Source organism: Trichosurus vulpecula, chromosome 8, assembly GCF_011100635.1.
Source record: "Trichosurus vulpecula isolate mTriVul1 chromosome 8, mTriVul1.pri, whole genome shotgun sequence".
Classification (NCBI taxonomy): Eukaryota; Metazoa; Chordata; class Mammalia; order Diprotodontia; family Phalangeridae; genus Trichosurus; species Trichosurus vulpecula.
The window spans coordinates 217,825,041-217,897,129 of NC_050580.1; the positions used below are offsets into that span (position 1 = coordinate 217,825,041).

Consider the following 72,089-nt stretch of genomic DNA (forward strand, 5'->3'; position numbering starts at 1 on the left):
GTCTCTGTCTGTCTGTCTGTCTCTCTCTGTCTCTCTGTGCCTCTCTGTCTGTCTCTGTCTTTGTGTGTCTCTCTCTGCCTCTGTCTCTGTCTGTCTCTCTGTCTCTGTCTCTCTGTCTGTGTCTCTCTCTGTCTGTCTCTGTCTCTCTGTGTCTCTGTCTCTGTGTCTCTCTCTTCACCCACTCCCTTTCTCTTATTGTGTTTCTTTCTCTGTCTGTTGCTGTCTCAGTCCGTGTTTCTGTTTGTCTCCATCACTTTCTCTCTTGTTCTCTCTGTCTTTCCCCTACATTTTGGAGGTTCAGAACCACCAGATTCTGCAACTACTCCCCACTTCCTGGGCAGCCCCCTCGCCACTACATTCCTCCCCTTCCTCTCTATCTCTTCCCTCCCCTTTCTTCCTTTCTTAACCCCCTCCCCACCTCCTTCCTAGTTTCCCTCTCCTTTAGTGCCTGGGACAAATCACCCAAACTGAGCCTTCCCTGAAGTGTGCCTGTCCTCCCCAGGCCTGACAGCAAGACTCCCCAGGGACAATCTCTCTAGACTCAGGAACCGACTCTAGGGGCCTAGGAGGCGCCTGGGGCCGGGCGTGTGGTAGAGCCGATACACTATGAGGTTTTCCCAGAGGATCGCTTTGGATCCTGCATCTCACTCGGGGCCCCGCTGAAGCTGAAGAGAAGATACCTCTTGTCTCCATTTACGGATGGAGAGAACAATCCCACTCTGGGGTGCGGGGCTGAGGATTCAGTAGGTTTTCTTGACTGCCTGGTTAGGCCAAACACTTCTGGTGTTGGTCGCCCTGGTAGTCGTCTAGCAAGCGTAAATTTCTCTATCCCATCCCCTCCACTATCTTCCTTTCCCACTAGATCCCTGCATTTTTAAAAGCTCTAGATTCCTTGCATTTTCAGCCCCAAGCCCGATTTAAGCAGCTAGTCCCTTCCTCCATCTCATATCCAACTTCCCGCTTTTCAGCTTTAAATTTCCTCCTCGTCCCAGGCAGTCACTACCTTTACTCCCATTTCTGCCTGTTCGTTCCCATTCTCCACCCCGTGTTTCCTGCCTGAGCTCTACTCGGGTACCCCAGGCCAAAAAATCAAACCTACACAAGTTGCTTCTGAGATGCTGAGGGGCGTCATCACCTCCTAGCAACTCTCCTAGCAACGGGGTAACATCTGCTCCCTCTGGTCCAATACGAGAAGAGAACAGCTGGGAGTCCGCCTCCTGCTCTAAGGGAGGGGAGGGGAGCTAGGCTTCAGTGACTGAAAGAACCTGCAGGAGCCAAGGGCTGTGAGTCCACGCTGCTGGTACTGCCGCTGCTGCCGCCGCCGCCGCGCTGCCCCCTCCACTGGCGTTGCTGCGACTGGACTGCTGCCTATGTCCAAGTCAGCCGGAAGAGCAAGAGCCCCAGTCGAAGCAAGACAGTAGAGTGCAAACGCAAAATACAAGGAGAGCACCTATATCTTTGCAAAACAGGTGGACGTATCTGACTCCTGGTTGGTGGCCCCTGCTTGCAAGGTATGTCAGTCAGCTCCTTATTGCTCTCTAGGTATTACCTTTGGCTTAGCCAAGCCACCTTTTGGTTTGCTAGGAGAGCTAGGGATGTTGTTTGGGACCTCTGCTGGAAAGTCAGAGCTTCTCCTAGGCTATATAGAGCATTATCCTATTCGTAAATAACCAAGACTGGTTCATGTGGAGAACCCTGCACGTTATTGTTAGGTTTGGTTTTGGAAGAAGTTTTTCCTTTTTTTTTCTTTAAATCCCCTCTCCCTCCGCCAACCCATTTGACTTTGCAGCGCTGTCTGTGTGCTGCTGGGAGACTCAAGGCAGCCAGCAACCCGTGGAATGCATGCAGGTCATGCTGGAATGACAGAGTGTAGCCCCAAGCTGATTTAGCTGCTATGTGTAGTCTAAATACATGCTATAGTCATGGTCCTGCTCTGGAATGGGTCCATTTGGCTTGGAGCACCTTTTCACTGTTACTTAAGCCCTTGAAAAGTAACCATAGTAACTTACCTCTCTTTTGATGGGATTCTCCTCATTGGCTGTCTATTTTCCTCTTGGAAAGATCATCTCTCTAAATATAGAAGATGATATCAGTAAGCATTCATCTGTATAGAAACTGTCCAGTTAACTACCATACATTTTAATTAAAAGACTACATTCAATGAAAAGCATTTGTATTGCAATGCCTATCAGAAATATGCAGCTTTTTAAATGGGAGATAAAATTTTAGACTTCATCTTTTCACATTTTCAGAAATTGGAGAAAATGTCAGTACTTAATATTATATTAGGACTTAAAAGTAATTAATCTATTATAACAACTGATGATAAGTTGAGTATGTAGCTGTGATTAATTAAAGGTTTAAGACCAGGATCATTTATATCACAAAGAAATAATTGTTGAGATTTCATAGTCTCTAATTCCAGGTGAACCACAGAGGGCAAAGGTTTTAAATACAAATTCAGGCAAACAATTTTCCTTCTGTTTGCAAATTAATTGGGAAAAATATTAGAGTTTCTGAATATCAGCCATAAATCCAAAGATTATATTAGGAAGTATCTTGTCTTGATGCCAGTATATACACTGACTCAGTCAAATGTGACTTGTATCTGTCTCCTTGTTCTATGATGCCAGGTAACAGTCCAGCAGACTTATACTGTAAGCAATGCTGGCTGTGCAAAGGGAAACTCTTACAAGATTTTCTGCAGCCATCCTAGAAACACATTTTACAGATTGATTCAGCATTACCAGGTAATTACTAGCGTAAAAGAAATTTGTTTAAATATGTATCAAGAGAAATAAATGCTAATGTAGCATTACCATAACTTAGAAGATCAATACAAAGGTTGTTTATGTAGTTCAGAGGATTGCTGGGTAGATGTTAATAAAGGTTTTCTCTAGAAAAGACATTTGTGGTCTTGCAGATTTCCCCTATAAGCCTGGAGTATTTAGGGATGGCTACATAATACAGTATATCATCTCCAGCAGCTTGTAAAGGAAGCCAGTCATAACACTGTTGCTCATAGGAATTAAAGAAAATAATTGAAAAGGGAAATAAAGTGAAATTATGAGATGTAAAGAAGAGCTTGCAAAATTGCTTTTGGGTGAGGTTTAATCTGCATCAAAATCAGATGCTGATGGCTAGAAAACACAAAGCACTCTTAAACTACATTCAGTTTTCAAAGGTCCCTAAAGATTTTGAACTCAGTTTAAGCCCCTAGCATGACATACGATGGCAAACCATTTCAGTATCTTTGCCAAGAAAACCTCAAATGGGATCATGAAGTCATACCCAACTGAAATGACTGAACCCCCCCCCAAAAAAAAAATCTATCCATGGTCATTACCTACATATTGGCAAATATTACACTGAATTATGGATAAATCTTAGGAATGATGTGATATTACTACTCCCATACATTCCCTAACTTTGTTTAAAAAAGAATAAAAACTCCCACCTTACTCCCTCCAGAGAAAGATAGATTCTTTCCAGAACATATTTCAAAATTAATTCTGGTTTGGTGAAAAAAAAAATTTGAATAATTTTGATAGATGTTGAAAGAGACATGTAAAGTATTTGGAACTATCCATAGTCCTGGTTGACACAAAATCTGGAGCATTTTATTTTTATTTAAATGACTAGCATTTGCTATTCAAGTACATGCAAGATCTTTGACACTTAGGTTGGTTTTATTAGCTTCAAATTCTCCTCTGTGGTGCCTATTATACTTCTTAGTGAGGAAGGAATCTAAGGAGACATATGGTTTACTGTAATCAGCTTTAAAGTGTATACAGAGTTCATATTCTAGACAGAGCTTTGCTCATGCTATCAATTTGAGAAAAGTTTGAGTGTCTAGTCATGATTAGTGGTTCATTTATATGCATTAGTTCATGCATTAGTAATTTATATGCATCCTGTCTCTTATATAATATGCATAGACATTAAGATCACTCTATTCCCTTTAATTTATGTGAGTCTGCCCTTTCATTAAGACCATTGTTGCAATCAAAAAGGTCAAACAAAAGAGGTTCTTGAATTTCAATTTTGATTCTATCACAAATCCACATTTCCCAGGTTAGTTTAGATGGACAATGTCATTTCCCACTTTGTACATCAGAAAACATTACTGTAGGATCCAAGGTATTGATAGAGTCAGAAAAAAAGACACTGATGAAGTTATGACATGAGATCAAAGTCTTTGAGACCTTGATGAAATCAAAATTAGGAGCATCAGAGTGAATCTATTCTTCCACGCTAATCTACATTTAAGGAGCTAATAACTTTTCTTATTCTAATGGGAGGTACCCTCTGCAATTCTCTTGAGGGGCATGAATTATAAAGAGGTAGTATTTGAGTGAATAGGGAACTAGGATGAGGGCAATATTCTAATTTTAGCCTTTTTTTCCATATAGCAATTTGTGACATTTTGTATAAGTACAAAAATGCCACTTTAATTTTTGCAACCATGCTAATTACATGAGATCCAGAGTGTGCCTGAATAAAAAATCCAAGATGATGATGTAGTCATGGTGGTGACTTGTGGTGCCAGTCTATACATAGAAATATTAAAAGTAATTTTGAAACTAAAGGATAACTAGTTCAAAATAGGATTATTTGCTCAAAACATTAAACTTCATAAATATGGCTAAAATTTAAATTAAAGATTAGCACATGAGAGGGGGAATAAATTCATAGTTAATAAATTCTGGTAGGGAGGGCAATATACCTTTGCATATCAAGTAGTCAAAAGCTCTTTAATTTCCTTGTCTTAAATGCACTTTCTCTTCAAATAATGCCTTTGCGTTTACTCCAATGATTTCTTTCCCCCAGCTTGATTATTTTTGTATATTTGCCTTCTATTTCATCTAGTTTTTGTTACAGTACCTTAAATACCATAGACACATGCAGATTTAATGGCCAGTGGATAGAACTGGGGCCCATGAGACTAAAACTGTAATTCTCTCTTGATACTTCAGTTTGGCTCCTAGAAATTGCTTTGCCTCTCAGTGCCTTCCTTTTTCCCATATGGAAAAATGGGATAAGAGTATATTTCAATTTACCAGGCTAGTGTGGTTTTTAGCAATTTCAGAATAAAGTACTTCTAACGATTTGGAAGAAATGCGCCACGTAAATATAGAATTAAAAAAAAAAAGCTATTGTGAAAAGCACTGCAATGTCAATCATGACAGGGGAAACTCCTAGGAGAAGCCACATGGGAATTGGCCTTTTCTGTAAAGACCAACTATAGAGCTTTCTTTCCAAGCACTTCCAGTGCCTTATGTAACTGGTGTCCCTTATGCTTGGAAGGTATGAGCAGTTTGAGTAAAGGTACACTGTGAGAGATACTAAATGTGACTTGAAGAAAATGAAGAGCTACAAGTAATTCTTTTATCTCCTTGTCATCATTCACAAGTCAACAAACATCAAATGCATATTATGTTCAGAGAAGAGTCATAGCTGTACTTGGCAACTGGGGGGCTGAATCCCAGGGTGTTGAAATTTAGAGAGCTATAAAATCACTTTAGTAGTAGTAGTAATAGTAGTAGTAGTGGTGATAATGATGATGATGATGATGATGATGATGGTGATAATACTGGCTGGCATTTTTATATCACTTGACTATTTTAAAAGAACTCTACACACACGTATGTATATATATGTATATATATATATATACACACACACACATTTTATATACATACATATAAAATCTCATTAATCCTCACAATAACCTTGTGAGGTATCATTACCCCAATTTTACAGATGAGAAAGCTGTCTGAGGAGGATTAAATAACTTGTCTAGGGTCACACAGCTAGTAAATATCTGAGGCAGTATTTGAACTCAGGTCTTTCTAACTTCAAGTACAGTATTCTACCCATTGTATCACCTAGCCATGCACCTAGCAAGCTAACAGTATACTTTCTTTCCCTGAACCCCCATGGTTTCACTCCAGGTGAGTTCTACCTTGGCTTGACCCTACCCTCTTCCTCTACCCCCAACTGAATTTATCTTAAAAATTTGATTTTCTGCTGTGGGACTATAAGTGATCTGCTTTGGTAGAAAGGGTTTCTTTATCTGGAGTTTCCTGTATCAATGATAATCCTTCTTCTTCACTAAAAATGATTTGATTAACTTTTTTGGCTGCTCTGATACTGGCCTTAGGCACTTTTCATGCCTCGTCTCAGGTTCCAAAACAGCTCCTATATAGAGCATGTGTGACACAATGAAGAGGGAGTTTCAATAAGAAACCACTGTAAACTCTCAAGGAGTTTACAGTTTAATAGGGGTTCTGATAGTATAGTTGGGTTTTCATAGACGTGCACCCTCATCCCTATGGTGCAGAGCTAAAAAACACTTATATAGATGTTCCTTCTTGTGATATAGAGACATTCATCTGCCAGAAGTCAAATAAAGACCCTAAAATCGAAGTCAGTGACCTGTTGTCTCTGATTCCCTGAAGTTTCCATTTGAGTGTGACCTAAGAAAGGAAGAAGGCAAGATGAACAGAATGGGCCAGAAATTTCACTAGCGTGAATATATATAGTATGATAACAATTAAAGTACTTTCTTGCCACTAAAAGATTTATTTAATTGGAAAATCATGCTTTAGGAGCTTTACTGGAGAAACCTGTTCAACAACATTTAGGGCTGGAATCCACTATGATTGTATCAATATGAACTCTTCATAGGATCATAGAATTTTAGTTGTAAGGGATGGCCGCAGATCGTATCCAGTTTAGTTTCTGTCTAAAATATAAATCACCTTCACAACATTCCCAGTAAATAGTTATCTTACTGTACTTGAACAACTTCCTTGAGGGAACTGACTACCTCTCAATGCTTTCCATTCCATTTTTGGAGAGTTCTAGTTATTAAGAAGGTTTTTCTATTGTGTTGAACTTTGTCTTCTGTTCACTGTTGGTTTTGGGCTCAAGTGCAATAAATATGATTCACCTTCCATACGACAGCCTTTCAAGCACTTGAAAACAGTGGTAATGTTCCCTCTTAATTTTCTCTTTTTTAGAATAAAGATCACCAATTCCTTCAATTGAGGTTTAGGACATGGTGTTGAGTCCTTCCATCCCCACAACTTCCCCATCACCTTCCTCTGGACACAATTATGTTTGCAAATGTCCATTCTAAAACATGGAATCTGGAACAGAACATTATCCTCTAGATGAGGTCTGGTCAGAATAGAACATACTCTCTCTCCTGAACACTATAATGAAAGCATTACTGCAGCCTAGAGCAGACAGAGAACTAATTTTAAAATCAAGATGTTTCAAGTTCAACCTGTGACACATGATGACTATATCTGTATGGGCAGTGACTCCAGACAATCTAAGATTATAAGTATAAGTAAGGAAAATTCTCATCCTCTTTAGTGGAAGGGGTTTCCCTATCTCAATGACAATCCTCCTCCTCCAATAAAAAAAAAATTGATTTGGCTTTTTTGGCTGTCATGATGTTGTTGTTTTATAGTAAGCTTGCAGTAAAATAAAATCCCTCTGGTTTTTTTTCCAAATAGAAAGTACTGCCTAGTCATATCTCCCCTTTCTTGTACATGCATAAATGATTTTTGAACCAATGTGTATGACTTTATTTTATCTTTATTAAATTTAATCTTATTAGATTTGTCTTTTATTCCAGCTTGTTGATGTCTCTTTGAATGAAATTTTTGTCATCAGCGTATTAGCTCTTACTCCTAGCTTTGTGAAATTTACTGCGATTTTATAAATATATGAATAGCCAGCATTTATATAGCACTTTAAGGTTTTCAAAGTAGTTTTCATATGCCGCCTCATTTGATCCTCCTTGATAAAATTAGCATCATAATTTTACAGGTGAAGAAACTGAGTCTGAGAGGTTAAATTACTTGCCCAGGGACACATAGATATTAAATGTCTGAGGCAAGATTTGAACTCAGGTGTTCCTAATTCCAGGTCAGTTAGTCAACAAATGTTTATAGGGCAGCTAGATGGCACAATGGATAGAGTGCTGGGCCTGAAACCAGGAAAACTTATCTTCCCTTGAGTTCAAATCCAACCTCAGATATTTACTAGCTGTGTAACCCTGGGCAAGTCATCTGACTCTATTGCCTCAGTTCCTCATCTGTAAAATGAGCTAGAGGAGAAAATGGCAAACCACTCCAGTATCTTTGCCAAGAAAGCTCCCAAATGGAGTCACAAAGAGTTGCTGAACTGACTGACCAACAACTGTGCTAAAACACTGAAGATACAAAAGAGTTAAAAGACAGGTCCTACCCTCAAGGAATTCACAATTTAAAATATCAGCACTTTATCCACTGTGCCACCTAGCTGTCTATTACAAGCAATATCCTTTTTACAGGACTCTAAAAAACCACTTGTTTCTGGGAAAACCAAAGGCATTGATGAGAGAAAACAAGAAAATGAATGAATTTTTAAAAAGTTGATCTAGGGAGGAGGCATATCAATCATATCAAGACCTCCATACTGTATTTACCACACCATTATGTGGTTTAGACTCTGGAGGCTACTTAGTAGGTTTCCTTGCCAAGAGCAGACCATGAAGAAACTGAGGCTGCTGTGAAAACGATTAATTTGTCCAAGGTCATACAAGTCATAAGTGGCAGAGACAAGGCATAAGAACATGTAATAGACCATGGTTCACTTTATAGAGTTAGCAGAGTACTGCAGATTGATAATGTATAAAGAAATTGAGGGTTTTAAGTCCTCTGGCCAGTAAACAATTTCATCAACAAATACAGAATTGAAAACTTTCCTCAAATTTAGCAACCCACTAGTATATTCTCTAGGGATACACTGGAAAAACACAAAGCAAGTGAGGGAAAATGTCTGATTGAATGTTTTATTGCATCAATGCACAGAGACAATGAAGTCTATAAGACAATGGTAATGCCAAACATTACTATTGCCGCAAGCTACATAGCTATCTTCTCAAATGGTTTCATTACTAATGTACATGGGGCTGGCCACTGGGTTAGTGGACTGGCTTTGGAAAGAGAAAGAATAGAATTCAAGTCCTGCTTTTGATACATAGTGACTGTATGATGGTGAGTAAGTTACTTAATCTCTCAGTCTCACAAGCATCTATTTCTATAAACTGCATCTGTGGAGAGAGTTTCTATATCATAATCTATATCAATCCACACACTGACAAAACCATGAATTTGGATAAAAAATGGTCATCAAATCAGGGAATTTTGAAAAATCTCACAAACTAAAGGTCATTGTTATCAAAGACAATGACTTACATTAATTCATTGATTTTAATTTTCTTTTTCATTATTATGAACTTGAGAAACATCAACAGACATGAACATTTTTCTATACACATTTCTCTATACAAAGGAAGGAAAATATACATGAAACTATGACTCTAGATTTTGGAGACCAAATTTCAAATTTTGCATAGTTCTTTTTGTATTGTCTGTGTCCCCTATGAATTTTTTTCTCTCTTCTGTTTATTTTTAATAACTAGTTAACACTCTTTACTTTCTTTTCTTCCTCTTAAAAGTAGAATTATCATTACTTTACTATTTTTCAACTATTTATTTCCTCTTGCAAAATAAATTAAACCCTCCTTTGTAACAAATAACCATTGTCATGAAAAACAAAGTGACACATTGGCCATGTTTGAAAAGGTATTGCTTATTTTGAACATCAAATCCATTACTGCTCTGTCAAGAGGTTGGAATAATGATTAATCATTAATCCTATAGATTTATGATTGAAAGTTGCATTGATTTTACATATATGCAAACATATACACATATGTGTGTATCTCACAATTATTTTCCTTTATAATGGTGAAGTCATTGTAGAAATAGTTCTCTTGATTATATTTCATTCTGAATCATTTTATAGGTTTTTCTGAACTACCTTTTTCATCATTTCTTAGGGCTTAATAACAAATAATTCCATTCATATATCAAAATTTATTCAGTGATTCCCCAGTTGATGGACACCCATCTTTTCTGTTCTTTACTATGACAAAAGTGTTATGAATATTTTTATATGTGTGTCCTCCTGTAACAACAATGCTGCTTGCAGCTACTGTGGTTCTGTAAGACTAATAACACCAGCACACAGGGGGACTGCTAGCACAGGTTCTTTGATCTGCTTTTCTAAGGAAAGCAACTTTCAGGGGTTTACAAACTCAATTTAATTAAACATACATACATAATTTACTTAGTTCAGGGGAAACAGTCAGCACCCTGAACTTCAGAGCAAATATAAACAGAAATTACAAGTAGAAATTATAAACAGAGCAAAATAACACAAATCAACAGGCAGCCTTCTATCTGTCTGACCACAGCAATACATACACAGTTACCAGAGAGAGAGAGAGAAGTACAGCATCTGGGTTTTCAAAGCTGGAGGGCTCCTTAATGGCTAACCAGAGTCTCATCTGGCCAAATCACACAATACTTTTTCAGTGAGTGAGCCCCCAAAACAAAACACCAACCTCTGAACTTACATACAAGACCCAGGGCCCTGGGGCACTCCAAAATAAAGGACAAAAGGGTCCCACTTTACCTGCCTCATTCAAACAAAGGCAAGACTCATTAAAGGCACTTGATGGCCTTAGCATTCCAAAAGAGAATAGCAAAAAAGTCCCACCCTAATTACCATAACACCTCCCACTTTTATTCATTCCAATTAATTGCTTTATTCTTCTTCTATTTTGTTAAAGAATTACAAATTCTCTTCTAAGAATTATTTTGGCTACATACACAAATTCTGTTATATTTTCCTCATTGTAATTCTCTTTAATGAAATTATCTTTTCTTTCTATGATTTGTTCTTTGATTTGCCAATTCTTTCAGATTAAATCAGTTAGTCTACATTTAGATGTCAATCTTTCCTTCAAAGGTCTCTTATTAACTATACTTTTCATTGTATTTTGGTCAGTATGGAATGTTTCTAATATTTGTGCTTTTCTGTATTTGTTTATGAGGTACTTTGTGCCTTCTTACATAGTCAATTTTTTCTAAAGGTGCCTAGTAAAGTCAAGAATAGGCATATTCCTTTACATTCCCATTTGGTAACCACCAACAATCTACCATGTCCTTAACTTCTTTCTTATTTTATTTTTGTTAGATTTGTCTACGTCTGAAAATGGCACATCACACTTTCCCAGTATTACAGTTTTTCTGTTTATTTCTCCATGTAACTAAATTAATTTTCCTTTAAGTATTTAAATGCTATAATAATCAGCCCATGCATATTAAATATTAACATTCTTTAATTATATATGTTGTCTTTAAGCATAATGTAATTTTCTTGTCTGTCTCTTTTAATTATGTCTATTTTTATTATTGTCTTGTTTGAGATCATGATTGCTATCTCCTTATCAATAATAAGTTCTACTCTAGCACCTCATTTTTAATGCTGTCTGAATCTTTATATTTTAATGTGCTAATTTTATCCAAAAATTCATTCCATTCATATTCATTCTTATGCTTGTGGTATATTCCTTCCATCTAATCCCTTATATGTTTCATTCTTTTTCCTTTTCTCCTCCTCTTTCCAAAGAAGGGGTTGATGAGAAGAAATAATCTAATAAAAACTTTATTCTGTAATTATAGTGGTCTTTTTGTACTCTTCTGTCCGTGTTGTTTTTGCCTAGCTCATTTCCTAATCTTGGTTATTGTACCTTCTTGTTCTCTGTTCCCCTTTGAAAATTGAAGTTTCTTTTGCTTGTGACTATTCCTTCTCTGACTCTATTGTTTTTTATTAAGCTCCCTCTGCCTTTCCCAGTCACCATATATTTCATTGAAAAATTTAATGTGTTTTTACACCAAACTCTTTGTGTTTTTGTGTGTATATACACAGATATGTTCATTGTTTTTGTTGTTGAGTCATTTCAGTCATGTTCAACTCTTCATGACCCCATTTGGGGTTTTCTTGGCAAAGATACTGGAGCAGTTTGCCATTTCCTTCTCCAGTTTATTTTACAGATAAGGAAGCTAAAGCAACCAGAGTTAAGTGATTTGCTCAGGGCCACACATGTAGTAAATATCTGAGGTTGGATTTGAACCCAAGTCTTCCTGACTACAGGCCTGGCATTCTATCCACTGAGGTATTTAGCTGCCCAACACTTTTTTATTCAGTTCAGATAAGATCAAAGTCGTTAGATCTTCACCTCCCCCTTCTCCCACCACTCACATATAACTCATTTATGTTAAATAATAAATTCCTCCCTCTTTCTTATTTCTTATCTAATGTATGCCCTTTCTCCTCCCTTTTCTTTTCTCTTTAAGAACAACAGAATAAAATAAGACCCAGGGTTCATCTTTGTTTTATTTGCCTCCCTCTGTGACCCAGTGATATTGATATTCTAAAAGGTTGTCTCCTCTACCCTATTTAAATATATACAGTTTGTCACTATTTAATCCCCTTCATTTTTATCAATTTTTTTTTTACCCTTCTAGGTTACCCATGAACCTAGTGTGATATTTCAAAGTTTCTACTTAGCTCTTGTCTTTTAATCAGGAATGCTTGAAATTCCTCTATTATATTAAATATCTATTCCCACCCTCCCCACTCAATATATCATCATATTATAATCAGTTTTTCAGGTTTAGTTATTTTTAGTTGTAAGCCTCTCTTTCTCCCTTCCTCCCTTCCTACTTCCTTCAATTCCTTCTTCTTCTCTCTTCATCTTTCTCTTCTTTCTCCTTAGAAAAAACCTTCTCCTTTATAGAGTTACTTCATAGTCTTGTGTGATCCTGATTGTTACTCCTTGGTATTTGAACTATTTCTTTCTGGTTACTTGAAGTATTTTTTTTTCTTTTCTTTGGATGGTTTGTGTTTTGATTTTGGCAAAATCTTTTAACTTTTTTTCTGAATTTCTTGTTGTCTCAAGGAGTCACTAAATTCCATTTGTTTCATTCTATTTTTCAGGGAGTCCACTAGTAGAGTGAAGTTTTTCCACCTTTTGTTTTAAGCTTTTTTTTTTTAATTACCTTTCAATTTTTCCTCTCGAGCTCTCATTTCATTTTAACTTCCTTTTCTTAATACCTTGTTTCATTTCTTCCAGTCACTCTTGTATTTTTTGTGGCCAAACTATGGCTTTCCTTTGAGGTGCAGCTTGGCATTGTGTTGGGGTTATTCTCTTCTTTTGGATTTACTAATGCTTGGGCTTCTCTTAATGCATAATTTTTATTCATTTTATTAGTATTTCATATTTTCTTCTATTTTTTTCATACTTTTAGCCTCTTCTCTTCATCTCGAATTTTGTTCATGGAATAATTTTCTCCAACACTCTTAGATATGTTGATTAAGCCTTATTTTGTGCTATTCCCTCTGTATTTTGGGTGCCAGTATTGATCATGTCTATTGATCTCAATAGACTTGTTGGTATTTGGCTCCATCTTTTTTCTTAATCTCTGGCTTCTGTGCCAGTCTACTGGTGGTCAACTTTTTCTGGCTTTGACCAGTCTCTGTCTTCCTCTCCATCTATATTCCCCAATGAGGAATTGGTTTTCTTACCTGCTATTTCCCTGACAGGCTCCAGTGAGATACTGGAGATCACACTTGTGCCAGACTTCCTGCATGATACCCCACCTTCCCTGGCACCCAGGTGATTAATTTGCTCTATCTCCTGCTGTGGCCCCCAGTGATCTGAGACATGTACTGCAAGGCCATGTCTCCCAGTGTACCACCTATGGGGACTAATTCCATCATTTACTCCTGGTTTATCAGGCCAGGGCTGGGATTTGGGTTTGGTTCCCTCTTTGTTGAAGCTTTCGTTGGCTTTTATCCTTTCTACTCATAATTCTGGCTGACTTCAAGTTAATTTGTAGGAGCTTGTGCTGACTCTTCTCTCTTTTTGTGCTGCTCTTTTTTTGTGTGTAATTCTGACCTGGGTATGTGACCTGGGTATTTGGTTTCTTTTTGGTTTTCCTTATCATCGATATTTTGGGGATCCTTTTCAGATATTTTCTAAGTTTTGTGCAGGAGAGTTGGGTTTCTGTATAACCTTTCAAGTTGTCATCCTAACCAGTGGTTCAGTAGGTTGCATTTCTATAATACTTTGTGGTTTACGAATCAATAATTATCTATATCTAATCTTTGACTTTTATGGCAGTTCTGTGAGATAGGTAGAACAAGTAACAACTCTACTGTGCAGATGAGGTTCATAAAGGTAAAATTGTTTTCCCAATGTTATGTAGTTAATAAGAGACCAGGCCAGGAACTGAACCAGGAGAATTCCAAAATACAGAGCCATGACTTGAATGAAGAAGGCATTCTGACTCTTAAGTCCAGAGGTATTTCCTCTACACCAAATTGTCTAAGATAAACTGTGACAAGTCCTGGAATACATAATTCACATCAATACAGGACAAAACTCTACTGAGCAGCATAGGGATTAGTTTCAGAAATAAATTTTTGTATTTTGAAAGATCCATGATGTCACTGGTGGTTATTTGTTCCATTTGTGTATATTGTTAACAGTCCTTTCCTTAGTATTGGTCATTTCGAGTTTGCATGACTGCCCCAAATCCATTCATCTGAAGGGCTACCTTCTAGCAACAAACATCTCTGAACTTAGCTAATCTGTTCCTCAGATGGTATATATCAAATTTTTACCAGGTCCACATTCAAAGTCATTCTGGCTTATTAGGGCCCACCAGAGCATATGTTCAACAGGCATGAACTTTTAGAATCCAGGGTCAATTTATTGCTATGATGAGGCTTTAAAGGACAATTTTATTGGAGAACAGATTCATTTCTAAGTGATCTTAAAGAGGCAGGAAGACTCATCTTCCTGAGTTCAAATTCAGCCGCAGACATTTACTACCTCTGTGACCCTGGGCAAATCACTTAACCCTTTTTGCCTCAGTTTCCTCATCTGTAAAGGGAGCTAGAGAGGGACATGGCAAACCAGCCCAGTATTTTTGCCAAGAAAACCACAAATGTGGTTATAAAGAGTCAGATATGACTGAAAAATGATTGGACTGGGATCTTAAACAAGAGGCCCCTATAAATCAGGAGAACAGAAACTGTTCTATAAGGTCACGCCAAAGTATTTAAAGCAAAGCAGCCAAATTGTGGCATGCTGGGAAATAGCAACAACTAACAGATTCTCTTGGCACCCAGCAATCACAGATGGGATGACTCTTGCTGAACAAAAACATTATGGAGACCAAAGTGCCTACATTTACAGCAGCTTTTCACAAACCAAAGCACATTTTGAAGATGTAGAAAGGCCTATGAATCACTCTTTCTTTCTTTTTTTTTCAGGCTCATCTCTTATAATAATACCGTGAACTATTTCATCTTTGAACACAAAGGGAAACCTATAGAACCCGAGAAGCTGAGGCCCAGGGATGTCAACTGATTTGTTCAAGGTATCATAGCAACAAATATGTTGTGATCTGTCATTAGAATCTGTGTCTTTCCCTTGGTGTATCAGGTGTGTCATTGTCAAGTGACAAGACTTCTACAGGTGTTACTGTTCCATCAAAAATATATTTATAAAATATTTGGCGATGATTTTATTTCTTAGCACATTGCCCCAAACTATTTGCCAAAATCGTTCCTTTGGGCAATACTAATATTTTGTGGAAATAGTAGAATCAGGAAGAGTATCACAATAAAATCTGAAACTGGAAGGAGCATTAAAGATCTTCCAGATAAAACCTTTCATTTTACAGATGGTGAAACTGGGACACCATTAGGCAAAATGATCCTCCCAAGATTAAGGTCTGCCCAAGAGCCAATATTTAATCTCAGACTCTCTCCCCACAAATACCGTAGTACTCTTTCTACTCTACTGTAATAAGGATTCATGCATGAATCACTTATTTGAATCAAGAGTTATCTGTTTGTATTTGGAAGCCCTGGTGATAGAGACATCTCTCCTTTTTAGGTAATTTCTAACACCACTTATTGAAATATTATAAATAAAGCTACTAGAGATAGCCGGCAAAGCACCGATTCTACCATAATCCTTCTACATGCCCAGGGTCTGTCAGATTAAGTTCTAAATGAAGAGAAGCCCCTTGGAGAGAACAGTAGATTTGGAGTAAGAGAACCAGGGTTTAAATTGCCTCAGGCAAATTACTTCACATTTCTGGACCTCAGTTATCTCATCTGTATAATGAAGTGGTTGGACTATATGACACTTTAAAGTCATTTACAACTTTAAAACTATGATATTATGAGACCTAAGCTAATGAGAGCCAACTATTGGAATTTCCCATGACATCCAGCTGGCAAACCAGAAGATAATCACCAAAATTATAAGGAGATAAATTTAGATGAAGCAAGCTCTTGTAGTTCTGTTTGCTTAACTCTGCTTAAAATAAAGAACTCATTTTTTAAAATGCTTTAGCATTTGCAAAGTCCTTTCTTTAAACATCTGTGTGTTCAAGTATTATAACCCCCACCATACAGATGAGGAAACTGAGACTCAGAAGAGTTAAATCATTTGCTAATCGTTATTCCACTGGTAAAAATGGGACCTAAATTTGAATCCAAATATTTTCTGATTTCATATCTAGTGCTCTTTTTTATACCATTAGTGTCCAACATTTTTGATTTAATACCCCTATCAATTAAAAGCTTTATGCTCCATCCATCTATCCATTTATCTGTCTGTTTCTACTAATAAATCACATATAGCTCATGCTCCCTATAGGAAGACTTTATATCAAAGGATTTCAAAGCAATAACCACTAGGAATGCTCATCTGCAGAAGTTATCACTTTCCTGATACCTCCTACTTAAACCTCCAATGGCCAGAAGGATTATTAAATTACATTATCACAATTGGAGGAAGAGGGAGTGGTGGATCAAGAGCTGGCCTCAGAGATAGGAAGACCTAGGTTCAAGTTCTGGCTTTGATACCTTCTGGCCAAGTGAGTTTGGACAAATGACTTGCTCTTAGAGGGTTCTAGGCAATTCTCTAACACTGTAAGTTTCAGAAAAGGTGCCCACTTCCATGGGTTGCAAGTAGGTAACTCATCCATGTTTTCCCTATATTACTAACCTTGTAAGCTCAGTCCTAGTTTCTAAATTATGTAAATGAATTAATATAGAAATATAATGTGTACATGATAAAACATGATACAAATAGAAATTTTGAAAGTGAGATAATAATAAAATAAATATCTTAAAATACATTTTTATTTTATTTACTGATGGTACAAAAACATTTTTCTTCTTCTTGTTAAAACCGTATCATTAATAGTTTTTGACAATTATTGTCTTATAGTTAAAATCTGGTACTGCTAAACCTTTTTCCTTTACTTATTTTTCATTAGTTCATTTGATCTTCCTGACTTTTGTTTTTCCAAATGAATTTTGTTATTTTTTTCTAATTCAGTATTTTTTTTGGTAATTTAATTAGTGATTAATTATACAATTTTAGTGAGTTCAATATGATTAAATATGTTTCACCATTTAAAAAAGTTTTCTTTCAACACTGTTGCAGGTGTGGTTAAATGTATTTTGATACTTTGTCATGGCTATTGGTTGAAAAAGATCATTCACAAAGACACACAGATATAAGTGGAAGAAGTGTATCATTGACTACAGATAATAAATCCTGATATTGGTTTTTTTAATCTGATCCATTAATTATGCAGAGGTTTTCATTGAAATTTGGTGAGAAAATGTCCTTCTTCCCTATGTCTATCAGTTGTTATAAACTAATCTGGATGTGTTGAGTTTTTGCATTTTTAATAAATGATTTAAAACCTATTAAAATCTTCAATTGGAAAATTCTTGAACAGATTAGAACATTCTGTTTTTTAATATATAATAATTTTTAACTTTTTTAAACATGCAGATAAGAGAATTTTTGTAGGTGAAAAATTTATATAATTTTTAGCAGTAAAAACCTAGTTTTTAAAAGTTTTGCTAATTATGAGGGATTGAAACTACTAACTAATATATAAAGGCACAAGATACTAAGGTGAGGCTCATTGTTACCTACAGTATATGACAATCCATATTTCAAATAACAGATGTTTTGAACACTTTGATAAAATTTGTTTTAGATTTGACTAGATTGTTACTATTTTGACATTATAATGCTGCTGATTAAGTGCTTGTGCTAGTAATAGAAGTACCAACTCCACCATTTTCTTGTTGCTTGTTTTTACTCACATTATTAGCATTTTTAATCAAGTTTCTTTGTAGAAATCTTTGTATGGAATACTTCTGTTTTGTGGGATTAGTTTAATTAAAATATAATATATAAAAACACTTACCTCAGAACATGTAAAGTATTCTGTGAGTGAAAGGATAAATGAGAACATTGCTATTTACTTCCATGGTGTGTAAATTCCACATTTCCCTCAGGATACTTCATATACCATACATGACATGCTGCCATCTGCTAACATACACAACAAGGATTGATGCCCATGTCAAGGGATGATTGTATTCTAAATTAAAAGTAAATTTATTTTAATTTATTATTTTTAGATAAAATTTGAAAGAGAAGTTTTAATCTTTCCTTTTTATACCCCAATGGATCATGTAATATACTTCCTGAAGTACACATACATACATAAACTCACTTTGAAGAGCACTCAATTATACCATGATATCTTAATGCAAAGTGCTACTTTACTTTCATTCTACTGTTAGACCTGTGGAAACAACAGTTCACTTTGGAAAAATAAAGTTATTACATTTTTTTGATTATTTTTGAGATCTACTGAAAATCATGCTAGGTTGTGTTTGGTTTGTTTGTTTGTGGGGATGGTAGTGGTAAGAGAGGAGATTTTATGTGAATTTAGTTAGATAAGTGATGGGTTAACTTCTGTAGAATATATATTTATTCTTACTATTTCTTCCAAATGTTCATAGACTTTTAAAAAAATAAATTCTTTTAAGTCTTCTAAGCAGAAAAATTCATGGACTGTCAAAATGAGCATGAATTATCATATATCAGATTTTTGGGGGGTTTACATCAAATCATTTCTCTGGGGGTGGAGGAGAAACCCTTCCCCTAGATTAAACCTTTCCTAAGGACAAGGGGGAAAAAAAGTATATCACTAATGTTATATATTGTATTCTGATCTAAAAATCCCCTATCTCTTTGCCCTGAGGAACAACATATATTTCATTATCTATTCATTAGGATTTTGCTCATTTTCCAATTAATTACTTGACTTCCTTTTAGTGATTTTTAAAAATTTACATTACTGTAGTCACTATTATATATCATTCCCTTTATTCTGTTTTTTGAATTCTGTATCAGTTCCTAGAAATCTTCCCATGTTTCTCTATATTCTTCAAATTTGCCACTTCTAACTGTGTAGCAATATTTAATTGCATTCATATAACAATTTAAAAAAGTCATTCTCCAATCAATAGACAGTCATTTTGTTTCTAGTTCTTTACTTTGACAAAAAGTGCCACCATGAATTTTTGTTATATAACCTTTGTTTCTACTTTTCACTTCCTTAAAGTGTGTGCTTCAAGTATGATTGTGGGGTAAAAAGATATGGACGATTTAGTCACTTGCACAATTTCAAATTGAGATCCAGAACAGCTGACTCAGAACAGTCAACCAATCATGTATCATCATGCCTGTCTTCCCATAATTTTTTTTCAGCATTGATTATTACAATTTAAAAAATTAATTTTTGTCAAATTTCGTGGATAGGCAAAATGCCAGAGTTGTTATAGTATGTATTTGTGCTTCTATTAATAATTCACAATTATAGATTTAGAGCAGTAAAGGACCTCAGGAGTCATCTAGTCCAACCTAGTCATTTGCTTTATAGATGAGAAATCAGAGGCATGAGTTGCTCAAGGTCAAAAAGTTAGAAAGAAAGACAGCTGATTTTCAAAGCCATATCCTCTGGCTTTCAAATACAGCATATGTATATTGCTCCAGACAGGTTGGTACCTTATACAAAAGAGGTACAAAGCAACAAAAATTAAACATGTCATATTTAAATGAAGCATGGGGATGAAAGGAAAATAAAAATCTCATGTCATCTGTTACCTGGTGAAGAGCTGGGGAGTACAATAGAAATCAACAATCAAGTCAATGATGTCCCATTTTCCCAGAATCTTCCCTTACTACCCTAAAGTCTAGGAGACATAAGTGGATAGCTGTTGAAAACTTAGAGCTGTCTTAACTTCTGTTTGAGCAGGTTTGCTTAAGTTTGCTTAAAATCATTTTACTTCCATGACAGAATAATAGAAATATTTCATTTTCATTAGAGTGTGACTAATCTGGGTTGTTTAATGGTAAAGCCCATGATTAGTCTAGGTTATTCAATGGTAATGTGTATTCAGAGGTAAGACTGACTTCTGTCTGGTCCTCAGTAATCAGGAGCAGAATTCTCTGAAAGTTCTATGTACCAATGATGTCGCTAATACAAAAATAGATATCAAGATGATTTACAAAAGTCTGGGTAAAGATACTGTGATTCTAGCATATACTGGCAGAATGGCAAGGCCTGCCTGAGGGAATAAAAATCAGAAAAGGAAAAGGAAGAAGAGGAAAATGGCATAAGGGGAAGGGAGAAGAGAAGAATGGCTCAACTTTTGAAAATACATAAAGATGAAAAGAGAATTGGGCAAATGAGATAATGGAAGAAAAGTTTAAAATAATAGGAAAAAAGCAATGAGAATAATAGTATTTTTAAAAGATTGATTTATTTTTAGTTTTCAACATTCATTTCCACAAGATTTTGAGTTACAAATCTTCTCCCCATCTCTACCCTACTCCCATACCAAGATGGTATATATTCTGACTGCCCCTTTCCCCAGTCTTCCCTCCCTTCTGTCACCCCACTCCTATCCCCTTTCCCCTTAGGGCAAGATAAATTTCTATACCCCATTGCCTGTATATCTTATTTCCCAGTTGCATGTAAAAATAGTTTTTAACATTTGTTTTTAGAATGTTAAGCTCCAAATTCTCTTCCTTTTCCCCTCCACACCTCCCTCCTTGAGAAGGCAAGCAATTCAATATAGGTTATACATGTATCATTATGCAAAACACTTCCATAATAGTCATGTTGTGAACCCATCCACCATTTATTCAATTTTCTCCTTTGACCCTGTTCCTTTTTAAAAGTGTTTGCTTCTGCCTACCCCCTCCCCCAATTTGTCCTCTCTTCTATCATCCCCATCCCTTATCCCCTTCCCCCCTACTTTCCTCTAGTGAAGATATCCAATTGAGTGTGTATATTATTCCCTCTTTAAGCCAAATCCAATGATAGTAAGGTTCACTCATTCACTTTCACCTCCCCCCTCTTCCCTTCCAGAGAATAATAATAATTTTGATTACATGTGAGAAAAGGGTGAAACAAAGTGATAGAGGTATTTCTTCCTCTTCCCTGACATCTCTATGGTAGATCCCCTATGGCATAACTATGGGAAAAGTTTTGATATGGTGTTTATATTTTGTATAACTTTCTTTTGGAAGCTGTTTAGGTAGAAATTATAATTAGATCCACATTTACACCATATACCAACTTAAAATGAATATACAATTTGAATGTAACAGATCGTAGCAAAAAAAATTGGAGAGAAAACAATCAGTAATTTTTTTCAGCTATAGCTAGAGGGAGAATTCATGACCAAACCAAGGGAAAGAGATCATAAAAGAAAAAAATGAAAAAGTTTACCTCTATAACTTTTTTAAAAGAAATTTCCCAAGAATAAAATCAATAAAGACATTTAGAAGAAAAATTGTAGAGAGGGGAAATATTTGCAACAAATATCACCAATAAAGGTTGCATAGCTGTTTCAACAATCTGGCTAGCAGCTTCTGTGGGGGTGTAAGATCTACCCACAGCCAACACCCAGAAAGCTGCCAACAGCACAGGTTCTTTTGATCTGCTTAACTAAGGAAAGCAAGGTTAAGAGGTTGGCAAGCTTACTTTAATTCAGCAGACAAATATCATTCACTTAGTTCAGGGGAAAAAGCCAGCACACTGAACTTCAGAGCAAAATACAAACAAATAACAAACATCAACAGACAGACCCAATACAATTCATAGTTACCAACATCTAGGTCCAGCCCAGGAGCTCAGAACAAGGGCTGTCCCAGAGTCACATGCGCCACCACTGCTGCGGCAAAGAGCTCCAAGGAAGAGGAGGCCAACCCCTGGTTTTTATATCTTTTTCAGCGTCAGGGGTGAGTCACACATGCGACTCACCCACGTGACCTAGAATTGTCACAAAGAGGCGACTTAAACCCATGTGGTCTAAAAGCCTCTGCTGTCCCAGACATGTAAACTAGGCCCTCCCTGGAGTTAGCTCCACCTTGGGCCCCATCTTAGTTGCCAATCCACACCCACATAGGTTTTACACCTAATAGGGGTTTGGGCCTGGGGCTTAGCACTTAGTAAGACTCAATGAAATACACTGAATTACTCAAAGCAAACAAAAGCCAAACTCTTCAAGGGCACTTGTTGAACTAAGTGCTAAGGAGCCCATTTTGCTTACCAACACAATAGCCAAAATATAAAGCAAATTGGCACAAATAAATAACAGCAGGAGCTCTCAACCAATAGGAGAGTGGTCAAGGGATTTGACAGAATGATTTTCCAAAAGTTTTTCAAACTATAGATGTAGCTATAGCACTCTCTCTTCAGGGCTACTTCAACTCCTGCTTACACTGGTGGGCCAGGTGCCCAGAGATGAGCAGCCTAACTACTCTCTATCAGAGATAACTCTGTGGGGCTGGGTTTTTGTTACCATGTTCATGAGCCCTCACTAGTGTGTTTCCACTAATTATCAGTAAGCCATCTCAATTTTTAGCAAAGGGCATTTACTAAGATCAAATAATATGAATAGTTTGTACACCTCCCCCCCAAAAAAACCTAAACAAACCAGGGATTCACTCTCTCCTTTGCACATACAATGTCTGTATGAAAAGTGGGATCAAACTTCATATACAGTGGTGACAAGGCAGACGTGTCGAAAACAGGTGGAAAAGGGATATTTTTCACTTCTTGGACATAGAAGTCTTTTTCTCCCTTTGTAAAGTACTAATGAAGTACCATTTGTGTGTAGTTCTTTGATGGGCTTTGAAAACTAGTGTCTTTCCAGCATCCATAGCCAGCAATTCAATCCATCAGGAAAGGTCATAATCCCTGAAGCTACCACCATCCTCTTTGTAGGTCCATATGAAAATGTTTCCTCTGTCATTAGCCAATCCCATTCCACTGGCTACTGCCATCAAGTTCAATGACTGACTGGGGTCTCTGAATCTCTTAGGCTCACATGGTTGCCTAGATACTTCCCTCTCAAAATGTTTATTCACCTAAGGTCATAAAGGAATAGACTTAAAAGAAACAGTGGTGTCATATACTTATGGTCATAGGTTTTCTGAATCAGACAATGTGATGACTACCACTTCTTTACCCAGCAGCTCATAGCACTTCTTGTTTCACTCACAAATGAAAATATACTGTGAGATACCTGGGTCACAACTGTTGTATGCATAATCACCTCCAGCTTAGCCACTCTTGGGTCATTGTTTCTTCTGTTTCTAGAACAAATTAAAAGACATTTTATCATCACATGTACCAAATATGAGACATTATAACTTGAAAATGGCTCACAAAAGCTCCACAGGAGCTACATTAGACAGAATATCTGCACATTTCAAGAACTAGTCCCTCCTTAGGCAATCTTTCTTCTCATGGTTTTATGAATACATACTCAAATCACTTAAAGTAAGAGCTGTGAAAATTAAAACAACTCTGTGCCTTTACCTCACTCTATACAAATTGTCAAAGATAAAAAAAGAGAATACTCAATGTTGAGAATCTATGGGAAGATTGCATACTAATACTCTGTTTGTTGCATTTGAAGTGGTTCAATTCTCCTGGATTTCTTTTTGGAATAGTGCAAAAACAGAAAGTTTAAATTGTTCACACCCTTCAATCTAGCCACCTCCTTCTTGGGTATATGCTCCTGTTTCAACAATCCAGCTAGCAGCTGCTGTGGGGGGTGTAAAATCAACAACAATCAGCTCATAGAATGCTGCAAGCTCAGGTTCTTTTGATCTGCTTTACTAAGGAAAGCAACGTTAAGGGGTTAACAAGCTTACTTTAATTCAGCATACAAATACCATTCACTTAGTTCAGGGGAAAAAGCCAGCACCCTGAGCTTCAGAGCAAATACAAACAAATCATAAACATCGACAGACAGGCCAAATACAATTAATAGTTACCAACATCTAAGTTCAGCCTGGGAGCTCATAACAAGGGTTGGCTCAGGGTCATGTGCACCACCATGGCTGTGGCTCAGATCTCCGAAAAAGAAAGCCAACTTCTGGTTTTATATATCTTGTTCAGGGTCAAAGGTGAGTCACACATGTGACTCACCCACATGACCTAAAATCATCACAAAGAGGCGACTTAAACCCACGTGGTCTAAAAGCCCCTGATGTCACAAACATGTCACTCAAACCCATGTAAACTAGGCTTTCTCTTGAGGCAAGGAGGTCGTCAAGGACTCCTAATTTAATCAAGGAAATAAAGGCCAAACTCTTCAAGGGCACTTGGTTGAACTAAGTGCTGCGAGCCCATTTTGATTGCCAACACAGCTCCGAAGAAGTCAAAGACAGAAACAAGGTCCACTACATTCCAAAATATTTATAGTGGTACCCTTCATGGTAGCAAAGAACTGGGAACAAAAAGTATGATGTGCACTAAAAATGGTGAATATGAGGAAGTCAAAGCAATGTGGTAATATTTGCATCAACTAATACACAATGAAGAAAAAAGAAACGAGAACAATATATAGTGATTATAATAATGCAAGTCAGTAATAGTACATCAAAAGGAAGTTGAATATTTGGTATTGGTAAAACCAATGAAATGAAGTCCTAAAAAAAAGGATAACGAAACTTATATCCTCCCTCATAGCAGAAAGGTGGGGATTATTAAGCTAGAACTTTGTATATATTGTCAGAAAACTTTTCTGTATAGGATGTTTGTGCTTAGTTCATTTTCTTTATATTAAAAAAATGGCTCAATCTGGAGGGGATGGGAAATAAGTGTGATTTAAAGGCATAAGACTTCAGTATTTAAAGTTGCTCATATCGTTTAATTGTTTATCAATTAGGGAATGGCTCTTGGTGCTATAGCTTTGTGTAAATTCTTTATATATCTTGGATATCAGATTTTTAACAGTGACATTTAATGCAAATATTTTCCCTATTCAACTGTTTCTCTTAACAGTCTATCTTCTTTGATTTAATTCATACAAAAACTTATGCCTTTTATGTAGACAAAATTTTCTGTTTTATCTTTTGTGACTTTTTCTATCCATTGTTTGGCTATTAATTTTTCTCCACTCACAGTTGTGAAAGCTATCTGACCTAGTTATTTTCTAATTTTTAAATAATGTGAATTTTTATATTCAGATCCTGTATCCATTTTAGCTGTTTTGATTCATGACATAAGATCATAGAAACACAGCATTTGATAATAGCAATGTACCTCAATGACCATTCTAGGGCAACTAATATCCAAAAATAATTCCCCTTTCATTTTGCTTGAAGACTTCCAATGGGGTTCTACCCACCGTCTCTTAAGAGACAGCCCATTCCACTTTATGATGTCTCTCATGGTTAGAGACTTTTTTCTGACATAAAGTCTAAACTTGATTTGTCATTGCTCTCAGTTCTTCCTTTTCCCTTCCAAAGAAGTCAAAGACAGAAACAAAGACAGTCCACTACATTCCAAAATATGCCAGCCAAAGTAAAAGTATTCTCTCTTCCAAAATACAGCCTTTCAGTATTTGAAGACCACAATGGTACTTCTCTTCTCTGGGTTAAATATTTAAAGTTCCTAAAATTTGTCCTCATATGACATGGACCTAAAGCCCTTCATGATCTTGGTGCTTTCCTCTGGATGCACTCCATTTTAATTAATGTCCTTTTAAAACTGAATACAATTGTAAAGATGTGGTTTGACAAGCACAGAGCGTAGAGAGACTATCACCTCCTTATTTCAGGAAGCTAAGTCTCTTTTAATGTAGCCGAAGATCACATTAGCTTTTTTGGCTGCAACATAGCACTGCTGACTCATATTTAGATGCTGTTCTAAATTTAATTTCTGACAAACTGCTTCCCAGTTTTCCCAGAAGTTTTCATCAACATGGGAGTTCTTCCTGTAGTAATTTATGTTCTTGGGGTTATAAAACCCTGGACTACTGTTTTTGATTGCTTCTGTTTCTTGATTATCTAGTCTGTCACACTGATTTATCTATTTTAACCAGCACCATGTTGTTTTGATGGCCACTGTTTTATAATGTTATTAGAATTACCATTGAATACTACTTTCAGATCTACCTGTGCTGTTACAACCTTTCTGCTGATCTCTTCATTTCAAATTTCTGTCTTTCAGATATCTTGACCTGGGTGTCCAGTAGATATCTTAAACTCAATATGTCCAAAACGGAACTCATTATTTTTCCTCCTAAATCCTCATCCTCTTTTATGTTTCTTATTACTATAGAAGACATCATGACTCTCCCAGTTGCTCAGGCTCTGGTGCAGGCTCTCATAACCGCATGCCTGGAATTTTGCAATAACCTACTTGTGGGTCTGCCTGCCTCAAGTGTTTCCATTCCAGTCCATGCCTGGAATGCTCTGCCTCCTCATCTTATCTGGCTTCCTTTATGTCTCTACTAAAATCCCATCTTTTATAGGAAGCCTTTCTCAACCCTCCTTAGTTATTGTCTTAATTATTTACTATGTATCCTGCATATAGATTGTCCATATATCTTTTTTCTTGGCTTATTCCCTTTCACCCCACCATTATATTGTGAGTTCCATGAAGGCAGGGGCAGTTTTTTTGCCTCTTTTTCTTTCCTTTTCTTAGCACAGCTCCTTACATAGTGGGCACTTAAAAATGTTTACAGATAGATTGATTTTGAGTCTATCTATCTAAGTCTATATTATCTACATCTCTAACCCATCACTCCATTCATACTATTAACCATCATTTCCTTGGAAATTATAAACCTTTTGTTCGTTCAAATGAATTCTATTTTTGCTTTGTTCAGTTCCATAAATTACTCCCTAGATAATTTGATTGGTATAGTACTAAATATATGAATTAATTCTGGTAGTATTTTACTTTTATTATATTGATGTGGCTCAACCATGAGCAATGAAGATCTAATTATTCGTCTCCTTGTATATTGTTTCAACAATCTGGCTAGCAGCTTTTGTGGGGGTGTAAGTTCCACCCACAGCCAGCACCCAGAAAGCTGCCGGCACACTGGGAAAGCACAGGTTCTTTTGATCTGCTTTAATAAGGAAAGCAAGGTTGAAGGGGTTGACAAGCTACTTTAATTCAGCATACAGACAGCATTCATTTAGTTCAGGGGAAAAAGCCAGCACCCTGAACTTCAGAACAAAATACAAACAAATTACAAACATCAACAGACCCAATACAGATTCATAGTTACCAACATCTAGGTTCAGCCCTGGAAGTCACAACAAGGGCTGTCCCAGAGTCACGTACCACCACTGCTGTAAGGAGGAGCTCCAAGGAACAGACAGCCAACCCCTGGTTTTTATATCTTTTTCAGCATCAGGGGTGAGTCACACATATGACTCACCCACGTGACCTAGAATCGTCACAAAGAGGCGGACTTAAACCCACGTGGTCTAAAAGCCTCTGCTGTCCCAGACATGTAAACTAGGCCCTCCCTGGAGTTAGCCCCACCTTAGTTGCCAATCCATAGCCACGAAGGTTTTACACCTAATTGGGGTTTGGGCCTGGGGCTTAGCACCTAGTAAGACTCAATCAAAGACACTGAATTAATCAAAGGAAACAAAGACCAAACTCTTCAAGGGCACTTGTTGAACTAAGTGCTAAGGAGCCCATTTTGATTACCAACACATGTATCTATAAAGAGTGAGTAGGTTATATATGTATATGTATATGTATATACATATATATATACACACACACAGATATATATATATATGCAGATTATATATATATGTGTATCTGTGTGTATACATACATACATACATATCCTTTATTTATAAAGAGTAAGGAGTATTTATATACATTTTGCATATGTGTTGGCAGGTCAATGACCAAATATACATTTTTAATACTATGGAGACAGAGACAGAGAGACAGAGATAGAGACAGAGAGAGCACAAAGTATAACCACATCAATTTTATAGACCATGAGGAAGAAATGACTTTTTTGACATGAGTCTATATGCCTAGCTCTTAGTCATCAATCATTAACTCAAGTTGCTGAGAACCAATCAAAAAAGCCTCATGTGTCTACTCTGCAAAGTGCCAGTGTTCATGTCTATCTCCATAGAAGTGCCCTTTCTGATGCCTTTAGACAAAGATGCACGTACTGTAATCTCATCAAATTGGTGTCATTCATAAAATTGATCAAAGACTCCCTTTATCAATTTCTTCCCTTCTCTTAACTTGTTCAATTTGTTGATTTTAATATTTTTAATTTTCTTCTTATTTTTCAGAGATAGAGATATTTCTCCGAGGATTATTCCTTTGACCACAAGTTTTGTCACATTTTCTCATTTTTTTCATTCTTGAATATAATTATTTAATGTTTCTATGATGAATTTTTTGGCCGACTCATTCAGGTTGTCATTACTTAATGTTCATTTAGTACCATATCATTTACTCATATTTCATTGCTATTTTTTGCCTTGTGCTACTTATTATTTCTGTTTTTACATATTTATCACTTTTTATGCCTTAGTACATGACCAAATTTTGTCAAGTATTTGGGACATGGAGAAATTACACCTACACACACACACACACACACACATACACACACACACATACACAAACACACAATTTTCTTACAAAAGTGCCAACTAGTCCAATCTAATTTTTTTTCAAAATTTCATTCAGTTCTGTATTTTCATATTTCTATTTTTTTGCATTTACCCAGCTTTGAGAAAGGTATATTAAAGTCTCATGCTATTATTATGTTGCTTTTAAAGTAATGTTTGCAATTCATTTAGCTTTTACATTAAGAATTTAATGGTTTGCCATTTGGTGGTTATACAGTTATATTCTTATTTTTTTATTTATCTGTGCTGGCCGTCTTTAAATAAAATAGTTTTCCTGTTTGTCTGTGCTGACATTATTGATTTTTATTGCTGCTATGTCTCAAGCCATCTTTGCAACTCCTTTTTTAAAAAAGAGTTGCTTATCCCCTCATTTTTATTCTATATGCTACTGGATTTTTTAAAATTTTTCTCATATGCATTTTTAAAATGTTTCTTGTATGCATTAATTTTTAAAATTTATTTTCCTTATTCATTCCTCCATTGTCTTTTTATTAGAGAACCTCCTGTTTCCTCCTGTGTTCTATTAAATAGTAGCAATAGTTCTGCACTTCTGTTCCCCTTCTTACTTCATACTTTTCCTCCCCTCTGAGATCCATATTGCTCCACAATTGTCCTGTTTTCTACATTTCCAGGCTCTTAATCAGTCTAATTCTTAGGTCTCATCCTGCCCTGGGAGTCACAACCCTCCTAGGACAATAAAAGAGGTTGTTAAAGACATAGTCACCACTGAGAGATTCCAGGTTCACTCCAGATCAGAAGGTTGCTTGGAAGAGAGTGGGGAGCACAACCAGGGAGGACATTAGTCTTCCCTGAGAATGGGGTGCCCCCTGGAACTTTGCCAGAGATTCAACTCTCAGAGTTGTTGCTTAAAAGTGCAGTAGTCTTGGGGGCCACAGGACTGCCTTGAGATGTCAGGTTGGCACACTGTGGCAAAGCATGGGTTGGGTTGGGTAGGGCAGAAGCTTCAGTTTTGTCCAATTTAACATGGGGGGTAGGACTAGAGGGCCGCTAAGGTCCCTTCCAGTTTCAAATTTTTAATCTTATGCTACTAGGAAATTCTATACTTCAAAACATTTATTATTCAAGCAGTATGGATATTCCCTCATGATAGATGGTAGTAAAAAAATCACCTGTTAGACCTTTGGTGATTAAATAGTCTAAACTGTACCAGGTTGTTTATTGTTTTGTTTTTTTTTTGCAGGGGGGAAGGCAGGGCAATTGGGGTTAAGTGACTTGCCCAAGGTCACACAGCTAGTAAGTGTGTCAAGTGTCTGAGACCAAATTTGAACTCAGATCCTCCTGACTCCAGGGCCGGTGCTCTACTCACTGTGCCACCTAGCTGTCCCCAGGTTGTTTATTGGTACAAAATAGACACTGTCTTTTGACAGGCCCATTGGCATGACTTGAAGAACCCAGGGTCATCTCCTTCTTGACATCAGAGTAGGATTTTAGTGGAGGACTATTAAATATGTGTAACTAATTATAATATGATAAGGGAGACAGTGGGTTACAATGAACAAAAAAAAACAGTGTCCTAGGTAGAAACTTAAAAATCTGGGTTGCATTACAAGCTTTGCTATTTATTGGTCTTAAGGTCGTAGGCACTTACTGAGCCTCTCTAGGCCTCAGTTTCCCCATTTATCTAGAACTGAATAACATGCTCCTAAAATCTTACCTACATTCCCATCTTATCCTCTTCACAACCACCATGAGGTGGGTTGTACAAATATTATTGAGAGATAGCAATGAAAAACCTGAGTACAAATTCCACATACGCTAATTAACAGCTGGGTTACCTTGAGAAAATGACATTTTTTCTCAGCCTCGGTTTTCTCATTTAGAGAATGGGGGTAATAATTCTTGGGCTTCTGTGTCTCAGAGAGTTGTTATGTGTTTAAAATGATATAATATTTGAAAAGAATTGTGTCAGTTGTCATTATTACAGCATCCTGCCTTGGTAACTAAATGATGTCTTAGGTTCCTTAGTCTTCTGATTCTATGATTTACCAATTCAGCCATATGAACCTGTGTGATAACCTGGTCTCTGGTATATCTAGCTTGAGAATGAAAAAGTGTCCCTTAGAATTCAATGCCAGAATCAACTATTAAATGGGCAAAGAGAATGCCTTAGAATTTGTACCAGCTATGAAGATCTTTTGGCACCTCACCTGTCCTCGGAGATGCTTGTCTGGACCAGTATATACTGAAGGGTTCTCAGTGTCTTGCTCAGGTTGATGGGACTAGATTAGACTCTTCAATTCAGGTTTTCAGGATTTGATATCTTCATATCCTCCCTTCCATACCCTCCCTGCTTGAATGCACTCAGACATATTCCTTAAATAGGAAATGTCTTCAGACAGAAGTTTGAACAGAAAAGGTTGGCATCATTGTGTAAGCTTGACTTGTGAAGTCACAATTCTTCTTGTAGTTGTCACTTAGGAACCAGAGCAATATGTTCCTTTGACAGTTGCTTTCCAAAGATGCCATGCAGTTGGCTTTTCCCTTCATTTGCGGGGAAATGCCTTTCAATCAGTCATAATGTCCTGTAGCTATGAGATCTAGTACTGGAAAGCATCTTAAAGAATCTCATCTATAATGGGATTATAACACCTGCTCTTACCTACCTTGCAGGCTTGCCTTGAGTCTCATATGGGATAGAAATCATCTAGTATTTTGCAGACTTCGAGGCACTATATAAACATTATCATTAGTCCAATCCTCCCATTTCACAGATGAGGAAAGTTAAGGCTCAAAAGTCTAAGTGACTCATTAAACATCACATAGGGAGTAAGTAGGAAAGTTAGGAGTAGAGCCCAAGTCTTTTGGCTCCAGGTTCAGTTTTCTCCCATACCATGCTGCTTCTCATCTTTTGAGTGGGAAAATAAGCTAGCAGAGTTTTAGTTAGAAGGTAGGAAAAGGGATAATATTGACGGCTTCCAGCAAAATTGTGGCACTTCTCATTTTCTCACCCTTTTCTCGTGCTGTGCATCTTTAGTACTCATATTCTGCGGGATAATCAGTGAATGGCTCAAGTGCATGGTTCTGATAGCCTTTGAGGCTCCTTATTATAGAGCACTCTAGTTGAAGAATGAAGATTCTTCATAATTTAGTTAAAATGCTCACTGACCTTGTCTGTGTGATGATAAAATTGTCAGGCAATTCAGTTTGAAAAAAAAATCAATCAAACCTATTGTTTGGTCTGGACTGATTGATTAGATGAATTTTTTACTTTTCACCTAGCCTTTATGATCCAAGGCTGTGTCCATCCGATGCAATAATGACGTATTAAAAGGTGAAAAAAACCGTAAACCAACCCCTCTTTCTCTCCAAATAGTTAAAAGTCATTTTGAGACCATGGAGCCAAAAATAAATCCACTCAATTACCTGACTAAATCTTTCTTTTTTTAAAAAAAAAAACTGCCTTTATCCCAATCAGTCTTTGTGAATACATTGCCGTAGAATAAATGAGGGAAGAAAATAACATAGTAAAAAAGTTGATTTTCACTCCAAGAGAGAACTCCGACTCTGTTTGTAGAAATTATGCCTGATGTTGTGATTGGATCAAAGAGCATTTAATTAATTGAGAGCTTATAGAAGTGCAACGGTAACTAAGGTGGGGCCCCAGGTGGGGCTAAAGAAGGGAGCTCTGATTATGTCCCAAGTAGGCCCCATACCCCTAGCTACTAGGTGCTAAGCCAATGTGGACATGAAGCCCCCAGGGTCCTAAGGGGAGTTGCTAACACCAGAGCCAATAGTAAGAGCTTAAGTTCTGGTTGCTCAGATGACGTTTGATTACCGCTAAAGTGTGCATAAAAAGGGAAGACAAAGCTATTTGCTTAGGGCTCTCAGTCTTGGCAGTGTGCTGGTGTGGAGACTCCAGGCAGCTGTAGTTAAGAGTCCTCCAGCTTATAAACCCGGATGTTCAGACTTTGTTAAACCCTGGTAACTATGCAGTGAGATTTGAATCAGACAAGGTCTGTCTGTTGATGTTTGTAATTTGTTTGTATTTGCTCTGAAATTCAGGGTGCTGTCTTTTTCCCCTGAACTAAGTGAATGATATTTGTATGTTGGACTAAAGTAAGATTGTTAACCCCTTAACATTGCTTTCCTTAGTAAAGCAGATCAAAAGAACCTGGGCTTGCAGCATTTTTGTTGTTGGGCTTGTGTTGGTTTTTCACCCCCACAGCAGCTGCCAGTTGAATTGTTGAAACAAGAAGCCAGCAATTACTGGTTTTGTGTCAACTGAGAATGACCAGTGCTACTTATTTTGACATGAAAGGTATCAATCATTAGGCTAAAATTCTAAGTTCCCTGAAATTCATGCTAACTCCTAATCTAAAAAACATCATGGGTTTGCCCTTCCCTGTTATAACACAGAAAATTTGAAATGACTCACACACCTTCTTTGTGCCCTTTCTAATGGCTCATCAGAAATGATCTAAGTACTAAAAGACCCTACCAGTGGAGGAACAGAAAGAAAACCAGAGAATCCAGAAAAGAAAAGATGGATAGCAATATGCAGTGATCTTAAGATTTTTAGGGACATTATTATTCCATTTCCTTTCAATAAATTTCCTTAACTAGTGTTTAAGAAAGTCTCAGTTATGCTACAAATTAAATAGCTTGAACACAGGGATATTTTCTTCTCTGGGTTAACATATATGCAAATATATACAATAAAGAAAGATAATGCAATATATAAATGTATTCAAAGAAACAAAACACATTGCCAACACACACAATACATACAATACATTCAAAGAAAATGATTGTATCTTTTCAATCTGGCCTCATATTGACCTGACTGTTTATTGTATTGGGATGACTTCCATAAAAAGAAAATGCTTGTTTGCTGTTGAGACTGGCTACTTTGGGTCACTAGCACCACCCAGAGTTTAAACCGGGAACTTTTTTCAAACTACAACTCTTGAAAACCCTGAAAGCCTACAGAACAGAAAACCTGATTCTTTCCAGTCTTCCACACTGCAATGTTTCATATGAGAAAATAACTGTTTTTGTTTTCATTTTTTTACTCAAAGCCAAGATTAATGCTTAGAACATGGTAACAGCACTTGCATTTTCAATATTTGCTGCCCCTGTTGACTTTGTTCTAAACTTAAATAACTCTATTATTTTTTCTGTAATAACACAAGAGGCAGTGTTGTTTAGAGACTGGATCTGCAGTCAGAAACCTGGGTTCAAATCCCATTTTCATATTAATTATGTTTTGTTTGTAAGTCACTTAATCCTTGTGAGCCTCAGGCAGCCCTCTATCATTATGTGGTATAGCTGGGTTTTCAGTCACCATTTATTAAGCTATTCAGGTACCAGGCAATGTGTTATGTACTAGAATATAGTGAAAGGCAAAAAAAATATATACTTTCAAGAATCTCACATTCTAATTCTGGAGACGATATGCAAACAGCTATGTACATTCAGGATATATACAGCATAAAGAGAAAGTAATATGAAAGGGAAGACGCTATCAAAGGTAGGAATATGGAAGTGGGGGGAGGAAGGCCTCCTATGGAATCTGGGATTTGAATCTTTTTTAACTTAATTTTAATTTTATTTTTCTCAATTATATGTAAATAAAAATTTAACTTTCTTTTTTTTTTAAATTGAGTTTCAAAAATTGAATTGAATCTTGAAAAACCAGGAAAATTAGGAGGTAGATGTCAGGAGGGGAGCATTCTAGGTATAGGGAACATACAGTGCAAAGTCAAGGAGGCTGGAGTTAGAGTGTTGTGTGAGGAACAGTTTAGTGGGATCTTAGCATGTATGGATGAAGTGTGTGATTAAAAAGTATGTGCTGGTTCTTTGGGTGCTTTCTCTTTAAGATGATTTTTCATTTATACTGCATATATCTTGTGTGCACAGTCATTTTGTCTACTGTCTTGGTTACAGGGTGAACTCCTTGAGGGCAGGAACTATGTTTTGCTTTTCTTTGTATTCATAGTGCTTAGTAAATTCTTAACTAAATGCTTATTGACTGACTGGCAACGTGTCTATATATGGGTTTCCAAAAGTCTTAATGTAGTTTTGAGCTTCAGTAGCTTAAAACCACACTAAGATTTTTGGAACACCCTGGATATAATAGGTAGCTACTGTACTTTATTGATTGGGGGTGGGGGGGCTTGGCTTCACCACTTTCCTGCAGTAAAGAATATAATATTGATAATGTAGGACAACAAACATACTATTTATAATCTTGAAGACTGGGAGTGGGCAGGGTGGGGTGACTCCCAGCTTGTACTAGCTGTTGAAATGCCAGGACTCCTGGAATCTTTTTACTTTCCTCTTAGTATCGGTAAAGCTGAACCCACAATGTAATTACAGTTTTGCTCTTGAAAGACAGATATTTAATAAGATTCAATACTTATTATAGAACTATAGTAGAATTCTTAGTTCAATAATGAATATATATGTAGTATGTGCATATATGTGTGTGCACATGTGCATACACATATATACATGTGTGCGTATATACATAAACACATGTGTATGTATGTATATATATACACACATATCTATCTATATACCAAGCACATCAAATATGGATCATAAGTGAAATCCTTAGCCTAACAATATAGAAATATATGAATAACGAATTCTAGGTGATTAAAAATACAAATCCTTAACAGTACTCCTAAGAATAGAAAACATAGAGCTATTTCTATGAAGAGGATTATAGAGTCTGACAGTTGGTATCTGCCTTAAGCCCAAGGGGAATCCTAGCACATCTAGAAGGAGGAGGAAAGAGAGGAAGAGAAAGTAGAATGTGTGTGTGTGTGTGTGTGTGTGTGTGTGTGAGAGAGAGAGAGAGAGAGACAGAGAGAGAGAGAGAGAGAGAGAGAGAGAGAGAGAGACAGAGAGAGACAGAGAGAGAGAGAGATAGAGAGAGAGAGAGAGTGAGAGAGAAAGACAGAGACACACAGATGGAAACAGAGCCAGAGATAGAGAGACAGAGAAGGGGAAGAAAGAAACAGAAACTGACAGAGACAAAGGAAAATAGAGGAAGAGAAGGAGGAGGGGAGAGAGAGGAGAATAAGAGGAGCAGAACCATTAGGCTTCCTCAGTGGCCCATACACAGGAAAAAATAGTAGAGGTCAGGGACCCAAACTCCAGAATCCCTGACTACTACTTCTAATCAAACTATGTCCCATGCACAGTCACATTTGTCCCTTCTCAGATCCATCACTTTAGAGGTAATACAATGCATAGTCTCATGGAAGGCTCAGATTGGAAAGGGAACAGATTTAAGTTCCTCCCCAGGGTTCACAGCATTGAATCAAATGAGTCCTGTGCTATGTCTTTCTACAATAGGAAGCCTCCCCCCTCCATCCATTTCCATGGGAGAACAATGGACTGGCAGAAGGTGGGAGGGAGAGGGGCAGGCTCCACCAATTTTCTCATTGAAACTATAGAGTATCATTTATCAATTGTGACATTACAAAGGAATATTGGTGATAGGGACACTTTGTAATATTCTTTCTTTGTGGGTTGACCCTGTACATCATCATACTTACCACATTATCAAAAATGTAAGGAACTGAGGACACCTATAACAATCCATAAAGATACATTTTAATAATTTCAGTTGAAAAGGCCTGTATCTATCCTTTTTAGGATAGATGAAGATAAATGTTTTTTGGAGTAAACCATAAATTTAGAGTCAATTCCCATTACCTAATTCATCAGCACATAATAGACTCTAAATTTAGCTGTTAAACTTCTAAGACCATAAAATCACAGATTTTTTGGTCTAGAAGAGACCTTAGCTATCAAGGAATCCAGGCTGCTCATTTTATAGATGTAGAAACTGAGGCTCAGTTTCCATTAAAGTTACTTGACCATGGTGGAAGAGCCAATATTTGAACCTGCTTCCTTTGACTTCAAATCCCAGCCTTCTTTATAAAAAATGTTTAATTGATTGCTTGGCATTGGATTTTGTGAGTCATTTATGGATTGTGGGCATGACCTGTGGGATACAAAGTAAAGTGGCGAATGGGGGCTATATCAAAAATTAAATTCAGTCATTTCAACCCCCTCCATTAACTTTGAGACACAGTTAGATTATTTTTGCCCATATAACTCCATATGACCAGATAACTTGTCCCCTCTCACTGTGTGTAGCATTATGAAGATTTGATATTTATATTTTTATAACACAAAACTCCTTTTTCTAGACAGCAGAACTTTCACATATTATAGAATATTCTGTCGTTACACCTGATAACTTCTTTCTACTTCTTCATTTATGCAGCTCATCCAGTAAACGTATTACCATCTACATTAACGACGTCGAAAGTAGCCTACTTTAAGAGAAAATATGCAGAAGAAGAAGATTTACATCAAGATTACAATGGGTATTTTCCAAAAGTAAGTTATTTCCTGAATTTGCTGAGCAAATGCTCATCTGCTTGGTTGGTAGGGGCAGTTTCTTCACCGGGAGCTCCTTACACTGACTAAATCAGTGTTTCTTTTCTTTCAAAGCTATTTCTTATTTACCTTGTCCTCAGTAGGAAAACCTGAATGTTCCCTCTTCCAAGAAAAAGTTATATTGATTGTTTTGTCCTTGCAGCACCTGATATTACCAGAAGACCGGACCTGCATTCTAAAACTTTCACTAGAGAAGCTCAGGTTTCTTGAAGACCCTGAAACCTATCTTCGAAGGTCTGTGCTGATCAACAATTTGTTGAGGAAGATCCACCTGGAGGCGGAGAAAGAGAGTTATGAATACTTTAAGGAAGCTCCATGTTATAGGACTGCTTATTCTGATACAAGAAAACGGCTGAAGTTTATGGTACAAGAATGCTGCTCTCAGTCACTCTATTATGAAGAGCTGCATTCGTACCATATTGTGCCTTATTCTGCGGAGAATGCCATTTATGGAATGGGCTACACTAGCAGCCACTTGGAGCAAAATTCTCAGTTGCTTATTTATAAAATGAATTAAAGCAACTGTTAGGTTGATTTCCTATTTTTGTTTCTAAATGCCTGAACTGTTTCTAAATGAACAGGATGCACTGACTGCTCAGTGCATTTGGGATCAAAGCTGAGATGCACTTTGAACTGAATGGAAGAGTACTTTGATTAATATTTAGCAGTCTTTAATATTATCATATTGAATCAAAATTATGTCCATACATTCTAAAGTTTGTAGATCGAGTGCTTTTGGAAGCTGAGATCTATTTTAAGATATGGTTTCTACTTGTAAAGTTGTTCATGCAGATTTTTAGACATTTTCATCTATGTTTGTTATACCACCATGGGTGGAGAATAAAAAAATGAAAAAAGGAACATATTCACCTGACAGTGTAGTTTCAATGAGGATAATGGGTGGTTTGAATTTAGCATCCTCTGAAAGATGAGAAAGTGGGCAGGTACTTTCAGAAATGCTTTGTGTGTTTCTAAGCATTTGTGCCAAAGCATTTGCTTGGCACAATTCTCAGCCCCAAGAGCTAGAATTCAAAATGGGGCAGCAGATCCTGTAAATTCAAAATAAAACAGTTTTTTAGGGGGGAAAGAGACTTTAAATGGCTCCACTAAATTATGCTCAGTTTTACTCATCTCATGGCTTAGTAGCCTTTGTTGTCGAGCAGTAAAATTTAGTGAACCCTATGTCTGGGTCTTGTCACCAGTCACAGTTTGTGGTGGGTCACTATTGAATAGTGATAATTTTAATCTATTTAGTCATCTGTGTTGCAGGCTGTGGAGCTTGGGGAAGGGGTGGGTGGGCAAACTTTTTCACAAACTGGAAATTCGTTGTTTTTTTTTTCCTGTAGTTATCAAGGCTGGAATAAATCAACAGATACACTAAGGTATTCTTGCTTTACCCACTTCTAAGTGTGTTTTAGAGCACACAGTTTCAACTTTGCACTGGTCTTAGCATTACTCTCAAGCACTAATTGACACAGAATTTCAGAGTGCTATTGGCATAACAGTTTAGGTAATCATGTTTTGAAATGTGAAAGATGTTTATTTAATATATTAGATAGAGTTATTAAATTGCTTGAAGTATTTTATATCATTTGGGATTTGAGTGTGATGTCCATCTTCAGGATTTGGAGTTTTGTCTTACCAAGCATGTCATGTAAAAAGGTAATAAAGTAATCAAGCAGATTGGGAAAACTAGTTGCCAAAGGTATAACCAGAACAAACCAAAGACTAGTGTCAATTAGGCTGTGGCATTGGAAAGAAGAGTTGGAGATGAGGATTGCTTAGTAACGAAGAGCAACACTCCCGATGCTTCTGCAAACTTCATGTTTACTAATGTGTTTTTGGATCATTTTGGGACTCTACACAGAACAACAGAATGGTCAGATGGGTGACAGATTACAACCTTCAATGATCATACTCCATCACTGGTGAAAAGCTGATGGTTTGCTATTATATGATCCTGATGCTGAAAGCAAAGACTCTTCACTCAGAAAATGATTTTCTGTTTGAGAGATTTGTAGCTTCTGACTTGATTCATGTTGTTTGTAGCCTATTTTGAAGTATCACCATGTTGATCATGGGTGCATTTGGTATCAAGGATTTTAAAATCTTAATTAGAATGCACTGCAGCAGATTGCAGAAACATAATAGCGGACTTTGCCAGGTGTGTATTTAATGATCCTATCAAGCCCAGGATAAAAAGCATTACAGCAAAATGAAAAATCAGAATTGAGGTTAATGCCCATGCAATGTAAGTTGAATGGAAATTCCTAATAGAAAAACAAACCCTAAACATCTGAGAGCCAAATTTGTCTAGAAGTTCAAAAAACCTTAAAACCTGCCTTTTGCCTCCATGCCAAGAAGGTAACTCTCATTTCCCATAATAGCTCTTTTACCACTTAGAGTTCATAAAGCATAATAATATTAGTTACAAAAGGCTATGAATGTAAGAGCAGAAACAGAAAAAGGAATTTTCCCAGCTAGAATTAGTAGCGGGAAATTTTCAGATTTGCATTGGAAAAGGTAATACATTTGGCTTGTGGACAAAGCTACAGTAATTTGCCTTTGAGAGGAAACCTAATGATATTAGATAATGCATGCATCAAAGTATTTTTTAAAATCAGAATAAATGTGAATAATATACTTATCTTGAGAAAAATTAGCACGGAAAAGGTGAGGGGATTAGAGGAACTTTTTGTATCAAGTGTACATGAATGAATTGCTGGTGAAATCAGCTACTCTATGTGGCAGAGAAATAGGAAAATTTGTCTCAGTTGATCGCACATCATTTAAAGAGCTTGCTAATCTATAAGTGCATATGAAGAGGTGGTTGTTGTTCAGTTGTGTCCAACTCTTCATGACTTTCATGTGGGGTTTTCTTGGCAAAGATACTGGAATGGTTTACCATTTCCTTCTCCAGCTCATTTTACAGGTGAGGAAACTGAGGCAAACAAGGTTAAGTGACTTGCCCAGAGTCACACACCTAGTGTCTGGGGCTACATTGGAACTCAGATCTTTCTGACTCCAGGCAGGTGCTCTATTTACTGTGCCACTTGGCTGCCCCTATGAAGAGAAGTACCAATGCCTAAAAATGAACAATTCTTTGAAAATGTTAAAGTATTTTCTTAAAACTATAACAAATAAAAATTTAAAGGTTATTTAAGGTAGTAATCTATTTAGGGCATTTATACCTTTTCATAAAAATCATAATAATAGTTCATTAATAAGGAGCTTCCCATTAACTTGAACACCTGTTGAAATATATTAAAACTATGAAACCTCTATTCTTCTAAGAAAGAAAATTAAGAAAAATTAACCAGGGTAGCATTAACTACACTTCCTGTTCTCCCCTTTAACTGTCCCATTGTCTGATAGGATTGAGTAATACCTGTGGGTGTCGCTAGCAGACTAGAGACATGGTAAGAAAGTAGGTTAAAAAAAGGGAAGCAAGGAAAGACAAAAAGAGAAAAGTAAGGAAAAGTGAAATCAGGAGGGGGAGAAAGCTTAGAGAAAGAAAAGAAAGAGCGATTCCAGTGATTCTTTGACTGCCACCAACAGCTGGCATCTGAGCCTTTGGCTGTCCATTCCATCCGGACAAAGAACTCATTCATCTCCTTAGTTCGTTGCTTTGCATTCAACAAGCATGCTGGATTGTAGTTAGTCCATATTCAATTGAACAATTTATGTGCTAAATTTTAAAATCTTCCTCTGTCTAAATAGTATGTCAAGGGCATGGCTGAAGATGAAAAGATGTGATGAATAGGTGATTGATAGGCTGAGCAAAAGGCATCTGCATGGATGGGTCAGCCAAATACCTACACAGGGCCTCAAATCTCATCCTAGAGTTTTACAAAATGAGCCCCACTGCATGCAGACGTGAAGGATATTTTAAAGTTAAGTGGCTGTTAACTGGTAGCCTAGGCTTTTCCCACTGTTCAAATATGAGAATGCTTAATAGGTTTATGCCTCTGTGCCTCTGTAGGCTGTTCTGAAGGGAGAACCCCAGATGTTAATGAATCAAAAGCCAAGTACTGATGCTTTTCGAGATGGAGTTCATATTTTGCTATTAGGAACTAATCAGTATAGAAACCAGGATGTAGAAACCCTGGGGGCAAATCACGTTGTGTCCTTCTCCCCTCAACCTCCTTCACTGTTTTCCTCCTCATACAGGCAAAACCGGCATGAACAAATATAGCTGTAAAAGGGGCAAAAGTCACAAAAGAGTAACAGACTGAGAATTGTGTCAAAAAAGCAGTCAGGGTGAGTCTTACCCTATTTGTCTTGTTGAGGCATCAGGGCCATTGATGGCCAGAATATGAGTGTATTTATCACTTGCTGACAGTATGTTATACGAGCCTCAGGTATTTTTTCTTCATTTTTTAAAATACCAGCTCAAGGAGTCACTTTTTCCCCCTCCCCCATCTGCTCCCTGAATCACTGAATGCTCTCCATCACTGCAGCAGCGTGCATTTGGGAGAGTCCTCAATGCCTGGGGCCAGGATGGTCACTCTGATTTGGTGCACCTTAGGACAGAACAAGTAATTGTGAGAGGACAAAGGGGAAGCATTAGCCTTCTGCACCAGCTGAACTTTCTCTGGGAGGAGGGTTTTTAAGAGTAGGGCCAATTAGTATTCATTGCTGTAATCTGGTCATTCCTGGACTGATGTAGTGCTTATTGAAACAATAGTTCTCAGTCTTCTTTACAGAACCTTATAAAAATGTTAATTTCATTTTGGGACTTATAAGCTTACTTTCAATGCCATATGATGCTTTGCAGTTATATTCATTTTATTAAATATTTAAGAGAAAGTACTTTCATTTGAAAAAATAGAAACTTTTGATGAGCTTTCAGAAACTAGGATCCAATGCAAACAAGTGTTCTTAATTAACTGAACATTTATGGTGTACATAGTTATATATGTGTCAATTTAATAAATTCCCTTTTCAAACTTCATTGATAGATGTCAGGTATAGGATGAGTTTTGGTTGCTTGTTTCTTTTCCTTGAGGGCCCTTTCCCAACTGCAGCAGTCCATCTGGGGCTGAAAACTTTGGTCTGAGCTCTCATGTTAATATAATTCTCTTTCTGTGAGGATTGTCAATAGGTTGTACCTCTTAACCTAAAGAACTTTCCAACCAGAAATATACACAGCAGGACATCGTTTTCTTTTTAGACTTGAAAAAAACCTTTTTCTTTTCAACATGACTTTTTCTATTCCTTAAAAGAAGATAGTCAATTTAAACAGACAAGAAATTAGGGTAAAACATCAAATTAGGGTTACATAAAATGACATAATACTAATTTTCCAAATTAGCTGAAAATCCTCTCCTCTTTAAAGGATGATGTAAAGTTTTATGTGTTAGATGGGAAATGATGAAATTACATAAATAAATTACATGAAATTACCTAAAATTACATGTAATTTTAAGTTTATTTTTATCAAATATAAGAAAAGCGTATCTATATATATGTCATATATATGGAGTTCCCATTCTTAAAAGTTTAGGAAATGGTCATGTGGCCATTTATTTTCTTGTTTTCTTCCCCTGCCCCAAGGAACAGTCTCAGAACTAGGCGGTCCATCAGGTAAACATAGAGCCAGGTCCACAGTTAGCAAGAATTGGATACTTTCAGGCTTTGCTAGATCTGGGAAAGACATTAGACATTAAACTTAAATCTCTGACTTACTGTGATGGTTGCACACTGCAGTAAACCCATACGTGAAATGATGAGGAAAGAAACTTACTTGCCCCTTTTTGCAGTGAACTCTCTACAGTTTGTGGTCTTGTTATACATCTCTTGGGTCTACTCAGTTGTAAAGGCTTGCTCAAGCAGTGGGATGACGCATGTAAATGAGAAAGAGTCACATGCATTTTAAAATTTCTGCATGCCAAGTGATTTCTTGTCAGGGTATCTCTAGGTCATACATAGTTGGTATAGCTATTATGAAATATATCGTCATAAATTTGTCATAAACCACTAATGAAAGAACAAAAGCAGAACATTTACATCTATGGAAATGCACTCAAATGTCAAACAGATGGTGTTCTACAACATTTATTTGGAGAATATATACATCTGCTATATAATCAGAAATATGCTTTTTCACATTTTAAAATATCTTGGTTATGGTTAAAATTTTTATTGGATTGTTTTCTAAATGAAGAGATAGAAAAAGGTAAATGTATTTTAAAACATTTGACATGATATTAATAAAATTTTATTTCTGGTGAAATACAGGTGCCTTTATTAAATTCTAAACAAAGCCATGAAGCAAGGGAAGTAGGATTGTGAACATTTACTATTTCTCTTATGTCTCCTCGATTTCATTTTTCTTGCTTTAAGGGCACCTAGATGCAATGATTTGACATTTTATTTTCAACAAAGGAAAATTTGCTTAAGGCCTTGGATGGTCCTCTCAGGACTTTTGGAGGATTATCTTTTCCCAATGACCCTTGCAATGGTTTTCAGGTTGTATCTATCATCACCACATATGTCAAGACATGATGCCATAATAAGCTTCAGAATCAGAAACGGTTTTTTTTTTCCTGCCAGAAGAGCAGCATGAAGACAGTGTATCAAAACTGAACACAGGTTTTGAATGGGGTACAGTGGAAAGAATATAGAATTTAGAGTTAGAGGACCAAGTAAAATCTTGGCTCTGCCACTTCCTTCCTGTGTGACCCTGTGGATGTCAGTTCACCTCTCTGGGCCTTAGTTTCTTCATCAGTAAACCAAGGGCACTGGACTAGATGACCTCCAAGGTCCTTTTGAGCTCTAGATCTATGATCAAAGGACCATAGGCTCTAAGAATTCTATGGATCATAATAGCTTCTGATCCCAAGGTAAGCAAGTCATAGCCTTATTAGTTTAACTGGATCAGAAAAATTCAACAGTGCATGAAGCATACTCCTCTAGAGATAGTTACCTCATTATAGAATTAAAAAACTCGAAGTTGTGAGGGAATTAGTCAATTATCTTTAAAAATAGAATGGGTCATCAGCATCCAGCATACCAATGAAGGCAAAGGCTTCGACTAAGGAGAAAACTGTGTAGTTCTTACTTAAGTAGTTGTGGAACGACTGAACCATAGAAATAGTAGAAGGTGTCATATACATATCATTAAACCTTACACTACAGGGTTGAACTCTAATGGGAGAGGAGCCATGGCTTTTCTCCAAGCTAGCATGACAATCTCATATGTTGTATAAGTGCCTCATACAGTGTTTTGCTCATATTTGGTACTCAATAAATGTTGTTGACTGACAGTTTTGTTTCTTATAAATGCATTTTCCTCTTTGGACTGCTTGTTCTTCCTGTTTGGTGGTGTTGGGGTGGAGGGGTTCACTATATCAGATACTCTTTTAGCATGAGCATGCACTGCTCAGTTTTAGCCTTTACTACTTCCTTAAGGCCTGTGGAGGAGGAACCACTGACATACACTTTCAGAATACATTGAAGAGTTCTTCCATGAAAGTCCTCCTATGATGCTTTGTAACAGTATAGGAGTAACCCTGGAGTCTCAAAAATCACTCTAAGCAATGAGTGAAAATAAGAAAAGATGAATTCTCTATATTCCTTTCAGGAACCTTTAAATATGTCTACAAAACAGTCCCAAAATATTGGAAGAGAGAGAAGGGGAGGTATTGGTGCTTTCAGTTATTTGGTGGAATAGAAAGAGATCTAAAATGCCTTTTGTTCCATAGCCTTAAGGGCCTAGATATATTTTAGTTTTCTCAGTTCTCTTGGATAATGTTCTTAGGGAAAAATTCATGTGTGATAACCATTGAAATACTATGACAAACTTTCCACCTGCAAACACACAATTTGTAATATTATAAAATAAATTTTTAAAGAGGAAAATAAAAATGTATGAATGAGTAAATATTAAATCTAATGATTCTTGTAAATACCTATAGTCTTAATAATCTAAAGCAAATACCTAGAATCACTTATAGTCTTGAATGTGAAGGTTCTTCTCACAGCGAGCTTCCTGGAAGATTTATCTGGGTGCTGCTCTTTATACCTACTACTCTTTCTGATGATTCTAGTGGTATGGTTCTTTCTGCATCTCCCATTACTCCCAGCAAAGGTTGACAAACAGTGTTTTCATTCATGACTCCCTGTTACAATTCCTTTTGCTGTGCTTCATTGCTCTGAGAAGTTGTTGCTACTTGGAACTATTTTTGTTGCTACCAGAGGGGGATCCCCTCCATCCCTAACTCACACCAAAACAAAACACTTAAGACTTCTTGTTTGAAAGGAAATATGGTTCCTTGTACAATGTGTTTATCACAGGGCAAATATCACTAGATCTGGAGTCAGAAGACTTGGGTTTAAATCCCACTTCTAAAGATTACTACTTGTGTACCCTTGGACCAGTCATTTAATCCCAATGAGTCTCAGTTTCCTTATCTGTAAAATGAAAGTATTGGACAAGATGGCTCTGAGCTTCCTCAAGCTCTAGATCCATGAATCTGTGGTCCTATGATCTTATCATCTTATGATACTATAGCACTTTATCATTTATCATATCATTTCATATTAAATTTTACACACACACACACACACACACACACACATTGTTGAGAAGAGCTCCTGTTAGGAAGTTAGTTTTAGATATGATTACCACAAATCTTTATGTCCATTCTCCATCTGCCATGTAGAAAGAGTAGTTTCCACCTAAAGAATACTTCCTATTTATTCAAAGCACACCAATAATAACCTTCAAATAATTCTCTAAACATTTGGGTGGCATTATTAATTGCCCAAAACTCTCAACCATCTCTATCAATTACCAGCAGAGGTGGGAGATATGCACTAACTTCTCCTGGAAGGGCATTATTCTTTTAGAACTACTTAGTAGAAGAGTAGAAGGAGATGGAGTGGGCATGGAGATCCTAATTCCTATAATACTAGATATTCAGCTACATTTAAGGTGGTCAAGCAACTTTGATCATTTTTCCTGCATGCCGTTTTCAAGATTCCTACATTTACTACTTAATTGACTAGAGCTGGAACTGATTAATAAGCATAGCAAACCCTATCAGGGCAGCTCTTTCTAAAGGGAATACAGTGGTTTTAGATTGAGCAGTCCTGAGTCCCCTTTACCCTTTACCTCCTGCTTAGAGATAAAGTATGTGAGACTACTGACACATACATATACTGTAAGATGACTCTACTGAAATAATTCTAGCTAGGTGTGATGACTCTGTACCTCATAATTCATTAGTGTGATAAGCCCTGGGAGGGGGTGAGACACTAGGTTGCCTAAGGAGGGGTGAAGTGGTCCAGTTTAGAAATGGAAGAGGTCTGATACTCATCAGGCCTCTGCATTTCCAGCCTGGGTCTTTAAAAAATAAAAAAGAAAGATTTTCAAAAAAGGTTTATAGAGATCTCATTGTGGCATTGAGGTGACACTGAGTTGTTAAACACCATGTCAATTGCTTGTAGTCTCTGCATAAATTCTAGTATGGAACCAGTGATGGACCAATTTATCTAAGTAGAAGGGAATTGATATTTAACCATCAACAAGCCTAGACTACTAAAACTTTAACAAAAAGTATTAATGATGTATTAAATGAATTGTAGAAATGAGCCATTCTCCTATCTCTTTATGAGATGTGAATACTTTTTTTCTGACTGAGTTAAGAAGGTAAGAAACTACATACTTGGGGGCTTTAAATAGTTAATTCCTGGGGAGTTCCAGAAAGTTGTAAGCCATGAGCCAGAACAGGAGGAAATGGTTCCATCCCTCTGAGAGGGAACCACTCTTGGAGAGGAGGAAAGGATTTTTCTCTTTACTTTCTACATTCCCCACATTACTTTCAAGTGTACCTGTTCCATTGTTAGGAGATACTGCACCCAGAGACACCTGGTCTATGCAGACAGAGACACGGAGAGGCAGACACTTGAGGGAGGAAGCAGTTTTGAGAAATGGAACCACTGGCAGCAGAGAGGAGAACCCGATATTCAGCAGAAGCTGCATCCAAGAGTTGCTGTGTGAGGACTCATGAAGAGAGAAGGACTTTCAGGGCCTGAAACTAGGAGTTGTGAGTTGTCTTGTATATATCTTATATTTGGGCCTAACCTGTTACCATTATAAACGCAAGTTTGAGCCCACTTTTCTCATGGAAGTTGTATGTATTTGTAGGAGATGTGCCCTAGGTTGATGGGAGCAATGCTTTACAGCTTCTGATTTTACTATTCCATCTTAGTAAATGCCTTTGCTAAGAGTTAATGTTATCTATTGGCTTACTTAATGAGGAATACATAAGTAAGGGTTTTTGAGCTCTAAACACTATCTGGGGTCCCAATCCATGAGTGCTGCTATATATGTTTGCAAAAAATATCACCTAATGAACAGCCTTCTAATAATAAACCTTGGTAACTTAGGCAAATCAGCAACCAGTTCATAGAGGAAGCACCCACCCATTTGGCAGCAAGTCAAAGTGGATATAGCTTATTTAAAATTGTGATTCCTCATTCTTGAGACAAAAATGGAATTATTACTGTAATATGATGCTAGAGGATGATGGGGTGGAAGAACGATAGCAAAATAAAGATAATGAGGATGAAGGTCATGCCCTCAACAAGTTTACAATCTAGCAGGGATAAGATATGCAGATATAGCACAAATTAAAATATAAAGGCTCAAGAGGAGTATGAAATCCATATTGGATGAAGGAAATTTTTAGCTGAGAGGTATTAGAGAAGATTTCTTGGAGAATGTTAAGTTACAACTCTACATTTTTGCCTTTGGGGTGACACAAACTGTGCTCGTGGCAAGTGGCATAAAAATGAACTCTAAATCTGGGACACAGAACCATGTGGGTGGAGACCCACAGGCACTTTGGGGCTGGTTACCTCAGGAATTGGGAAAATATATCAAAAACTTAGGAGCTCACCTGGAATGTGAGGGACACTGAAACAGACCATCTGGTAGCTTTCTATTTTAACTAATTATTCTCATTAACTAGGTGCTAAAGAAGTGACGTTTCTTTTGCTGAAAGACTTCAAATACTTTTAGCATCTTATAAATTCAGTGCCATGTGTCAAAACCTCAAGCATCTTGCTCTAGTCATCACTCTGGCAGAGTGGTATTTAAGTTGGGCCTTGGATATAAGACATAGTCAAGACCATAGTAAGATTTTAATGAACTTAAAATATGTGGTCTCATTAATTCTAAAATTCCACCAATACCCTAGGTAACTCCCTGAGACAAGGTTTCCTGCATTGGTGGAGGGAGCTCCTTCTTTGGGGGATTATTGCTAGTTCTACAAGAATTAAATAAGCATTGAGTCTCCCCCTCCCACAAAATAAATGATTATTCTCAGTGAAGATGGCAAAGACTAAAGGTTTGTATGTGTTACTTATTGATAAAATAGGAGCTATTCTATTGTTAAGCAAAATTTACTTTCTCTTCCACCTTGCAGTGGAATATAATTTTCATTTTTCTTATTCTATAAAACATATTCAGACTAAACTCCCATTAATGTCAAATTTTCCCACCCCTAAATATCTGCAGTTAATACTAAATAAGTAATAGACCTAAATAACTTGACCAACTTTAGCTTTTTCTATTTCCCAAGCAAGATTATTATAAAAACACATTTTTCTCTAGATCAGAGAAATAAAATCAGCATACCCTCTTTGAATTGTGATCAATTTGGGGGAAGAAAAAATAGTTGGAGTAGATCGTCTCTGAGATCCTCTTCAGCTTAAAAATTCTCTGAGTCTACTAAATTTAGACTAGTTTATCTGATGTATGTTTTGCATGGAATATGGTATTTTGAGACATAGAATGCACCCTGGACACATGCATTTGTGTTGTGGGAAAACAAGATCATGAGAATGCTACAATCTGGACAGTTTATACAAATGTTCCAGAACCTTCAATATTTATCTCCATATTTAGAAGTGATGGGACTTTGGGCAAGAATCCAATACTTAGACAGTGTTGCTATTTTGCCTTCGCTTTTGAATTTGATCCCAGGGTGTATGTGATTGCGTTTCAAACAGATGGCTGCAAGGATTATTATTTTCATTGGGGGTATTGCACAATTAATTAATTTTTGTCTCTTTGGTTTTACTCAGAGATTTTATTTTTATTGTATTACTTACCAGCTTCTTTGTGTTATTAAATGTCATCCCTTCAACTTTAAACAGGAGTCTAGTGCTGGCCTAGAATGTATACTGGTATCATCACGTGTATAAGATATCATCACTGAAGTACATTTATACCATCTAGTAATAACATGATTCTTCAAAGCTGAACCAGCCTTTGACTCTCCAGACTATTTTTCTACTTCCATTGACATTGCCTTCTCATGCCAGCAACGTCTCTACTACTATAGTCTCCTCTTCCAATTGGTGAGTTCCTCCCTGGAACTTCATTTGAGGAGACATCCTTGGCTGCCATGCTTATATCAAACTTAGAACACCTATGAATATGTGGATTACTTATCCATAATGAAGTGGTTTCCAACCCTAATTTTCAAGTCTCTTTTAATTGTTGTCTTCTCCAAGTAGAATGTAAGTTCTTTGAAGGCAGAGACATTTTTAAAATTTTTCCTTGCATTTGCATTCCCAGAGATTAACACTCTTTCTGTCTCAGTTTTAAAGCTTAAAACCACACTAAGACTTTTAGAGCAGCCTTTTTTAAACTTGGTCCAATCTGGGAGCTTTAGGACTATGATGTTTTTGTCAAGATTCATAGTTCTATAGTGTTTGATAGAGAAAACAGTTTGTTAAAATTGTTTTTGCAAATATTTTCTGTTTTTTCCCCTGAAAAAATAAAAATTAAAAAAATCTCTGTCCTTTACATGAAAGGGAAGGATGAAAAAGATCAGCCTTGGCTATTTGCAAGTACCAGGTTGTCACATTGTTTGCCTGCTTTAATGTTTATTATTTTTTTACCTAAATCATATAAACATCAATTTCTAGATTGGAATGGGTATAGGAGAGGAGAGTGTACATATGTGGCAACAAAGTGGATGGCAAGTAGAAGGCCAGGGCAAAAGTTTGATTGACTCTGGGGTCTGAGACTATATAAAGTGGGCCATATGTGTTGGCACTGGCTGATTATCTGACTGGCACTGACTATCTCAATAAGAGATAGACTATAGACAGAAAAGGAGAAGTAAAGATGGCAGATGATGGGAGTTATCAAGGACTGGGGATCAGCATGGCGGAAATAGGAAGGTCAAGAAGTCTAGGCATTGAGATCCCAGGTAAAACCTATCATTTAAATGACTAATTATAATATCAGGACTGAAGGGAAGGAAGTGAAGTCAGAATAAAGGTGATTGACTCAGAAAACAAGGAGAGGTTGAGATCATGATGAGAGCTAGCAACAAATTTAGGAGGAATTACCTTTAAGCTCTAAAGATTCTGTGATTCTAAATATGAAGTCTTTAAAGTCTATTTTTCATTAGGTTTCAAATAAACAATTTTGATGTTTCACTAACTTGCACACGTGAGGGTTATACTCCCCCCACCTTAAGAACTTTATTTGCGTGGATTAAAAATTGGACAAATCATTGGTGACCATGCTACATTCTTACAAATGAATGTAATTGACCATCTGTTCCTTGAGGGTGTTTGAAAACACTCATGTCTGGATCTGGGCTGTTGTAGAGGCTCAGTCTCAGTCTCAGCACCATTGTGTTGAATACTTTCCATTGCCTAAGCCATTCCCTGGGGTAACAGTGAGTGAAAAAATACTGAATAAGACATTAGCAAAGAAGTAAAAAAACATACTAAAAACACCATTCATTGTGACAAGGTTGGATTTATACCAGGAGGGGAGAGTTGGTTCAATATGAAGAAAATTATAAACATAATAGGCTATATTAGTAGAAAAACAATATTATGTGGTTTTTAATAGATGCAGAAAAATTTTATAACAAAATATAACACCAGTTTCCATTAAAAGTATCCAAAAGCATAGGAATCAATGAGCCATTCTTTAGTATGGTAAAACAGTATCTTTCTAAAACTAAGAACCAGCATTATATATAATAGAAAAATGTTGGAGGCTATTGTAATGAGAGTAAGGGGGAGAGGGGTAAAATAAGGATTACTTAATATACTCCAAGAAATTCTAGTTATTGCAAAAAATCTGAAAAATGAAAGAAACCGAAGGAATAAGCATGGGAAAAGTGGAAACAAAAGTATTGCTTATTTTAACGATACGATCATCTAACAATTAGTATTGCTTATTTTAACGATATGATCATCTAATAATTAGAAATTTAATTAAGATTAATTGAAATAATTTGAGCAAAATGGTAACCACAAAATCATCAATTTTAAAAATTACCTGCAATACTTAGCAGTAAGAGATATAAAGAGAAATTCTACTCAAAATAACCAAAGGACATATAAAACAGCTGAGAGGCTCATTGTTAGCACATAGAGAGGGAGCAGATGATTACAACTACAAAAACCTTTTCACAGAAATAAAGATTTGACTGGTGATATTAATTACTCATGGTTAGTCATGTTGATACAACACAGATCACATGATTACCTAAGTTAATTTACAGATTCAGTACCATATCAATCAAACTAACAAATGGTTACTAGATAGAATTAGAAATTCTTCTGGAAGGTCAAAAGGTCAAGAATCGGGGGGGGGGGGGGGGGGGGGAGGGAATATTATAAAAAAATTGAGGAGGGGCCCTAACAGTCACTGGTCTCAAAATATAGTACAAAGTAATACTCATTAAATTTCTTTGTTATTGGTTAAACATCTCTATTATCTACTATCTTGATCCTGATCTCCATCTGGTTATAGATACATAGATACATTAATCAGTGGGACAGATTAGGAAATCAAGATCCCAAAGCAAATGAATTTAGTAGCACCAGTTCAATCAAAAGATCCTAATTAGAGGGTAAGGACTAATCATTAAAAAAAACTGATGGGAAAACTATAAAACACTCTAACAGGGGTGGGGAACTTGTGGCCTCGAGGCTCCCCAACCCTGGTAGCAGAAACCTTACCTACCAGGTCAAATCTACCAGCAACAATAGTATTTACTTCAATAAACTTCAAACTGATACATGATCTAGATATTAAAGTAATAATAAGCAAATTGCAGGATCAGTGAAGGAAATGCATTTCACAGCTATAGATAGGGGAAGAATTCTTGAATAAACAAAGAATAGAGAGGATCGTAAGAGATAAAATGAGCAATTTAGATGACTTAAAATTGAAAAGTTTCTGCACACACAAAATTAGTACAATTAGGATTAGAAGGAAATCAGTTAATTGAGGAAGTCTTTGAAGAAATTTTTTTTGAAAAAGTTCTGATATCCAAGATATATAAGGAACTTGTACAGATATGTAAGAAAAAGAGCCAATTCCCATGAGATAAATGATCAAGGGATATGAACAAGGAGTTTGCAAGGGAAGAAGTGAAAGACATAAAAAATATATTTTTTAAAAAGCACTGCAAATCACTTAAGAGAAATTCTAATTAAAACACCACTAACACATCACTTACTGCCTATCAGATTGTCGAAGATGACAAAACAAGAAAATAACAATTGTTAGAAGAGACTTGGGAGTTCAAGTATATTAATACATTTATTGATGGTGCTCTAAATTGGTCTAGCCATTCTGAAGAAGCAACTATACTCCCAAAGTTGTGCATATCCTTTGACTTAGCAATACTATTGCTAGATATATTCCTCAAAGTGACCAAAGAAAGTGGTTAAATCCATGTTGTACACAAATATTTGTAACAATTTCTTTTTGGTAACAAAGAAATAGAAACTAAAGGGGTGACCATCAAATTGGGAATGACTGAACACATTATCTTATACTCATGTATTGTAACTTTTTTGTACTATAACAAAGGAAAAAAGGGAGGGATCTATAAAAACCAAGGAAGAATTGTATGAACTAATACAGAGTGAAGAGAGCAGGACCAAGACAACAATTTGTGCAATGATTACAAAATTGTAAAGGAAAACAACTTTTGAAAGACTTAAGAACTTTGATCAAAGGAATGACCATTCATGACTCCAAAAGGCCAGTGATGATGAGGCATTCTACCTACTTTCTGACAGAGAAATGACAGGCTCATGATATAGAATGGTACATACATTTCTGGGCATGGCTTGTGTATGGATTCATTTTCTTTGACTAAGTTTATTTGTTATTAGGGAGAGGATTTTTGGGTGCAGGTGATGAATAGGAGAGGGGACAGTCCAATGAAACGGCTCAGCCATTTGTCTTGTCCTGAAAGTAGCTCCAATTAAAAGGGCAGTGAAGCCGCAAGGTGGCTTGAGCAGAGAAAACAGCTACTACAGCAAATGCTTTCCTCAGGTATAGATCCAGTAGCATTTGGCAGGGAGAGATTGATAGTAACACTGAAAAGTGGCAGCCTTATACTGTGTGTTTGTCCCTCATAACAATCTCCAGGGAACAAGGCATCCTATCATTATCCACACTGAGGAAGTATAATCAGATTAAGACCCTTCCCCCTTCTGGAGGTGAGAAGATTATAGATGGAAATTGCTAGAATGATGGATGAATTCTTAACTATAATCACTTAGCTCCAAAAAGATTTATGCTAACAACCTCTGTGCATTTCTGTCTCTAGCTTACTTATGATTGGTGTACTCAGTCAGCTGGGGTCTACTTTGGCTAGATTATGCATTTATAAAGGGTTACCCTTTCACTAGCTCCTTGCAGTCTCTTCAGCATAAAATAGAAGAAGCTCCAGTTTCCAGGTGACCCTCAGGTCTACTGACCAGACCTATAATAGCTCCTGCAGGGTGGGCAGCCTGTAGCCTCGAGGCCACATGTGGCCTAGAAATCCTTGGGTGTGGCCTTTTGACTGAGTTCACATTTGACAGAACAAATCTTTTTATTAAGGGGATTTGTTTTATGAAGTTTGGATTCAGTCAAAGGGCCACGGTTGAGGACCTAGAGGGCCACATGTGGCTTTGAGGCTGCAGGTTCCCCATCCCTGTATCTAGACCTTACATGTGCTGTGATGTGACACCAGTTCAGAACAAAGGAGACTCAAGTGACTATCACAAGGCTTCATTGAATCCTGTGTTTTAATATCAATAAATCATAACTGAGTGTGATAACTTTGATTTGGAGTATGGATTTATTAAATCCAAGAAAATTAACTACAAGCACACTTTTGGACTGATCTAACATCTTAATCAATGTCAGAATCAATAAATATTACTTTCTAAGTGTCTACACTTCACCATCATCTGTGTTCTAGGAAGCCACAAGCCTTGGGCATACATGATGTTGTAAAAACCAGAATTTGAACACTGGGTAGATCAACCAATTTCAAAGGTCCTCCTGCAGACAACAAACTTTTTTCAATATGATTTTATTTGTTCAATTAAATATTTCCCAATTACATGTAATTTTTTAACAATCATTTAAAAAAATTGAGTTCAAATTTTCCCTCTCCCTCCTGCCCCTTCCCCATCCCTTGAGCAGGCAAGCAATATGATATCAATTGTACATGCGATATCATGCAAAACATTTCTATCTTAGCCATGTTGCAAAAGGAAGCATACATGCAGAAGAAAAATCAAGTTAAAAAATCTGCTTCAATCTGCTCTCAGACTTTATCAACTCTCTCTCAATGTTCCTTACGGATTGTCTTGATCAGAGTAGCTGCCTTTCACAGTTAATCATCGTTACAATGTTGCCCTTACTGGGTACAGTGTTCTCCTGGTCCTGCTCATTTCACTTTGCATCGGTTCATATAGATCTTCCCAGGTTTTTCTGAAATCATCCTGCTCATCATTTCTTATAGTACAATAGTTCTCCATTACAACCATATACCACAACTTGTTCAGCCTTTCCTCAATTGATCAGCATTCCTTCAACGTCCAGTTCTTTGCCACTACAAAACACCTGCTATAAATATTTTTGTAGAATAGGTCCTTTTCCCCTTTCTTTGATCTCTTTGAGATATAGACCTGGTAGTAGACCATAAACTTTTAAAAACACTGTAAACCTTACCTACCAGGTCAAATCTACCAACAATGAGTACAAGAAGCCCTTCTGTGTGTGCTTCAAGCTGGTAGGATCTTTGTGTCTGAAGGAGGGCCTGCCTGAGATAGAATTCTGTACTTTCATTTGCCTCTGTGTGATCCCCCTGTTAAACTTCCACCTCTGTCATGGGACTCTACTGACAGAACAAATGGATAGATTCAAAACCCTGATTATGGTCACCCAGGACTTTTTATCTGTTGGCACGTTCAGTCTAGCAAGGTAAACAGACTATACCATAGGGAAACCAGTGGGATGGTTGAAATTCTCTCGTGCCCCTTGGGAGTGGTCTTTGGATTGTATTGTGGATGTACTCCTACCCCAGGAGTATCGTGTTATTCTAGAGTTGATAGATATGACCAAGAAGGATTATTTCCTTGATACTAAAACTTGTTAACACTGAGGATAACTACCTGTTCCTGAACTAAACTTTTAGTTTCTATGATCTCCCTTCTTATATCACGTAGGACTAAGATCTTCAGTTTATTTTCCACTTCTGTGTTATACAACTCACGATCCTCCAGGAAAAGATCTGCTTATCTTGGATACATCACTCTCAGTCTGAGAGGAAGGAAGATCATATAGGTTAGATGCTTAAACGGTATCTCAGGTGTTATACTTCCTATTGTCAGTTAATCTTACTGCCCAATGCAGAATTCTCTTAAGAGAATTCAGCTTACTCTTCCACACAAAGAATAAGCTTTCACCAAAATCATATCTTCTATGCACAATTTTTCCTGTACTCAACACATGTACCACAGTCACTACTATAAACTAGTACTTGGGTGAGTTAGGGTCTGCCCAGGCCAACTGGCAACAAACTTTCTGGGCAAACAAATGAATAGACAAGTGGGAGGCATGAATAAATGAATGAATGGATTCTGTGGGGATTTTAAACCTTTCATTTCTGGAACTTCTACCCTGGGGCTCCCTGTCCTAATTGATGAGGGCCCAACATTTCAGACAGGTCCCAGCCATTCTTAACTCTATCCCCAGTTTCCCAGATTTTTCCACTTTAATGCCTGAACCACAGACCACTCCCTTGAGATTTTGACTAAGTTCTGGAATTCTATACTGTGTTAGAATGGGGAGCTGTCAGAGGCCTGGGAATAAAAGTCTGTGCTATATTTTAAGAAGTGAAACTACAAGCAACCTGTTTGACTCAGCATAGATTGAATGTTGCCAAGAGTGAGCTAATATGATTTAGTCATTGGTTATGTCAAATGTGGGAGTAAACTTGGTAGGGCAAGCTGCTGTAAGTTTAAACTTGCTCTACCCAGAGATTGAGATGACATAGGACAGATGTGGCCCAGGTACTGAGGGAAAATGTTTTATAACTTCTGTTCTTGCTATATTGATTTTTATTGATTAGATGAAATTGGATTGATAGTCACTGGCAGTTAGCTTTGTGAACAACTCCAAAAATGAGGATTTGAGCTGATAGCTTTATAGAAAAAATATCCCCAATAATTCAGGAGTACCCCTGGTACCTTGAAAGGGAGATATAGCCAGTAGCCTTCCTCAATCTGAGAGATCAATCTTCAAGTATGCATGTATATTGGGAGATTGATTGCAGTTTACATATTACCAATTTACAATACTATTTTGCTTGGAAAAAGAACACCTGGAGATAAACCCTTTTAGTAAGGTATGTATTAAAAACATATTGGAATTGTCAAAATTATCAATATTTTTTAAAGAAATAATAGTAGTTACTCCAGAGGCTAGACCTGGATCACAGCCAGTTATGATTGGAGCACTAGCAGCTTCTTCTTCACTCACTGTTCAAGTCTGATGCAAAAGAATGAGAAGAAAAAGGACAGGAAAGCAACCATGATCCTAATCCATCAATTGGGAAATTTTTGCTAAGTGCTTAATACGTGTCAGGTACTGCTCTAGGTAGTTGGGATCCTATTACCTAGATAAAAATGAAAGTCCCCACTCCCAAAGAGATCACACCATATTGAGAGAGACAACAGACTTACAAGTATGTATGTATGTATGTATGTATGTATGTATGTATGTATATTCCAAATAAATGTAAAAAAGTACGCATGGGGGATGGGGGGGGTACTAACAGCTTTCCAGGGTGGGATAATCTGGAAAGGCTTCCAATAGGAGTCCAACCAGTCTCTGATTGGCTGAGAAGCTTCTTCTCATTCTAACAGACTGTATGAGGCACACGGAGTTTTTAGACGGTCAAATCATCCTTTCTTTCCAGTGCAAAGCCCATTTACCAGTAGCTCTTAGGAATCCAACACTCTAGGCTATAAGGAAGGGTTTGGGCAGGGGGCGGGGAACAGAGGCTACCAGGCTAACATTTCAGAAGAGGCCTTTCCCTATCCTCACCTTTGTTGTCTACCACACTTTAGAACACTTCTCTGTGAACTCTGAAATTCCCTTAGCTGATCATAAGCTGTTGTCTACATCTCCCTCTGTCTTGCAACCCCTAATCCTCTTCATACTCTGTCCTTTGTACTCAGCACAACCTCCATTCCCTCCACCCCTCAGTTTTTTTCCCTGCAGTCTATCACCTCTGCCTTGGCTGTACTTTTCCCTTTTCACATCTTGATCTCTTGATGAACAAATTCAATTTGATTCCCTTTGCCCATTATTGTATCAAAGCATTTACTCTGCAAGCCTCAACTTTGAATGTTCCCACCATTTGATGTCTTTGCTTCTGCTAATATACTACTGAATGAAGCTGGAGAAAATCGTGAAACTGTGCCAACTGGGTCCACCACAAATTCATGTTATATAATCTGAACTGGATTCTCACTATGGCAAAGAAATTCTTTTTACAGTTTCCTAATTGATTCATTATCCAACTCACTACAGAGCTTCTTCCAAACATTTTCATCCCACCTTAAAACTCTCATGGCTCTCCTCTTAACAGAACTTTGATGCATATTTCATGAAAAAAGAGGTTGTTCGCTGAGACCTCACTCTTCTCCCCTAATCTCACATCAATCAGATGACTTCTGCTATTCTCATCTACTCTGTCTCACATCAAGAAGTGGTTCTTCTCCTTGCCAAGGCAAACCTCTGTACCACAGCAAGTGATCCCATTCCAACCTGTCTTTCTCGCTTGATCTGTCCATCTCTGTTACATATAATCCCAGATCTTCCCTTTCTTTTGTGGCTAAAGTCCTTGAGAAGGCAAGATCCCAAAGGTATCTCCACTTCATTTTCTCCAACTCTCTTAAATCTCTATAGTCTGGCTTCCAACTCAACCAAAAACTACTCTTTCCAAAGTTATTAATGATCTCTTTATTGCCAATTTTAATGGCCTTTTCTCAATCCTCATCCTTCTTGACTTCTCTCCAGCCTTTGAGACTGCCGATTACTATCTTCTCTTTGATAGTTTCTTCTCTCCAGAATGTTTTTGGGACATTAATGTCTCCCAGGTCTCCTCCTACCTATCTGACCACTCTTCAGTCTCTTTTGCTGGGTTACATATGCTAACTGTGGAGATCCTCCAAGGAGTTGTCCCAGATTCTTTATACTCTTTCACTGGTGAAACTGCTTTCAATCTGCTGCCAATTATAATCTCTTTCTTTTTTTTAAATTTATTTTTAGTTTTCAACATTATTTCCACAAGATTTTGAGTTACAAATTTTCTCCCTAGCTCTACCCTCCCCCCACCCCAAGATGGCACGTATTCTGATTGCCCCTTTCCCCAGTATGTCCTCTCTTCTATCACCCCTGCTCTTACCCCCTTCCCCCCTACTTTCCTGTAGGGTAAGATACCCAGTTGAATGTGTATGTTATTCCTTCCTTAAACCAAATCTGATGAGAGCAAGATTCACTCATTCCCCCTTACCTTGCCCCCTCTTCCCTTCCAATTATAACTGCTTTTTCTTGCCATTTTTAAGTGAGATAATTTACCCCATTCTATCTCTCCCTTTCTCCTTCTCCAAATATATTCCTCTCTCACTCCTTAATTGTATTTTTTTTTAGATATCATTCCTTCATATTCAACTCACCCTGTGCCCTATGTCTATATATATGTATATTCTCTTCAACTACCCCAATACTGAGAAAGGTCTCATGAGTTACAAATATCATCTTTCCATACAGGAATGTAAACAATTCAACTTTAGTAAGTCCCTTATGATTTCTCTTTCCTGTTTACTTTTTCATGCTTCTCTTGATTCTTTTATTTGGAAGTCAAATTTTCTATTCAGCTCTGGTTTTTCATCAAGAATGCTTGAAAGTCCTCTATTTCATTGAAAATCCATATCTTGCCCTGAAGTATTATACTCAGATTTTCTGGGTAGGTGATTCTTGGTTTTAATCCTAGCTCCTTTGACCTTTGGAACATCATATTCCAAGTCTTAGTGTAGAAACTGCTATATCTTGTGTTATCCTGATTGTGTTTCCACAATACTCAAATTGTTTCTTTGTGGCTGCTTGCAATATTTTCTCCTTGACCTGGGAACTCTGGAATTTGGCTACAATATTCCTAAGAGTTTTCTTTTTGGGATCTTTTTCAAGAGGCAGTTGTAGATTCTTTTAATTTCTATTTTACTCTCTGGTTCTAGAACATCAGGGCAGTTTTCCTTGATAATTTCTTGAAAGATGATCTCTAGGCTCTTTTTTTGATCATGGCTTTCAGGAAGTCAAATAATTTTTAAATTATCTCTTCTGGATCTATTTTCCAGGCCAGTGGTTTTCTCAATAAGATATTTCACATTGTCTTCCATTTTTTCCTTCTTTTGGTTCTGTTTTGTAATATCTTGATTTCTCATAAAATCACTAGCTTCCACTTGCTCCATTTTAATTTTTAAGGCAGTATTTTCTTCACTGGTCTTTTGGACTTCCTTTTCCATTTGCCTAATTCTGCCTTTTCAGGCATTCTTTCCCTCCTTGGCTTTTTGGAGCTCTTTTGCCATTTGAGTTAGTCTATTTTAAAGGTATTATTTTCTTCAGTATTTTTTGGGTCTCCTTTAGCAAGTTGTTGACTTGTTTTTCATGATTTTTTTTGTGTCATTCTCATTTCTTTTCCCAATTTTTCTTTTACTTCTCTTACTTGCTTTTCCAAATCCTTTTTGAGCTCTTCCATGGCCTGATACCAATTCATATTTTTCTTGGAGGCTTTTGATGTAAGATCTTGACTTTGTTGACTTCTTCTGGCTGTTTGTTTTGATCTTCTTTGTCACCAAAGTAAGATTATACAGTCTGATGCCTTTTACACTGCCTGCTCATTTTCCCAACCAATTACTTGACTTTTGAGCTCTTTGTCAGGTTATGACTACTTTCAGAGTGGAGAGTACTCTGTCCAAGCTTCAGGGTTTTGAGCTGATGTTTTCAGAGCTACTTCTATTCTGAGGTGGTATGATATTTCTCTCCTGGCCTGTGCTCTGATCTGTGAGTACAAGCCCTCCTTTCTGCTGTGTAACTACCAGGAGGACTCCCTCTTCACAGGTACTACAAGCTCTGCCACACCAGCACTCCTCCTCCCAGAAGGACTGCCAACCAGGACTGTGACCCAGATCCAAGCAGGGCAAAGCAAGAGAACTTGCCTCAGTGTCAGCAAAGAGATCCCTGCACTCTCACTCTGATCAACCTCTTGATTTCCCCCATGGTCTGTGGGCCTGGAGCTCTGGAAGCAGCTACCCCTGCTAATGCTCCTCCTCCTACTGCTGCAGTCACCTTCACTGCCCCAGGGCTAGGGCTGGACCATGCCCTTCTCTCACCCAGGTCCAACAGTTTTGCCACTGACTTGCTATGTTGTCTGGCATTTACAGGTTGAGAAGTCTAGAAACTGCCAAAGCTTAGTGATTCAGGGCCCTGAGGCCTACTCTGCCGGGTCTGTTCTGGCCTGGTCTGGCCTGTCACGGTCCACATTGGGCTATACTCTGCTCCCAGCATGGTGTGATAGACCCTTCCCAACAACAATCCAGGCTGTCTTGGGCTGGAGACTTGTTTTACTCTGTCATTTCATTAGTTCAGTAGTTCTAGAATTTGTTTTGAGTTATTTTTACAGGCGTTTGGAGGGATTTGGGGGAGAGCTCAAGTGAGTCCCTGTTTTCATGCTGCCATCTTGGCTCTGTCCCCTATAATCTCTTTCAAACAATTCTCAAATCTATTTGTCCAGCCCAAACTTCTCTCCAGTCTTGCATTTCCAAATGACTATTGGACATCTCAGACAGTTCAAAGTAAAACTTTTTATCTTTTCCTTCAATCTCTCCCATCTTCTTTACTTGCCAGTTACTTCAAGGGGCATCACCAGCCTCCCAATTATCCAACCTAGTTGCCATCCTAGATGCCTCACTCTCTCTCACTGTTCCCAATATATAACCAGTTACCATGTGCTGTTGATTCTACCTTCATTACATTTGTCTATGTGTTCTCTTCTCTTCTCTGACTTGGCTATACCCTTAGTGTAGGCTGTCATCCCCTTATTACTAGACTATTGAAATAGCCTTCTGATTATTTTTCCTGCTTCAAGTTGCCCCCCACCCCACAACAGTACACTCTCCACTTTGCTATCCAACTTAAATTCCTGAAGCCTAAGTCTGACCATCGCAACCCCCTATTCATTAAACTCCATTGGTTCCCTGAGAGTTACTGGATCAAATATGAAATCCTCTGTTTGCCTTTTAAAGCCCTTTGTCAACTGGCCCTTTCTAGTCTTCTTACACCTTGCTTTCCTGCTCTATGATCCAGTGACACTGGGTTCCTTGCTGTTCCTCCCACATGACATTCCATCTCCAGGCTTTATGCTTTTCACTGGCTATTCCCTAAGCCTAGAATTCTCTCCTTTCTCATTGCCATTTCTTGGCTTCCTTAAAATCCTAAGTAAAAATCCCTCCTTCTAAAAGCAATCTTTCCTAATCTCCATTAATTTCCAATTTATTCTTTATATATGTTGTTTGTACATAATTGTTGGCATGTTCTTTTCCACATTAGACTATGTACTCCTTGCAGATAGAGATTTTTTTTGTTTCTCTTTGAATTCCCAGCACTTGGCGAGCTCTTATTAATGTTGATTACTAGATGACTGATTAATGTTAATCTTTCCACCAGTACAGATTGGCTACTTATCTGCAATATGGTATAGTTGTCCAGCGCACTGAAATATTAAGCAATTTGTCCATAGTCACATAATCAGCATGTGTCAGAGACAGGACCTGAACCCAGGCCTTCCTGACTCCAAACCCAATCTTTTATTAATTATACTATGCTGTCTCTTTTTATGAAAATTATGAATAACCAATGATTACTAGATTATAAATTAGTCATTATTGTGCATGTATATTGAGGTTTTATTTCTGGAAGTTTTACCTGAATGTTGAGTAAAATTTGATCTTTTTATATGTAGAATGCAGAAAAGAGGCTTTTTCAGCTCCCTAACTAAGGCTGATTTAACTTGGAAATTGCACTTCATAGTATATTTTGAATAAAGATTAACATGAATTAAATTTTATAAGGAGATATTCTTAGCAATAGCAAGGGAGGATATTTTTGGTCATCAGATAGGAAAATTATGTTGATTTAGCAATACAGTATTGGTTCACTTGTGTGTACTTTTTGCTGCTTCTGTGACACCCATGATGGTCAGAAGCCTGTGGGAGGGTTAGATTCATAACGCCTTAAACCTGCCTTTTTTTTGCACCTAAGTCTAGGAAGACTAGGAAACAGAATCAATAGCCCAAGCCTTAGTCTCCCACTTGTTATTGTTCCTTCTTTGTTCTCAAAGAGGACCAAGGACATCATAAAGGTGATGTCTTGACTTGTGAGTGAATTGGATTTAAGTGAGGCAGAGCTGTGCAAAATTGTCAGTCTCACTCTCTCCTCCAGATTCATTGAAGGCCAGTGACAAGAAAAAGTCAAGAGGGAGATAGTTCCTTTCCCCTAATCCAATTAAGTCTCATGGATAGCTTCAATACCTTTCAAGGAAAATGAAAGTAGCCTACCTTACATTGGTTGTGGCCCTTAGGATATTGCTCCCAGTGCATATGTTATAGTGTTAAGTGGTAGCAAGTAGCTGTGAAGGCAATAAACATTTCTTTTTGAAGAGTGCTGTAAGAACACAACTATTGACTCAAATACCCATCACTAAAAGAGTCCTAAAAATCTTTAGAATTCTTATATAGACAGAATGTTCTGACAAGGAAATGCTAGTTCAAACTAAAATCGGTTTAGCACAGATGCTCCCCAACCTGCTGTTTGTGAAAGAGTAGCTTTGGATATGCATCAAGACTATATTCAGGACACATTTTGCTTTTACTATATTTATGTGTTCAGCTTTATATAAAATATAGAGAGGAAAAAATGTTTAGATTTGGGAGTTCAGCAGCAAGATGGGTTCAAAATTCTACTGACTATGAATGAAATGCATAAGCTTGGCATGGGATGAGAATACATGGCACTGAAAAGTGATCATTTATATTGGTTGGGGCATAGGAATAAAGGTATATGTGTAGTGAAATAAGACTACTTCACCCTTGACTCACAAATAGAGGTACCCCTTTTTCTTGTCAAAGGCAACCCCTCTACATGCACAAATCATCCCATTCTTTATCTTCTCCAGCAGATTGCCTCCTGTATCACCTCTACTCTCTCATTTATTTTAATTCTTTCCTTGTCTGCTTCTTTACTAGATACAAGTATGCTTCTGTGTTCCCATCCTCAAAAAACCCTCACTTGATCCACTTATTCCTGCTAGTTATCATCCCATATCTTTTCTCCCCTTTTGTGGTTAAACTCCTTGAGATGGCCATCTAAAATAGGGGTCTTTTTTCTCTCCTCTCACTTTCTTCTTAACTCTCTATAGCCTGTCTCCTGACCTCATTGTTTAACTGAAATCTCTCTCTATAAAGTTACTGGTTATCTCATAATTGCCAAAACTAATGGCTTTTTCTTAATCTTCATCTTTTTTGACCTCTATGAATTCTTTGGCATGGGAGGTTCTTCACCCTTTTTTCCTTGACATTCTTTTCTCTCTAGGTCCTTGGGACACTATTTTCTCCTGGTTCTTCTCCTACCTATTTGACCACTCCTTCTCAGTCTCTTTTGCTGCTTTTTCATCCAGGTTTCACACAGCATGTCCGTCCCACAGGACTCTCTCCTGGACCCTCTTCTCTTTTTCCTCTATACCATTTTATTTGATGATCTCGCCAGCTCCAATGAATTTTGTTATTATCTCTGTTTTGTTCATTTTATTTGTTTTATTCTTAACTTAAGAAATAAAACAATTATTTCCATAACATAGTAGAATAGAAAAAGATGATTGTACATGAAACTGCAAATTTGTTATGCACTACTTGCTATTCCTTTTAGATATACAATAAAGTTACCATGTAACTTCCTTTCCCCAACTTTTTTCTACCCTCATCTATGCCCCATCATAGACATGGCTATCATTACACACACAAACACAGACACTATATTTATATGTATGTATGTATATATATATATATATATATATTATACATGCTTGTATTTGTCAGTTTTTTCTCTGAATGCAGATAGCGTCTTTCCTCATATGTCCTTTGTAGTTCATTTAGGTATTTATAGTAGTCAAAATGACTTAGTCACTCAAAGTTGTTCTCAAAACAATATTGTTGCTGTTGTATACAATGTTTTCTTGGTTTTGCTCATTCTACTTTTCATTATTTCATGAAAGTCTATCCATGTTTTTTTTTTTTTATTTGGGAAAACCTTTTTTTTTTTAAATGCAATTTATTTATTTAACATATTTGGTTTTCAGCATTGATTTTCACAACATTTTGAATTACAAATTTTCTCCCCATTTCTACCCTCCCCCCCATTCCAAGATGGCTTATATTCTGGTTGCCCTGTTCCCCAGTCAGCCCTCCCCTCTATCACCCCCCTCCCCTCTCATCCCCTTTTCCCTTCCTTTCTTGTAGGGCAAGATAAATTTCTACACCCCATTGCCTGTGTATCTTATTTTTTAGTTGCATATAAAAACTTTTTTTGTTTTTGAACATCTGATTTTAAAACTTTGAGTTCCAAATTCTCTTTCCTCTTCCCTTCCCACCCACCCTCCCTAAGAAGTTGAGCAATTCAACCTAGGCCACACATGTATTATTATGTATAACCCTTCCACAATACTCATGTTGTGAAAGGCTAACTACATTTTGCTCCTTCCCAACCCATCCCGCTTTATTGAATTTTCTCCCTTGACCCTGTCCCCTTTCCAAAGTGTTTGTTTTGATTACCTCCACCCCCATCTGCCCTCCTCTCCATCATCCCTCCCCCCCCCCGCCTTTTATTTTTTTTTTATCTTCCTCCCTCTTCTTTCCTGTGGGGTAAGATACCCAACTGAGTATGTATGGTATTCCCCCTCAGGCCAAATCTGATGACAGCAAGGTTCACTCATTCCCCCCACACCTGTCCTCTCCCCTCCTCCCATAGAACTGCTTCCTCTTGCCACCTTTATGTGAGATAATCCACCCCATTCTATCTCTCCCTATCTCCCTCTCTCAGTATGTTACTCTCTCATCCCTTAATTTCATTTTATTTCTTTTAGCTATCTTCCCTTCATCTTCAACTCACCCTGTGTCTGCTCTCTCTCTTTCACATATATATATATACACATATAAACACATATATATATACACATACATACACATTCACTTATATATATATACATAAACATATATATATATACACACATATATATATATATATATATATATATATATATATATATATATATATATGCATATTCCCTTCAACTACCCTAATACTGAGGTCTCATGAATCATACTCATCATCTTTCCATGTAGGAATGTAAACAAAACAGTTCAACTTTAGTAAGTCCCTTGCAATTTCCGTTTCTTGATTACCTTTTCATGCTTCTCTTGATTCTTGTGTTTGAAAGTCAAATTTTCTATTCAGTTCTGGTCTTTTCACTGAGAAAGCTTGAAAGTCCTCTATTTTACTGAAAATCCATATTTTGCCTTGGAACATGATACTCAGTTTTGCTGGGTAGGTGATTCTAGGTTTTAATCCTAGCTCCATTGACCTCCGGAATATCGCATTCCAAGCCCTTCGATCTCTTAATGTAGAAGCTGCCAGATCTTGGGTTATTCTGATTGGGTTTCCACAATACTCAAATTGTTTCTTTCTGGCTGCTTGCAGTATTTTCTCCTTGATCTGGGAGCTCTGGAATTTGGCAACAATATTCCTAGGAGATTTCTTTTTGGGATCTATTTGCGGAGGCGATCGATGGATTCTTTCAATTTCTATTTTGCCCTGTGGCTCTAGAATATCAGGGCAGTTCTCCTTGATAATTTCCTGAAAGATGGTATCTAGGCTCTTTTTTTGATCATAGCTTTCAGGTAGTCCAATAATTTTTAAATTATCTCTCCTGGATCTATTTTCCAGGTCAGTGGTTTTTCCAAGGAGATATTTCACATTGTCTTCCATTTTTTCATTCCTTTGGTTCTGTTTTATAATATCCTGATTTCTCATAAAGTCACTAGCTTCCACTTGCTCCAATCTAATTTTTAAAGTAGTATTTTCTTCAGTGGTCTTTTGGACCTCCTTTTCCATTTGGCTAATTTTGCCTTTCAAGGCATTCTTCTCCTCATTGGCTTTTTGGAGCTCTTTTGCCATTTGAGTTAGTCTGTTTTTTAAGGTGTTGTTTTCTTCAGTGTATTTTTCAGTATTTTTTTGGGTCTCCTTTAGCAAGTCATTGACTTATTTTTCATGGTTTTCTCCCATCCTTCTCATTTCTCTTCCCAATTTTTCCTCTACTTCTCTAACTTGCTTTTCCAAATCCTTTTTCAGTTCTTCTATGGCCTGGGGCCAGTTCATGTTTTTCTTGGAGGCTTTGGTTGTAGGCTCTATGACTTTGTTGTCTTCTTTAGGCTGTATGTTTTGGTCTTCTTTGTCACCAAAGAAAGAATCCAAAGTCTGAGACTGAATCTGGGCATGTTTTCGCTGCCTGGCCATATTCCCAACCAACTAACTTGACCCTTGAGTTTTTCACTGGGGTATGACTGCTTGTAGACTTACGAGTTCTATGTTCTACGTTTGGGGGGGAGGTGCCAGCTCTGTCAGAGCCGCACTCCTCCTTCCCCAAGGACCCCCAGTCCAGACTGGGCTTAGATCTTCAGCAGGCTGTTGCACTCCTGCTCTGATCCACCACTTAATTCCTCCCACCAGGTGGGCCTGGAGCCGGAAGTAACAACAGCTGTAGCTGCCCCACCTCCGCTGCCCCAGGGGCTGGAAGCCGAACCGCGAACTCCTTCTACTCCTGCAGCTTTTCCCACTAACCTTCTCCGCAGTCTTTGGTGTTTGTGGGTCGAGGGGTCTGGTAACTGCCGCAGCTCACATATTTAGGGCGCTAGGGCCCCCTCCGCCCGGCTTCTGGTCTGCATCGTCCACGCAGCTCAGGCTGGGCTCTTCTCCACTCCGTTCCCAGCTCCCAGCACCCAGCTCCGTGTGGAATAGACCTCACCCAGAGACCATCCAGGCTATCCTGGGCTGGAGCCCTGCTTCCCTCTGCTGTTCTGTGGGTTCTGCCATTCTAGAATTGGTTCAGAGCCATTTTTATAGGTTTTTGGAGGGATTCGGTACGGAGCTCACTCTAGTCCGTGCTTACCAGCCGCCATCTTGGCTCCCTATCCATGTTTTTTCTAAGATCATCGAGTTCATAATTTCTTATAGCACAGAAGTATTCCATCACAATCATATACTACAACTTTTCAGCCATCCCTCAATTGATGGGCATTCCTACAATTTTCACTTCTTTTGCCACCACAAAGACAGCTGATATAAATATTTTAGAGTATATAGGTTCTTTTCCTTTTCCCCTAATCATCTTAGGAAATAGACCTGCTGAGTGAAAGGGTATAGGTAGTTTATGAACTCTGGGCATAATTCCAGATTGCTCTCCAAAATGGTTCAATCAGTTCAGAGTTCCACCAACAGTGTCCCAATTTTTTCACATCTCCTCCAACATTTGTTGCTTTCCTCTTCAATCATTTTAGCCAATCTGATAAGTATGAAATGATATCTCAAGGTTATTTTAATTTGCATTTCTCTAATCAGTCATGATTTAGAGCATTTTTATATGATCCTAGATTGTTTTGATTTTTTCATTGTAAAACTGCTAGTTCATATCCTTTGACCATTTATCAATTGGGAAACGACTTGTATTCTTACAGATTTCACAAAATTCTCTTTATGCATTGGAGATATGAGATCTTTATCTGAGAATATGTCTATAAAATCCCTCCCCCCAATTTTCTGCTTTCCTTCCGATCTTGGCTACATTTATTTTATTTGTACAAAACCTTTTTTAATTTAATTGAAATTATCCATTTTATACCTCATAGTACTCTTTATCTCTTGTTTATTCAGAAATTTTTCACCTGTCCATAAGTCTGATAGGTAATCTATTCCATGTACTTCAAAGGTTCTTGTAATATTTTTCTTTATATCTAGGTCATATGTCAATTTTGATCTTATCTTGGTAAACGGTGTAACAGAGATGATAATAAATTATTTGTAATAAATGGCAAAGATAATGTCTTACCAAGTTCCACTTCCTTTTATGAAGCAAATATGATGACACCTAAACCAAGAAGAATAAAAATAGAGAAATAAAATTTTAGACAAATATTATTATTGAATGTGGATACAAAAATCCTAAATAAAATAGTAGCTAAAAGATTACAGTATATTACAAAGATTATACATAATGACCAAGCAGGACTTATACCAGGAATGCAGGGATGGTTTAGTGTAAGGAAAACTATTAATATGATTGATTATATCAATAACAAAAGTTAAAAATAATATGAGTATATCAATAGATGCAGAAAAAACTTTTCATAAAGTGCAACACTCACTTTTATTTTAAAAAACACTTGAACATTAGGTATAAATGGATTTTTCTTTAAATTGATAAAAAGTATTTACCCAAAGCAAGCATTATCTGTAATGGGGATAATCTAGAAGCCTTTCCAGTAAGAACAGGTGTGAAACAAGAATACCCACTGACACCAATATTATTCAGTGTTGTTCTGGAAATCCTAGCAATAGTAATAAAGAAATGGGAGGAATCAGAATAGGGAATGAGGTAAAAAACTATCTCTTTTCACAGATGATATGATGACATAATTAGAAAATCCCAAAGACTCAACTTAATAATTCATTGAAACAATAAGTTTAGCAAAGTAGCAGGATATATGTTTATCTTCACAACCACCGTGGGAAGTAAATGCTATTATTATCCTTATTTTACAGATAATGAAACTGAGACTGAGAGAGGTTAAATTATTTGCCCAGGGCCATATAGCTAATAAGTTCCTTGGCTGGATTTAAATTTACGACTTCCTGATTCCAGGTACATCGGTCTATACATTATGCCATCTTCATGCTTCTATTTATCCTGTATATATCTTCTTTTTGTATATGGCTGTTTGCATTTGTGAGCCCCTTGACAACAAGAATTGTTTTTTGTGCTTGTTTGCATCCCTAGCACTTAGCATAGTGCTAATAGTGGGTGCTTAATTAATGCTTGTTGATTTGGCTTGACTTGTTTTTTTCTCTTTGTGGCTGGTTAGGCTAAACACTTCCGAATGGTTATAGATTTACATCTCTTCCAAAAGGCTTTGCAAGATCATGGCCTTGATACAAATACTATAAAGTCATCTCAGAATGGGAGCATTTGGAGGAACTCATCATCTACAGGGGTGATTATTTGGAATTTGCACTGGATCCCTGCTCCAAGATAGTGGCAAACTCTGTTGGGGAGCATACATCTCCCTGCTTTATGTTTTGTCTGATATTTATGATCAGAGAGTCAGTCAAACAAGATTACTCAGGATACCTTTTTAAGGTATCTAGGAGATTTTGATAGAAGGAAGGCAAAAACTTTATTGGAAGGAAAGTGGCATTTTGCTCCACTGAATCAAGTGTTCTAAAAATAATGAACAAATAAGCACATCTTACACCCTCTACATTTTTTCAGTCAATTATAATATTATAAAGACATGGTCCACTGTAGAACATAATTAGTGAAAGCTTGTATGTTTCTCTCTAATAATCTACTACTCTCCAACACTCTAAAGGTGACCTTTATTCCCATATAGAAGCATCTCATAAAGATTTTTTTATAGATGGGAAAGGAGGCATATAAATGGGCATTTATTGATGTTCTCTTGGTTATCTTTTTAGGAGGTTAATAAACTAAATTTTCTCACACTTTTAGTATGTTTCCCTCATTCATATTCCATGTGAAATGACCCCTCAAATGCCCTTATATTTCACCTCTATTTTCTAGATAATTTTATACTTATTTAAGCTGTTTCTAATTCTTCATTTGTTTCATTTAAAACTATAGTTGATCCTTGTTGCTCTTTGATTCATGGGAAATCAGAGTAGATGAAGCTATTGAATACCTTGTGGCATACAGTTAGAAGGGAGGAGAGGAGAAGAAAGGATTGAGAGAGAGAGAGAGAGAGAGAGAGAGAGAGAGAGAGAGAGAGAGAAAATTACCTCTGTCTATCAATTCAATTCAAAACAATATATATTTATTAAGCACCTACTACGTCAGGTACTGAGCAAAGCACTGAACACTTTGCCTGCTACTCCAATGGGGGCAACAGGGAAAGCAATTATTTTCTTCCCTGCCTCCAAAGGAAAACAAACCCAGATGAAAGGAATATTATGTATTTGATGTTTGTAATGACTCATAACCTCCTAAATAGTAGAGATCAATTAACCACAAGACTAGGTACAATTCCTCCCTGGGCTATAGATTACTAAATAAGCCAGTGAGGTGGCACAGTGGATATAGTGCTGGGCCTGGAGTCAGGAAGACCTCAATTCAAAACTGGTCTCAGACATTTTCTAGCTTTGTGACCTTGGGCAAGTCACAACCCTGTTTGCCTCAGTTCCCTCAACTGTAAAATGAGTTGGAGAAGGAAATTACAAACCACTCCAGTATCTTTGCCAAGAAAATCCCAAAGGGGGTCACAAAGAGTTGGACACAACTCAATCAGCTGAACAACAAATAGATTACTAATGGTTAAGCAAAATTCATTTGGTATTTCATTGAATCTTTTAGCTTTTAGAAAGAGGGTTGGAGTATAGGCATTAACCAAGAAAAGGTCTTATGGAACATCCAGAGAGAAGAAGAAGTTGAGGTTTGGGAAGTGTGGCTATGTTATTGGGGAAACTACACAATTTCTAAAGCATTGTCCCCTTACCTAAACAGCCAAACCTTGCCTCATAGTGCCATCTGCTGGTTACCAGTAGAACCTCATTCATGGGATATCTTTTTTTTTAAATTATTATCTTAAACAATTTTCTCCACTTTGAGAGTTTTGATACTGTTTAATTTTCTATTTTTAAAACCAACTCATACATTATTGCTTTATGCATTTAGTATAACTACTAAAAAGTTTATTTTTTCCTGAATTTTCTTTTTTTGATGTCAGTTCATTTTTTCCTTATGGCTTGAGTTTAAAGTTAAATCTACCCCAATGTTGGCTGTTTTTAAGGGGAAATTATTTAATGTTGAATTTTTCAAATTTAATTTTGCATTGCCTAATTTTTCTATTTTGATATAAGATTTCCTTTTGAAATATGTTTTAATTTCCTTTTATGAAATTTTATTTTTCTCCTCTCACTGAAATTATGAATCAGATTTCATTTTGAATGCTATTTTATTTGTCAATTTCATTGGTTATCGGTATTTTCCTTTTTTATCATCTGTACACTAAATTTCTCTGCTTTCAATCTATTGTACCCTTAGGTTGCAGTTGTACATTAATACTTATTAATGTACCAAAGTACATT

At 37.1% G+C, this 72,089-nt stretch overlaps 1 long non-coding RNA gene across 1 annotated transcript; it reads left to right on the plus strand.

The window, feature by feature from the left end:
• The first annotated feature begins 1,235 nt into the window (after window positions 1-1,235).
• Window positions 1,236-43,907, plus strand: LOC118830174. The gene is made up of 4 exons (XR_005009005.1): window positions 1,236-1,511; window positions 15,256-15,362; window positions 37,080-37,195; window positions 37,398-43,907. It is a non-coding gene; the product is annotated as an uncharacterized LOC118830174 (long non-coding RNA).
• The last annotated feature ends 28,182 nt before the right edge of the window (window positions 43,908-72,089 follow it).